The sequence below is a fragment of the Crassostrea angulata genome, chromosome 5 (genome assembly GCF_025612915.1).
Source record: "Crassostrea angulata isolate pt1a10 chromosome 5, ASM2561291v2, whole genome shotgun sequence".
Taxonomy (NCBI): domain Eukaryota; kingdom Metazoa; phylum Mollusca; class Bivalvia; order Ostreida; family Ostreidae; genus Magallana; species Magallana angulata.
This window is the reverse complement of record NC_069115.1, coordinates 33,713,936-33,786,024: the sequence shown is the minus strand read 5'-3', so window position 1 is coordinate 33,786,024 and position 72,089 is coordinate 33,713,936. Positions and strand designations below refer to the sequence as shown.

At 34.0% G+C, this 72,089-nt stretch overlaps 3 protein-coding genes, 1 long non-coding RNA gene and 1 pseudogene across 5 annotated transcripts; 2 read left to right on the top strand and 3 right to left on the bottom strand.

Annotated features, from left to right (window-relative positions):
• Nucleotides 1–32,322: 32,322 nt before the first annotated feature.
• On the bottom strand, nt 32,323–33,992 carry LOC128182985 (uncharacterized). Its single transcript, XR_008243510.1, has 3 exons — nt 33,902–33,992; nt 33,189–33,275; nt 32,323–32,449 (listed from the first exon to the last, which is right to left on the bottom strand). It is a non-coding gene; the product is annotated as an uncharacterized LOC128182985 (long non-coding RNA).
• A 1,513-nt stretch (nt 33,993–35,505) lies between these two features.
• On the top strand, nt 35,506–56,991 carry LOC128186076 (uncharacterized). 2 transcript variants are annotated; one of them, XM_052855802.1, is made up of 3 exons: nt 35,506–35,653; nt 35,767–36,316; nt 56,807–56,991. In XM_052855802.1, exons 1-3 carry the CDS (start codon nt 35,599–35,601, stop codon nt 56,976–56,978), a joined length of 777 nt encoding a protein of 258 aa, XP_052711762.1. In that variant the 5' UTR covers nt 35,506–35,598; the 3' UTR covers nt 56,979–56,991. The 2 variants fall into 2 exon arrangements, with proteins under 2 accessions (XP_052711762.1, XP_052711761.1); XM_052855801.1 differs by lacking the exon at nt 56,807–56,991 and adding an exon at nt 36,582–36,892.
• On the bottom strand, nt 43,899–45,077 carry LOC128186075 (uncharacterized; annotated as a pseudogene).
• A 2,598-nt stretch (nt 56,992–59,589) lies between the features above and the next one.
• LOC128185972 (uncharacterized) lies at nt 59,590–62,163 on the bottom strand. The gene has a single exon (XM_052855690.1). The coding sequence runs from the start codon at nt 62,155–62,157 to the stop codon at nt 59,590–59,592; it is 2,568 nt and encodes an 855-aa protein (XP_052711650.1). The 5' UTR covers nt 62,158–62,163.
• Nucleotides 62,164–68,295: 6,132 nt separating this feature from the next.
• Nucleotides 68,296–70,867, top strand: LOC128183011 (uncharacterized). The gene is made up of 3 exons (XM_052851798.1): nt 68,296–68,388; nt 69,255–70,281; nt 70,574–70,867. Exons 1-3 carry the CDS (start codon nt 68,334–68,336, stop codon nt 70,743–70,745), a joined length of 1,254 nt encoding a protein of 417 aa, XP_052707758.1. The 5' UTR covers nt 68,296–68,333; the 3' UTR covers nt 70,746–70,867.
• The last annotated feature ends 1,222 nt before the right edge of the window (nt 70,868–72,089 follow it).

Here is a 72,089-nt window from a genome sequence, read left to right as displayed (position 1 = left end):
AAACTTACGAACACGTTAGTAAAACAGAACATTCTTATCTTTGGTTATATCTTACGAAGTTCTTAAGTAATAATATTTTTGCGTAAGATAAGAAGCTTAGTAAAACTCATGCCAGACTGACAATTTACAAGGTTAAATTGCGACATTCAAACCTCTTGATCTGCTGAAAGTATGTATACTATACACAGATACTGCCTCGCTTATCTTTCTGTGAAGTAAAACCTCAAAGACATTATAAAGTCTTGACCGGATATCTCTATTTTGAAAAGAGAAATAATCATGTTAAGAATAATGGGGTTTTTCATTGTTGAAGAAAAAAAATGTCCACCACGTTTAGAAATTGAAATTTTTGTGGAGTCTGCCTTAAGTTTAAGTACCAATTTTTGACCGGCTTTCTAATATTGTCTAAAATGTGATCTGTGAGTTTCCGAAGTTCAAAAGAGGCTAAATATCAAATAAATAAAACTTAAGAATACATAATTAAATAAATTGTGTTAAATCTGAAATATGTGTTATTTAATAATTAAAAGACAATGTTTTGGGCCTTAAAATATTCTCAGTAATTATTAGCAATTCTCAGTACCAACAATAAATCTCAGTAAATATCAGTAATTATCAGAGCTCACAGCAAAAGTATCAGTAAATATCAGTAAATATCAGAACCAACAGCAATTATCAGTAACAGCAGTAAAATTATCAGTAAATATCAGCAATTCTCAGCACTAACAGTACAATATCAGTAAATATCAGAAATTATCAGTAAAAAATGGTACTTTCAGTACTTTTTAGAGCCAGTAGTGAGCTATAACAACCAACTAGTGGTCGGCCTTCAAACACGAATGTTCTCAAATTATTGATGTGGCACGCCTCTGTCTCAAGGCAACCCACCTACCAAAATAGTACATTAGTCTCGCAGTGCCTCTTTGCGCAAGCTCTCTAGGAAAATGAACGCTTAGACTGCGACGAACTCGTTTATATATCCTCTGTGCGTCACGTGACATCTTCGCTGGTTGCTAGGCAACAATACAATTACAGTCGTCTTGTGCCGTACGCACGATTTAAATTTACTATAGCATTGAATCATGATTTTTTTGAAGTATACAGTCTCATAACTGCAGTGGTGTGTGCATACAAATTGAGTAACGCGCGTTATGAAATCTCATAACTGCAGCAGTGTGTGCATACAAATTGCGTTAGCGCGTAACTCAAATTGTATGTACACATCGTAGCAGTTACAATGTATGAGACTGTATACTTAAAAAAATCATGATTTAATGCCTATATTAACATTTTTTTAACTCCTTGCCTTGTCTGCAAATGTGATTTATATATTAAAATTCCTAACTTATTCTTGGGGTAAGTTCATATCAATGGAAGAGCCACAGTATCAGCCACAAGCGTGAAATTTGATTTTCGCTTGTGACGTTGCAGTTTACAGCGTATAACTTTTATGACCTCATAATAAACCTCGGCATTTTAACCTTTGCGTACCCTGTGTGTATTACAGTGTTATAACTGTCGTAGCTTTCAACACACTTAACAAGCAAAAAATATGTTGAATGTAAATATTTAAGAAATAAACAACGTTATTTAGTGAACATGGCGTTATGAATAGCAATTGCTCTGCTGGCATATTCCATGATGCGCGCTAGAGCTGGAAAATATGCCAGCAGAGCAATTGCTATTCATAACGCCATGTTCACTAAACAGTCGTTGTTTATTACTTATATTTGCATTTTACCACTCGCAAATACCCTGTATTAGCCTAGACCTTGACTTTTATCGATTGCATCAAAAATAAACATTCAGACTGTAATGTATCTTTTTAATTCACATAGACTAGTTAACAGAATCAATGATATGTTATAACAGTAATTCCTTTAAAAAGTTATTATAAGAAATGTTTCAATATTAAATACATCAATTTTATGGAGTTGGAGAAAAACACATGATGTATCGTATAGTGGTTTAAATCTATAACGTCATGGAAAAGAATATGACGTCACACCTTTATGATGTCATAGTATATAGACAGAGCAATTGCGATTATAGAAAAATAATTGCAAATCCTCCGTATGGATTTACAGTGGGAAAGAACAATGCATATGCAAATATATAACATAAAATCATAAACCAGGTTACAACATTTTAAGGACTGGAGTTTCGTAGTGATTGTTTTTGTTCCCTTCCAGGTCTTCGAGCCATCCAACAGTACTGAATTAACATTTGTATTAAAGGTTCTTATTATGGCGTTGATGGAGAGTGCTTTTGAATTCCAAATTTGTCGGAGGGTGTTGAATGCATGTCATGCCTTGTTGGTACGGAAGTCATTGTCCCCATTTTTGCTGACAAAGTTCTCAAGATATGTAAACTTAACGGTTTCTCTGATATTCTCTCCATTTATTTGAATTGTTCAATTTCGTATTTATTCATTCTCATCACCTCTCTCTTTTTTTATGTCTATTTTAAGGGTGGTCTTTCCCGCTTTTGCTTCAAGGTGCGTATGTTTTTATTTGTTGGATATATTGATCGAACAAACAACTGGATTGGTTATGAATTGATTATGGATGGATTGATTGAATAATCTTATTGCTAATATCATTGGTTTGTATTGATCGATTAAACAATTTGATTGATTGACTATTGATTGATTGACTGCTTGAACAATCCTATTGCTGATGTAAATGATTCATTTTTATTGATTGAACAAATGCTTCTTGATGTGAAAATTGATTGATTGTACATGCAGACATATACCTGCTCACAAATTGGGTGGCAAGTCGGTTGACTAAATGCATGTTCAATTTCAATTAATAAGCCATGGCAAAAAACGACAGTTGGTGTATGGCTGTTGTCTTTTATAAAGCCCATCAGTCACTATCAGTAATGCAGGTAAAGCATTTCATCAATGTTATTTATAAAAATAATTTAATAAATAGATAATAACGTGTAAGAATTTCTAATTGTTCAAAAACATTTAATGTTCTTGTAGTTATCTTAAATTTTTAAGGGATCTATCGGACCAATATCATTATTTTTTTTCCCGAAATTAAAAATTGTATTGTAAACTGAAATTTATTATGCTTTTAAATATTAGTAGTTATTCATAGATACATAAAAAAGATGTTGAATTGTTTTAATATACAGTGTCCTGATTCTTTAACTTGTTATAAAACTCGGGATTTTATTTCCGGAAGGTGTTGCTTGGTGGCGGCGGTGGAGGAGGAGGGGGGTGGTTGAATCCAAGAAATCGTAGGAATCGCTGTGGCACTGAAATCCATAAATGTGGATCAGGTTCTACTCCAGAGCGAATATCTACAAAAAAATGTTTACATATATTTCAATATTTTGAATAGCAGAAAGCGTAATCTATTAACATCAAAACGTGTAAAGAGAAAGTATTTCTCTCATCTTGTACAATGTATACGTAATTCTCACCCTCTCTTAAATGGTTGTAATCTTCTCGTTGTCGTTCTTCCTCATTTATCTTCTTCTGTTCTTTGCTTGCATCGGTACATCTGGTTACATCCATTTTTTTTCTAATTATCTGTCTTATGCAAGCAAAAAAAAAATCATTAACCAAGCTTGTTTACTTGCTTATTGTTCGGGACCCTAAAATTCTTTACGGCCTGAGAATCGGTCCCTTTTTTTTATTTGTGTATCTAGCAAGATTTAATGCAAGGTTTGAACTGTTCAATACTTTATTAATAAAATGAAAAAAATAATGACTTTATTTTGAAGTCTTACGATGAAATAGAAGTTTTTCCTTTATAGGTATTTACGAATAAATAAGTTTATATAAGCCGTGAAGTAGCATATTATGGTAGCGACTCATGATCATTCAGGTATAATCATATATCATCCTGGAATTAAAATATTGGGAGAACATTTCCAAAAATAATGAAAACATGTCAAGGTTATAAAACGTAAAGTGTTTTTCCCATTCGCCCCGCTTCATTTTTGTAAACATTAGGGCATAGTTTATCTCTTAAACACCCTTTTTTTACTTACTAATGTCGGCACTTACATTCATATTGAGTCCAGTTTGGTTTACAAATCGGTTCTGACAGATCAGTAGCCACCATTGTTATTGTTGTGTTGTATCAAATACAATTATTGACTCTATTTCTCCGTACCTTTTCTATGAAAACTGAATATATCAATGCTTAAAGGGGAAGAAAACCATACATTTGCAATCAAAATTATTGATTATTTAACATCTTCTGTAATTGTAAATCGTATTTTTTTGTTCAATAAAAACCACCTGATAAGAAAAAAGGAGCGATTGCTTAATTTAAATTTCGCTCGCATTATAGCTGCCATTAACTTTAACTTTTGACGTCACACTTAATTTTATTGTTTGTTTAAACAAAATAGCATCAGTATTATATCCAACTACAATGTTTGCTTTTATCTGACAAGTTCTGGCAAATAATGAAAAATAACAATTTATTCAATGAAAATGTACAATTTATTACAAATACATATTGAGTCTGAAGCAGAAAATGATTACCAAAAAGTAAATTTGATCAGTTGATTACCTCAGTGACATTAAGGCATAAACTAGTGCTTAATCCAGAGCACTTTGTGAAATGTATGTTTAAAACGGAATAGATAGTATGACGTCAAAAATATTTTTTTTAAAATTTCAATATAAATATTTCTACATCATGCTATCCTCCAGTAAATGTGATGGAATTTGATTTTCCTAACCTCATGGATCATTACTTATGAAGTTCTTCGCCAAAACAGTATGTTTACATGTAATATTTTTTACATTTAAACCACTTTATTTGTTAAATATAGTAAAATATGTAGGATTTTCATTCCTCTTTAAGTATTGAAAAGGAACTTAAATTTGTTCTTTTCTCTTGGATTGAAATGTCAAACTTTCATTGATTTAAACATAGCACGTGATGGTCTCATATATCTCTATGTTAGTTCGGTGAGAATTAATATTAAGCAATATGGCCGTCATTGTCCGACGCTTCGCCTACTTATTTCGACATTTCTTGTTATTTAATAAAGAAACCGCATGCAATAACTTTTTAGAATATTTGGAGTAGTTGCCCCCTGACTTTTTTTTAAGTTAGAGTAGTTGCCCTTTGAATATCGACGTCACATTTTTATGTATTGAGCAGAACAAAATGGCAGCGTCGAAATTTGACCAATTTTCTCCGCAGAGGAAAGGGAGAAAAAGTTAAAAACTGAATGGCAACATAACATGTTTAGTAAACTTCTGTCCGTAAGGCATAATTGAATTTTAACTGATAAGTTATTATTGTGAAATTAATCAAAAACCTACTTTCATTTTCGATAAACAAGCCCGAAATAGCAAAAATGAGAGTAAGGTGGTGGACACGTTTTCGCGGATCCAAGTCAGGGATAGTTTGCATCAAAATATATAATTGCAATGAAATATTATTGAATGATAACGTAAAGAGTGAATATATTTACTGTGAGCCTATTTAGAGAATACATTAAAGTTAAGATTTGACAAACGTTGAATAAATAAAATGAGTCAATTTGTTTCTTTAGTGGGCGATTTTAGTTTTGATACCCATTCGCTTGAGAACTTTCCAGAACGGGGTAACCAAGAACGCGAATGGACTAATTGACGAAAAGTGTAGGACGGGTTCATCATGCATCGCGGGCAGATACCTTGGATCGGACTTCTATTAATACAAAAGTTAATAAATAAAATGGAACAATGAATGCGATTTTAGTATTAATGAAAAGAACTTTCCAGAACAGGTTGCCCAGAAACGGGTTGACTAATTGACATCATGGCCCTATATATAGGGCGAGTTAACATGTCGGCCAGGTACTTTAGACCTGACAAGTTTGGCTAAAAATATGTATGCAAATGGATAATAATGCATAACCTAACGTGTTTTAATTCAATTTTATACTTTTTTATATCACGACAGATGTAAACCTTGGTTAGGTAAACCTTAGACATAAATTTGTTGAAAAGATTATTGTATTCTACGTAAATGTTTAATTATTATTAGGGATGCCCCCCCCCCCCCCCATGATTGTTGTTTAAAAACAGTCTTTTATCTGAAGTTCTGATTTTTTATCCCCGTTCGTTCCTCTAAATCTGCAATGCAGTTTGGGTTTTTTATTTCAATTTTAAAGAAAAATGGGACAAAGATAATACTAAAAAGGAACAAAAATATGGTTCTACATATTAAGCATTATATGATAATAATGTGTAAAGTGTTAAATCCAGCGATTGCGCGGGGTATCATCTAGTAAAGTTAATATGTTTGAGACAAAACTTTTTGCCGAGCTTTTTTTCGGGCCTTCGTGCGTTTGAAGTCAATGACATTCGGAACCCGGGGAAAGTTATCGTTCTTAGCATACATGTCGCTGTACAACCTTAATTCCGTAGCGTTTACTCGGAACGTTTCAAACTATCGTGGTCGCGAGTGACAAATGTTTATTCATTGGATAGATTTCGGTTCAATGTGCTAATTTATATCAGTTTTTAGATAGAAGTTTATGTGTAGAAGTGAGAAAAGTAGATAACAGCAAAGGTATAGCGATTTTTTGATATAGTAATCGTTCGAAATCCTGTGCAGGTGGTACCTCAATGTAAACCAACGGGAGTTGCTAACCTTCTCTCTTTATATCTATAGAAGAAACGAGTGTGAAAATAAAATGTCACAGAGTCGTGATATTTGTTTCGGTTGAGATGTATATAAGGGGTTGTTAACGATAATAAATTTAACAAAATTAATATATATATATATATATATATATATATATATATATATATATATATATATATATATATATATATATATATATATATATAAAATTTGAAAAACGAAAGACAACACAGAGTAATACGTTAGCGCTTTCATTCAATCTTCAGACGTTTTTAAAAATTTATATATATTATATATGGGACAAAATTGGAAAGGGGGTGTAGTGCACTGTCCTGTTCACAAGCATCTGTGACTCAGAAGAGAAATATTTATTGTCACATAAAATAATAATTTTTCAAATCTTATTTATTATCAAAGTTCAAGGAGCATGCAGACTTATAATACTAGCAGATTTTTACAGAATTTAAATTTCAAAAAAGATACAGCTTATATTGCTTTAAACACCACATTCTCTTAACAGAATTAAGGACTTATGACATTACGATAACAAAATCGAATACAATCAGAAATTGTTATATCCGGATTTTATTTTATTAGATCATTATGAACTGGTATGAAATATAAGGTTTGTAAAGGGTGAATCCTGTTGATGTAAATATAAATGGAGTCAAATGCAAAACAAAAGTAATTTGAGAAGGTACAAGAGCAATAGATTACATATCATGGACCTACTATGTTTAGAATTTGGAAACTGGTATCATACATTCCACCATAACATGCAGTGTCCATATTCCAGGATTTTTTGCAGGACTTAAGTGATCCCATTCTGCTGCCCCAATTGTCATCAATTGGATTGTCTTATGCCATGAAGAGTATACTAAATTATAATCAAGAGGCCCATGGGGCCTCTTCGCTCACGTGAGCAACAATGACTTTATTTGGGTGTTCAAAGGATATTGTACCATATGGCCCTCGGTAAAATAAAAATATAAATATTGTTAAGTATTCAAATTTTACACCTATTTTTGCATACACTTAATCTTTGACATTGTACCTTTATGTAATACTATTTTTTTTTTACCAAAAACAAGAAAATCCTATGCAAAATATGAAACCAAACTTTTGTTAGAGTACACTGTTAACTTCCAATTTCCTATTTTTTCATTCTGCTCCCTAACCCCCACACACACTCTATTTAAAGCGATCAAAATATTTGAGAGCATATAGGTACAGTTTCTTCCTTAGTACTTACTAGTTATTTTCTTTTTAGGGTCTTCCGTTTCAAACGGAAGACCCTATTGTTTTTCTTCGGATTCTTTTTCATTAGGGTCTTCCGTTTCCAACGGAAGACCCTATTGTTTTTCTTCGGATTCTTTTTCATTATTATTATTCTTCCTCTGACTTTTTTTGTGGCCTATATCTCAAAAACTATTCAACCGAATTCCACGAAATTTTCAGAACTTATTTGGTATCGTAAATACTCGAGGTTATTAAAATTTAAACATTTGATGTCACTTCCGGTTTCAGAAATTGACGATTTTGTAACTTTTTAAGGGTCATTTTGTCCACGCATCTCCTCCAAAACTAATCAAGATCGAAGCTTGAAATTTTCAGGGATTGTAGATAAATGTATGTAGATGTACCCCATTGCCTTCACTTATGAAAATTGTGCGAGGCTTCGATGCTCGCCTGAACCTGAAAATAAGCACCAAATTTTTCCACGAAATTTTTAAACATTTTCTGAAATATCTTTTGATGTATACATATTTTGTAAAATAATGTAATGCAAAAGATGTTTATTTTTGCAATACCTTCGATTTGATATCAAGAAAAAGGGGCTGGACCCTCAAATTAGGGGCCTAGAGGGCTCTAAAGTCTTCTTACAATAACCTTTTACTGAACAATAATTTGTTATCAATCATAGACGCAAAAATGTTTTTTGTACAACTGTTTATCTATACAGTACCATAACTTAGTCATATATTACGTAATTAGGGGTTTTCAACGGGCCAGAAGTTCAAAACTTTGATCATTTATATCGGAAAAAGGAGAAACATTTTGAAAAGCAAGGTAGAACAAAAGTTGCTCAAAATAATGTTTTGTACAATATGCTACTTTAAATTTTTTGATGATGGCCCCACTAAGGATTTTAAGGGTCGGCCCCTTAAACACATTTAAACAGATATCTCGAGAACGGTTAACACTTTGTGAACACTTGGTGAACTAAATATGTTTATATTTGCAAGACCTTTAATTTGATATCAAGAAAAAGGGGCTGGCACTTTAAATTAGGGGCTGAGAGGGCTCTAAAATCTTCTTACAATAACTCTTTACTGAACAAAAATTTGTTATTAATTATAGAAGCACAAATGTTCACTGTACAGCTGTTTATCTTTACAGTACCATAGCTAAGTCATATATTACGTAATTAGGGGTTTCAAGGGGCCAGAAGTTCAAAAATTTGATCATTAATATCTGAAAAAGGAGAAATATTTTGAAAAGTAATGTAGAACACAAAATGCTAAGAATAATGTTCTTAACAATATGGCAATTAAAAATGTGTTGTTGGTGGCCCCGATAAATAGTTAAAGGGTCGGTACCTAAAACACAGCTGCTCAGATATCTCGAAAACGTTTAATAATTCGTGAATACATGTGAACAAAATATGTTTACATTTGCGAGACCTTTTATTTGATATAAAGAAATAAGGGCTGGCCCCTCAAATTAGGGGCTAAAAGGGCTAGTAAGTCTTTTTATGATAACTTTTTTATAAGCGATAATTTGATATTTTTCATTTAGCAAAAACTAAGAACTTTTTAAGCTTAATCTAACGCTGAAATTCGTTTTAAAATCGGACCATGCATTACAAAAAAATTGGGGTTTAAAATTTGATTTTTCCGAAAATTATGATTCCGCGTTCTTGGTTTAAAAATAATTCGTACCAAAAATAATCGTGTCAAGTCTTACATGAACACATTCGGGTTTATTTTGTTAAGACATTCTTGAAATCGGATTGGTTTTTGTTAAGTCGTACTTGAAATAATTCGGATTTTGTTAAATCGTACCAAGAATTATTCGATTTTTTTTCTTTTTATTTTAGTCATTCATGTTCTTGGCTTAAAAACTCTGCTTCTTACAGGTTCTTCTAGCTTTTCTCTCGACATTAACGGAAGACCCACTCGTTGCTTTGCAACGAGCTTTGCTCTAGTTATTATTATTCTTCCTCTGACTTTTCTTGAGGCTTATATCTCAAAAACTATTCAACCGATTACCACGAAATTTTCAGAACTTGTTTGGTATCGTAAATACTCGAGGTTCTTAAATTTTGAACGTATGACGTCACTTCCGGTTTCAGAAACTGACGATTTTGTAAATTTTTAAGGGTCATTTTGTCCACGCATCTTCTCCGAAACTAATCAAGATAGAAGCCTGAAATTTTCAGGGATTGTAGATAAATGTATGTAGATGTACCCCATTGCCTTCACAAATGAAAATAGTGCAAGGCTTCGAAGCTCGCCTGAACCTGAAAATAAGAACCAAATTTTTCCATGAAATTTTTGAACATTTTCTGAAATATCTTTTGATGTATACATATTTTGTTAAATCATGTAAAGCAAAAGATGTTTATTTTTGCAAGACCTTTAATTTAATTTCAAGGAAAAGGGGCTGGCCCCTCAAATTAGGGGCCAGGGGGGCTCTAAAGTCTTCTTACAATAACTTTTTACTGAACAATAATTTGTTATTAATCATAGAAGCAAAAATGTTCATTGTACAACCGTTTATCTATACAGTACCATAGCTAAGTCATATATTACGTAATTAGGGGTTTCAAGGGGCCAGAAGTTCAAAACTTTGATCATTTATATCGGAAAACGGAGAAACATTTTGAAAAGCAATGTAGAACAAAAGTTGCTCAAAATAATGTTCTGTACAATATGCCACCTTAAATTTTTTTGTTGATGGCCCCATTAAGGAGTTTAAGGGTCGGCCCCTTAAACACATTTGTACAGATATCTCGAAAACGGTTAACTCTTTGTGAACACTTGGTGAACAAAATATGTTTATATTTGCAAGACCTTTAATTTGATATCAAGAAAAAGGGGCTGGTCCCTCAAATTAGGGGCCAAGAGGGCTCTAAAATCTTCTTACAATTACTCTTTACTGAACAAAAATTTGTTATTAATTATAGAAGCAAAAATGTTCACTGTACAGCTGTTTATCTTTACAGTACCATAGCAAAGTCATATATTACGTAATTAGGGGTTTCAAGGGGCCAGAAGTTCAAAACTTTGACTATTAATATCTGAAAAAGGAGAAATATTTTGAAAAGCAATGTAGAACACAAAATGTTAAGAATAATGTTCTTAACAATATGGCAACTAAAAAATTTTTGTTGGTCGCCCCGATAAGGAGTTAAAAGGTCGGCCCCTTAAACACAGCTGTTCAGATATTTCGAAAACGTTTAACAATTCGTGAATACATGTGAACAAAATATGTTTACATTTGGGAGACCTTTATTTGATATAAAGAAAAAAGGACTGGCCCCTAAAATTAGGGGCTAAAAGGGCTAGTAAGTCTTTTTATGATAACTTTTTTCTAAGCGATAATTTGTATTTTTCATTAAGCAAAACAAAGAACTTTGTAAGCTTAATCTAACACTGAAATTCGTTTTCAAATCGGACCATGCACTACAGAGAAGTTCGGGTTTAAAATTTGATTTTTCCGGAAATTTTGATTCCGCGTTCTTGATTTAAAAAAAAGCGTGAAGTTAAATGAAAAATTAATTCGTACCAAAAATAATCGTGTCAAGTCGTACATAACCACATTCGGGTTTATTTTGTTAAGATATTCTTGAGATCGAAAAAGTTTTTGTTAAGACGTACCAAGAATTATTCGATTTTATACTAAATTGTTTTAGTTACTCTTGTTCTTGGCTTAAGAACTCTGCTTCTTACAGATACTTCTAGCTTTTCTCTTGACATTAACGGAAGACCCACTCGTTGCTTTGCAACGAGCTTTGCTCTAGTTTAAATAATTATTATAATATCTATTGTTCGATATTACACCAGTTGGTGTAATGAACTATATTTTATTAGTCCCCTAACGGTTTCACCGGAGGGGACTATAGCTTTCCTCTGCGTCCGTCAGTCCGTCTGTCTGTCTGTCCCACTTCAGTTTTCCACACTTCTTTTCTTTATGCGTTTGAGGAATAATATGAAATTTGCTGAACAGCTTCAAAATGTCAAACTACAGATCAAGTTGGCATATTTTCGGGAAAATTAATTTTTTATATTCCACGTTTTTAATGTTCGGGTTCGTGCATTACTTGTACCGTTCCTTTTATTGTTTCTAACAAACAAATTAGTACTGTAAAATAGTGTCAAGCATTGTGTTGTAAATTTAATCAACAGGGTTTTTGTATAATATTGTATGATTTGGGGTACGGAAGACGGTAAGAAATGATATTCTGCATAACAGTGCATTGTTTTCACAAAATTCTACCAGCAAATACTAAATGGACTTGGCGAAATCCGAGAAGATAAAATAAAGAGTATCATTTTACCCATTTTTTATTTAATTTCTAGATCAACAATGTAGTTTGAATTTCCTCTGTTCTTTTATCTTTGATTAAAGCATAACATCTCGTTTATAATAGTTTTGAAATAGATGTATACTTCGAAGCTTTCATAGAATAATACAAGCCGGTAGGGGACGTGTATTGCTTATGCAATACTCTCACAGAATGATTGTTAGATATTATTTTAAAAAATTCTATTGACGGAAGAATGAAACTGTGCCTCAATGCGCTCAATTCCTCAAGTTAAAAATCATTCAAAAATTTAATTGGTCTTCCCAGTCATAAACGACTGTTGTTTACCTGGCGTAAACTCCCGTGACTTTTAAACTTACTCAGTTAATTGATGAATACACCCGAATAAAAAATGTTTCATGTGACATGTACAAGAGTTATTACAGTCAATGTATTGACAGGTTTATCACTGTATTTTACTAAGACCCACCCATTGTTTTCATCTTTATTAAAAACAACAAATGGCTACAAAACAGGTTGATTTTACGCTGTAATATTTTTAAGGAATAGCGATAATGCCTTTAGTCCCGTAACATAATATGTCAGAACTATGGCAACTGTTTTAACGGTGTCGTTTGTATTTACTCGTGTCTGCAAAACTATCAAAATTAATGTGGAAATCGTTTTATTCTGAATCATCATATAAAAAGGGGCCCCAGAAAGTAGTTACAACATATCATTTTTTGTACAAGTATTTAACGTTCAGCGAGACATTTCTAATGTATGATCAACCAAAATTTCAGCGTCAATCATAGAATTATAAGGAAGATACAGAGCTCACACTTTTGCTATATTTTTAACTTAATATTTCCTATTCAGCATCTAAAATGTAAACAAAAAAATGGCCTAATATCTGTGTACAAAGCTCAATATCTTGCTTATAATTTGAAGCTTAACACTCAAATATAGTTATTAAAAAGAAAATGTAAACAATTAAACAGAAGAGAAATGCACTAAAACAAAGAGCACAATTCATTTTTCAAAATGAATCATATATACCTACTAGTACATTTTTCTGTCAGCGATATTAAACTGTGTTTAAACTAAATAAGCTCCAGAACATGCTGAGCATCTCAACAAACACATTGCATTTAATCAAACATTACGCAAAATATCATACCGAATAACCAAAAGAATAAATTGCATTTTATTACTTCATGAACACAACAAATTTTGTTTATTTGCGCAGGTACACAGTCAACTGTCTGATTTACCGAATTCTTTGTTTTGATTTGATACGTAAAAATTACAAAATACAGGCGATAGTTTCCCAGGTAACAAAGCATAAATAATGAAAATGAAACGAAAATCAAAACAAGCTAACATAACACCACCGTCAAATGTCAACGCATTGAAATATTTCAATATTTCACTTCAAATTTACTTCACAAAATCGGCACCAATTTACCAATGTCAATTATTTAGATGGTAACGCCAATTATATATGCTTTATGTATGTTTTATAGATGATTCTAAGTTAGTTGACGAGTCTAAGAGAGTCAGAGTTCGATAATAAGAGGTTAAGAAGTACAAATCGTCCGTTTAATCCGTTACGTTTTCCCTCACTGTCATATTTAGGTTAACATTAAGTTAGAATTATTAATAAGCGAGTTCCCTTTTAATGTGTACGGAGTGGAGAGTAACTGTTGATATGAATGTGTTATGAAATGGAATAAATATGGAAAATATAGCGAGTGTTGAGCTAATTCCCTAGTAATCGCCCGGTACGGAAAATACCCCAATAAGGTACAAATCTGGCGGTTATAGAAGTATGGAATACCAAACCCGAAATGTAAACAGATAGCCATGCTATGACCTTGAATTGCTAGTATTACATAATGGTCACTATGATATTTATGTGTACCTAGGTGCTGCGCACTGAATGGTGTTAATGATAATTAACAGAATGAACTCTGTGACTCTTGTAGCACTGCGTAGTATTCCTAAATGATGTTATTAAACCAGGTGAATAATACGGGCATAATAATATCCAAATTGAGAGTTTAAAACCAAGTGTCATATTTGGCGATTCTGTGTCTGCAACGATAGCTCTGGTACTCTATATTGTGTATTCTTTATATTAACCTTTGTAACCTTTTATTCTATGTATGAATGAACGTATTATGAGTAAGTGATGCCTCATACTAGGTGGGGGACTCCGAGACCCAGGACTCGGAGACTCAAATCCTGCATTCAGACTCTTTGATTGGCAGTTTTGTTACTTTATTTAGGAATAAAATATTAATCTTAATTTTGAACACTAAACGTTCACTCATGATCGTCGTAAATAGGCCGAACTAGTCAGAACCGTCCATCATAAGTAAAATGTTATATATACCCATGTAAAATGAGATTTAGATAGATTTCGCTTATGGAAATTCTGAGACTCTTGATTTGGGCTGCTTTTAATTGTTGTAACTATACGATCACGCTTTAATAAAACCGCTTGAGAAAGAATTACTGTACTTGCCATCACTAAGTTTGAGCTGACCCTCAATTGGATCTGTAAGACAGAAGGCCTACATGAACTTTCTTGGTGCACGTGACCAGGACTGAGCGAAGTGCAAAACAGAATTAGGTAAGAACCATTTCTATATGTCTCTTATAGCTATCTCGAAGTAAACAATTTTGTCTAAGCAACCAATATGGCGACAGGTGATGGGTTTTATAAAAATGAATTAAAAAATCAATTGGAGCAATTAGAAAAACAATTCGCGGGGTTGGGTCAGAACAAAGAAAATAAAGGGCAAGAAACAGGTCAAAAGTCCTCAGAAAAAGAACAGATTAAACAAAATACTTTTGAAACATATCATGATGCTAGGCCGTATGAAACTCGTGAACCTCGACACCGAGTCCCAGATCAGGATGATGATAAAGATTATTTCATTGGTCAAGTAAAAGCTATAACAGCCGCTCTCTCAGTGCCCCTATCATCTGTGATAACTCCTTTTGAGGGATATGCTCAAAAATTTAAAAGTGGGTAAAAGAAGTTGAAAAGTACAGTGTTATGTCTGGGAAACAAGGTCATGAGATCCCCATGCTTGCATACATAAGGATTAAGGGTTCAGTTGGGGATTATATTAAAAGGTATTTAGATGAAACAGATGCGTCTGAAGAAATCCCATCTTGGAACTGTCTTAAGGAATCCCTTAAAAATAGATTTGCAGAAATAACAGATCCCAAACACGCGTTAGCAGTAATGCGTAAGACTCGACAAAATTAAAATGAAAGTGTTTAGTTGTTCGCCGAGAGACTACTGCAAATCGCAGAAGACGCCTACAGTAATGACAGACTAAAAGAACCTTTGGTACAACAACAGTTAGTAGATATCTTTTGTGAGGGGTTGACATTCGACTACCTCAGAATGAAAATGTTGCGAGAAAACCCTAAAGATTTTGAATCCGCAATTCAAATAGCAATGCGAGAACAAAATCTGAGACAGAGGCTAGCGATAAGAGGGTCAAATATGACAAAAATTGTACAAAGTAATGACAACAGACGAACTCTTTCAAATGTTGATACTACTCTTCCCTTATTAAAGGATAAAGCAGATAATCTTACCTCAGTAGAAACAAGGCATGTAGAACCAATGGAAATTGACCATGCGCGTAATAGTAGGTGTTTTAAATGCAAACAGACGGGTCATAGGGCTCGATTTTGTACTCTAAACAAACCCCAAGTCAGGTCTCAGCCTCAAATAAATAAACGACGCAGTCAAAACAAACCCGTCCATAATATAGAGCAGAAACCCCGTTCGCCTGTGGAATGTTGGAATTGTGATAAAATTAGATCATGTGCGTGCAGATTGTTGGAGCTCGCATATGTATCAAAGAGCGCAGCAAAATCGGGGCAGACCATCAAATCGTCAAGGCCGAACATATGAATTTAGCGACCAGGTAAATAGGGGATCATCTCAAAATTTCAAATCTCGCTCTTATTTTGACAAACAAAAACAGGAAAACTAAGACGTTCTTCCTTCGTTGAAGCCCGAAGAAAGAACTTAAGACAAAGACCTACATATGAAATTAATTTTACTAACAACCCCAGTAGCTGTTTATTAAAAGTAGTAAAAATAAATTTAGAGCTTTGGTAGATACAGGTGCAGCCGTATCTCTAATTAGTAAGAAAATGTATGATAATCTATTTCCCCGCCCCAAGTTGTTTAGTAATGACATCCCCTCTCTACAAGCAGCAAATGGCAATTCTTTAATTGCGATAGGGTATGTAAATATTTCCTTTAAGATTTCAGGATAAACTTTAGACCACAAACTTAATGTGACAAGGGGACTCAACCGAAACATGATTCTCGGTCGTGATTGGCTCAAGAAAAACAATGTTCGTTTATACTTTGATCTTGGACTCATGCGTATTGATGGCAAAGTATACGCGGAACTTAAAGAAGATTTACACATCTCAAATATTGTAAGAACTCCTAAGAAACTTATTATGGGACCACACACGGTGACTGTATTCTATGGAAAAATGAATAACAATTTTCCTCTGGAGAAAACTGACTTGGTTGAAGTGAACAGCATAGACAATAACTGCATTATGGAAGACCCAGGACTATATTTAAAAGACGCCGTTTGTATAGTTCGAAAAGATAAGAAAGTTCCAATGATTTTCGTTAATAAAACTAAAAAAATTATAAAATTCCAAGAGGCTACATAGTAGTACGAATTACCGCATTAAAGCAGAAGGAAATCTCAGAAATACAGACTACTCAAGACACAAAAGAAGACATTGATGTACCTAAACGATTTGAACACTCAATAACAAGACTTGTGAGAAAAAATAATGATTTATTTGCAAAGAAGGACAGTGATCTTGGAGTGACTGATACTGTTAAAATGAAGATAGAAACTGGAGATCACCACCCAATAAAGAACAGATCCTACCGTGTACCCTTAAATAAAAGACAGATAATTGACAAGGCCATACTGGAAATGATGGACGCAAAGATTATTGAGAGATCACAATCGCCCTGGTCATTTCCCTTAGTAGTGGTGAAGAAAAAGGACGGATCGGACCGGATGTGCGTTGACTTTAGAAGCTTGAATAAGATAGTGAAACCAGTATCATTCCCGCTACCGTTGATTGATGACATCCTATGTTTACTAGGTAAGGCAAAATATTTCACTGCACTAGACTTAAAGAGTGGATATTGGCAAGTGAAATTAGAAGATTCAAGTAAAGAAAAAACGGCCTTTGCATGTCTCAAAGGACTATTCCAATTCAACCGGATGCCATTTGGGTTGAGTAATGCACCGGCAGTCTTTCAAGAGCTGATGAACATAGTTCTTCAAGGACAAGATGAGTTTGCCATCGCATACCTGGATGACATTCTTATATTCTCAGAGACACCGGAAGATCATCTCTGTCATATTCAAGACGTTTTCAATCGCCTAAGAAAGCAAGGACTAAAAATGAAGCTAAAGAAATGTAGTTTCTTCAAGGAACAGACTGAATATATTGGTTTCATCATTGATGAACATGGCGTTACACCTGATCCAAAGATAGTCGAAGGTATAAGAAACTTACCAGCGCCCACTACAGTCCGAAAAGTTCGTGGCTTTATAGGTATGTGTAGTTATTACAGGAGATTTATACCGAACTTCTCTAAGATTGCAGAATCATTGATTGACTTAACCAGAAAATATGCAAGGTTCAAATGGACACCATGTTGCCAAAAAGCGTTTGACTTTATTAGAGAAAGTTTAACGGTAGTGCCTTTACTAGCATATCCAGATACTAATTATCCGTACATCCTGTACACCGATGCCAGCGACAATTGTATTGGAGCGTGCCTTACTCAAAAGACAGAGGAGGGAGAGGATAAGCCAATATATTACTTATCCCACAAGCTGAGTAAAACTCAAGAAAAGTGGTCAACCATAGAAAAGGAGGCATTTGCAATCCATTACGCCCTTCAGAAGTTAGACCATTATTTACACGGTGCTCAGTTTACTATTAGAACAGACCATAAGCCGCTCAAGTATATCTTAGAAACTCCAATGCAAAATAAGAAAATTCAAATATGGGCGTTAAGTATTGCAGGATATAACTGTAAGGTAGAGTACATAGAAGGAAGATTTAACTGCTGTGCAGATCTCTTATCCAGATTACCGACAGTCAACCTGGAGCGTGAAGAGGAAGAACAATCAGAGCATGATGAACCAGATGTTAAGGACAATTTCTTTGAAGTGAACGTACTTAACTCCAATGCCTTTTCGCCTAAGAGATTGGCCAGATGTGAAGTTAAGCAACACGACGAATTGGTCAAACCATTTATTGATCTACCAGAAGAAATCAACATCAAAGAAAGTCAACAACACGACGAGCAGATCAAGAAAATGAAGAATCGGGTAAGTAAAGGAACAGCAACCGCAACCGAAGAAAAGAAGTTTTTGGAAGTTGATATTTTAATGAACTATCTTTCAGATGGAGACTCAGAAGGCCCAAGACTTCGCCTGTATGTACCACGTAACTTAGAACTTTTAGTAGTGCAGCAGTATCATGACGGACTTGGACATATGGGAGTGGACTAAACATATGACGTAATCAGACAAAAGTACTACATACCAAATTTGTACAAAAGGTTATACTCTTATATAGAAGGATGTGTAGTATGCCAAACGAGGAGAAATAAGAAAAATCAACCTCCACTTCAAGAGACAGATATACCACCTTTACCAATGGCTAAAGTAGGACTTGATCTATCAGGACCATATCCAACATCCTTGTCGGGAAACAAGTACACAGTTTCTTTTATTGACATTTACTCTGGTTGGCCAGAAGCTTTTCCCGTTCCTGATAAGTCAGCTGACAACATAGTACATCTTATCTTAGAAGAAATATATCCAAGATATGGCTGTCCTCTTCAAATCCTCACAGACAACGGAACAGAAAATGTGAACAAGAAAGTGAAAGAAACTTTAAAAGAATTGAATATCAACCATATCAAAACATCTTATTACAGCCCTCAAGGTAATGGTAAAGTAGAAAGGTTTCATAGAACTCTACATGACGTGATGGCTAAGAAAACAACAGACAACGCTCAAACATGGGATATTCATCTTAATCAGACGTTGGCAGCCATTCGTTTCCATCCTAACGATTCGTCAAAGTTTCCCCCATATTACCTTATGTACAACAGAGATGTCGTATTACCTCTTGGTGGTGCCACCAGAAGATGAATCGTCGTCAGAAAATGAAGACATGCAAACAGAACCATTAGAAAGAGCTATTCAGTGCAAACAATGGGAAAGAGAAGGATCTTCAGACGAAGAGGATATCATCCAAAGTCAGTTAAAGTGCCCCAATACCAGATTTCATTGTCACAAGCGTTTTTTGAAAACAAAACCATACGTCTTTAGTTGCTGAGGGTGTTAAATCTGATGTCAAGGTACGAATGATTTGTAAATATAGATATAACGATGTGTTGATCTCGTTTATTGTACAAAAACATATGATTTCTTAGCCTAATTTGATCAAAACCGGATGTCACAGAGAAGAGTGGTCGAAATCAGGCATGAAAATATAAACTATAATTACCAATAAGGGAGCCATATTAGTGTATGTTACAACAATCACGGGGTGGAAAATTCATTTTTATTCATAGTTTTCCCCCTATTAAACAGGGGAAAAAAATTGAAATCCAAATATGACTGTCCCATTTTATGCGGTAAATTACGTTACGATTTTCTTAGATCTATAGTGAAATTGTAATTTGCATTTAAGGTTAGGTTTAAAGGATAACAACAATCACAAAGTCATGAATTAATGAACAAATGATGATTCAGAGGCAAAAGATATCATTTCTGAAAAAAAATAACAAATTCCGAAAACTTTCCATTTTTTGCATTTAATTGTGAATTACGTTACGCGATCTTGCAGACAGTACCTGAATGCTACCAATTTTAAATATCTTGACTGATGTACATACTGATGCCCAATAAAAATGATGCATAGGCAATGCATTTAACTGCTGTAATTACTTCCGTATTTTCCTTTAAAGCAAAGTCTGTGAACTACGTTACAGTGAATTACGTTATGATAAATTACTTCATGTCGTAAAATATTTTGACCGGGGAGCCAAATATTCAGGTATCTTTTTTTAATTGACACCGCTTAACATACGGGGACTTGTAGAATAAAGTTAACACGCGGGAACCATTTTGACTTGGAGAGTGGTGGAAGTAATCATTTTAAGTGTGAGTATGCTTATTTTTGACTAAATGAAACTTTTTTATCTTTTATCATGTTAATAGAACTTGTTTCTGAGAATAACGAATATATGTTATACTTTGATATCATAAGTATAAAACATTGATTTGCTCTGTGTTTACATCAGGAATGTGCCTCTATTATAGTGTAACGTAATTCACAATAGTGTAACGTAATTCACACACATTTGCAAGTACTGTTTTAATTTTAGATAATGACTAGAATGAGCAATGCTGAGCGTCAAAAGAAATATCGGGAGCGGAAAAAGGCTGAAGAAGGCGAAAATTATTTGAGAAAAGAGGTTCAACGTGTAAAAAAGTATTATGTGCCCACTTCAGAACTATCGAAAAAATCGCTATCGAAAAGACGCAAAAGAATAAAAGAAAGCATGCGAAAACATCGACAGAGAGCAAAAGAGGGCGCATATGTGCAGCAGACTCAGATGGGTTCCAGTAATGACCACATTCAAACTGAAATGCAGACTAACGATGATGAACCTGGACCATGCGATTCAACAACTGGAAGTCAGCCAAGAACATCTTCCAATGGACAACATTTAGTTGTAAAAATGGATTTCAAAAATAATAGTCACGGGGTGAAACGAAAAAGAAGAATCAATAAATCTCTTTCAAGGGCAAATAAGAAAGTAAAGACACTAGAGTTAAAGGTTAAGGCACTAGGTTTGAGAAATGCAACACTGAGAAAAAGAGTACAGCGATTAAAAGATAAAGTTGATAAATCTCAAACTAAACAGAATGATTCGAAAACTGCAGCGGTATCAAGCACACCAAACAGCAGAACAAGAGTAGAGGTGAACAGTCTGAATATGACCCCAAACTCCAGAAAAAAGGTTAGAAAACAGCTTTTCTTTAAGAACTGCCTAGTTGGAGACACAGAAGCTTCTGCACTGAAAGCGAAGGGGAGAGCCAAACAGAGAACTGTTTTGGGAATTGTTTGTGGAAAGCTAATCCACAAATATAGAATGGGAAGACAGATTAGTACATGTCTTGGTGTACATAGGAAACAGATTCTGAAAGCGAGAATAGGAAAGAGTATAAAAAGACAGCGACTTATTTCTGAGCGCCAAACATTGACAAGAGAGGTTGAGTCGTTCATGGAAAGAGATGATAACAGTACCTGTTTGCCAGGCAAGAAAGATGCCCACAAAGATGGAAAGGAACACAAACAGAAAAGGATTCTCAATGATTACATTTATAATCTCCACAGAAAGTTTTTAGCGGAAAACAGCAACACAAAGATCAGTCTTACGGTTTTCAGAAGAATGAGGCCGAAACATATCAGTGTCGTCAAATTTAGTAACAGAAAAACGTGTTTATGCCAAAGACATCAAAACATGGTCCTAAAATTAAAAGCTTTGAAAACAATAGGTATGCCTACCACAGAAAACCCAGATACCTATGTTGAGCAAAAATCAGATGATGAAATTTTGAGTGATATAGAAAATTTGGCAGAAGAAAATATTAAGTTTGCAGAGTGGAAAAGAGTAGAGGTGGAGAGAAAAGGAAGAACTTTCAAAAGAATGCAAATAGTGACCTCAGAGAGACCTAGAGAAGAATTTGCCACGCTGATGCGCACAGAATTAAGAGAGTTCAGAAAACATGTACACAGAGTTAAGGTGCAGTATGGACAATCTAGAAGGTTAAAAGAAATACTGCCTTCTAATCACGCAATATGCCATATGGATTTCGCTGAGAACTACACATGTGGATTTGCTGAGGAAATTCAGTCGGCCTATTTTGACAAGAACGCAGTCACGCTACACCCTGTTGTTATCTATTATACAAAAGAGGAAACGGGAAATGACGTGAAACATAAATCACTGGTTGTGGTTTCTGATGAGCTATCACACACTTCATCGACAGTTTTTGCGATAATGAAACAGGTTATTGCAGAAGTGAGAGCGATCTTACCAAATGTTGAGATGGTTCACTATATGACGGACTCACCAACATCGCAATACAGAAATAAACAGATCTTTTCAATAGTAGCACAGCATGATACAATCTTCCCTGGTATCAAAGCAACTTGGCTTTATTTTGAGGCAGGTCATGGGAAAGGACCCTGTGACGGGGTCGGAGGAACAGCCAAGAGGCTTGCGGATATGGCCGTTAAAAGGCACTCAGTAATTATTCAGTCGGCAGATGATTTTTACCAGTGGGGAAAAACTCAGGAAAATAGCTCTTTGAAATACATGTTTGTTCCAAAATCTCATTGTGCAGATGCTCATGCAGAACTAACAAATCTTGTTGGAAAGCAAGTAAAGGGTACCATACAGGTACATGCTGTTATTTCCCTAGGAGGAGGTGAAATAGCTGTTCGGGACACATCCTGTTTCTGTGAAGCATGTTTTGAAAATGGAAATGTGGTACCAGCTTGTGAGGGATGGGTAGTCCATAGTATGAGCTCTGGTCCTGGTCAAAGTACTGAGAGAGGCACATCTACCAACAGCTTAACAGACGAGCCAGCAATGGACCATATTGCTAATGATATTGAGAACGCAGGTGAGCTGTATCAGGTAGATGCATATGTTGCAGCCATATACGAAAGTAAATGGTATATCGGGAAAATTCTCGAATATGACAACGAGGACCAGGAATATCATGTTACTTTTATGACAGGGGGGAAAAAGTCATTCAGATGGCCCGAAAATGCAGACAAGATCTGGATTCCTGATAGTGACATACTTTGCTCACTGAACGAGCCTGTAAAACAGGGCAAGACAAGAAACATGTTTAAATTCTCAGAAAAGGATCTTGAAAAGGCCCAAAATTTGTTTGAAGAACTGTAAAAGAAACTCTTTAAGAAAAAAACCCTGCGTACTTTAAATGTTCCTTTCCATATTGATTGTTTTGACACTTCCTGGTTTTTATGTGAATTACGTTACGTTGTTTGATTTATCTTCCACACTTATTTTGAAATAGAATACAATGTCTAATCCCACCACATTTAAGTGGGCGCTAATGATATTGGCGAAATAATTTGTAATAAGTGGTAGTTCTGCACTTTCAGAATATACAGCTTATGAATTAGACTGAAATTTAATAAGGTGTGTAAAATGTCACTTAATGTGATGTTTCGTTATAATTTTGAGACATTTTTATGTTATCATTTGCAAAGGTATTGCCATATTTGTTATCATTTCTTATACTCTAAATTGTAAAAATGCTCCGTTTGTTCATTAAAAAATGCCGGTTTGTAATTTATGGATGAATGTGAATTACGTTACAAAGAGGACCATTTGTTCATGTCTCAAAATAAATATCTGCGTTGAATTTTAACATACAAAAACTTGAGAGTATCCTCATAAAAGATATGTAAAGGGAAATATTGGAATAGTTCTTAGTTTACTTAAGTATGTGAGACTAAGTAAAGAATAACAAAATTTGCATTGTTTTAGAATCCATTTTTACTTCTTTTCTTGTAGATGAAGTGTGTGTAAAGATGGGCTTTTTTAGAATTTGTAGTAAATTTTCAATTGTACGACTGCTTTTAATTGGATAGTTATTTTACCTTCATCAAATATTACTACCTGAAAGACCATTGTGAATGCTACAAAAATAATTTATTCAAAGTTTTGAAAATCATCCTAGGAGATAACGTAATTCACTACCAAATTTACATTACATTTGTTTGACGGTTAGCAGAATATAAACTTTTCTTTCCAAGGGCTCTCGTGTGTAATTTCTGGTCATTCAAATATTGCTCTATCAAAATTTAAACATTCCCTGCATTTTCGTTACTGAAAATCCTCGGCCGTTTTTTGATTTCTTTTGGGGCACTTTAACTGACTTTGGATGATATACCCCTCGCAGAACTTCAGAGACGTATAAGAGCTAAGAAGATCATGGATGATCAGCAGTATAAAAACGAGAACGATCAGACCGTAGATTCAGAATCGGATGAGACCCCTGAGTCAAAACAATGTGATGAAAATAGTGGTCAAGACTATGAAATGCCCTTAGATAACCCAAATGTACCCTTAGATGAAAATATGGAAATAGATGAAATAGTCCCTAAAGTAGGTCTAGGCTTCAAACCAATCCCTAAACCGCGTAAATCAATCCCTAAGCCCTGTAGAGAAAATAACAAACAAGAGTATGCGTTGGCTATTATGAAAGAATTAGCCAAAATAATAAATTAAATAAGTTATATTATCGTAGAATGTAGATGTAAATAATCTTGAATAACTGAAAAAAAAACTGAACTTTATTTATTTTCAACGATTGTTAAACAAGTTCTACAACTTATATTAATATCTCTCGTTGGCACGGATGTTAGCGCGAGGGGGTCATTGGTGTGGGAAGAAGCCGGAGTACCCGGAGAGAACCCACGTGTCCAAGCGGGCGACCGCCATACCCTATCACAAACTACCTCTGTCGATCACGGGGATCGAACTCGGGTCGCAGCGGTGAAAAGCGAGTGCATTGTCCACTACGCTACCTGGAAACCTAAATTGATCAGTAACACGGGGACAATTTCGACTAAACTAGCACAACAATTACTTGAAGAGGAGAAAAATGAAAAATCTCCCTGGACCAAATACTATAGACCGGACCCAGAGCTGGCTCGTAAATACCTGGAAGAGAAGGCCGCGATGTCTACGCAACAGAGGAACGCAGGAGACGGTCCGCGAAAAGTCGCCTCGCCATCCGCGCCGACCCTCAATCCACGGGTGCCGATGATGGATGAATTATTAAGCTGCAGCCGCGAAGAAGTTGTTTATTCCTTATAAAAGAATTGTGAAATTTAGTGAAATTAAAAATGTGAATTATGTAAAATCTTGTGCTAATATAAATCTTGTATTTGGTGATTCACTCCGGAGAACTTCAGGAAGAAACCGATGGACTCCGAACCTATGACGCTAACCTCGCCCCTAAGAAGGAAGAAATATTTTGTGAACTTACAAGCATGCCTTGACTTTGTATATATATGTGACATTAAGCTTAACCATACTTAGTATTAATTTGATGATGAATTACGATTATATTCAACTATGTTTATTTCATCTTGGTCATTATCGTCATACTTTATTCATTATTGTTTTCATGATTGTAATGCGATATAATCAAACTATATGATTTTATGTACATGTATACATCCTGGTTATAGATTTGTTTTTGTAGATGAATGATGTTCCAAGCCGGATATGGAAACATGTCACTTGTTACTATCTCTTAACATAGATGTTCTGACTGGTATGTCACTAGGAAGTTCGTCTGATCAAGGGTAGATCAAGGACGCTTTCCTATTCCGGGCGCCAGGTATGAGAAATCTCCCTTCGGGATATTTCTTTTGTTTGGGGGACGTATGTAAACAGATAGCCATGCTATGACCTTGAATTGCTAGTATTACATAATGGTCACTATGATATTTATGTGTACCTAGGTGCTGCGCACTGAATGGTGTTAATGATAATTAACAGAATGAACTCTGTGACTCTTGTAGCACTGCGTAGTATTCCTAAATGATGTTATTAAACCAGGTGAATAATACGGGCATAATAATATCCAAATTGAGAGTTTAAAACCAAGTGTCATATTTGGCGATTCTGTGTCTGCAACGATAGCTCTGGTACTCTATATTGACTCATGTATTCTTTATATTAACCTTTGTAACCTTTTATTCTATGTATGAATGAACGTATTATGAGTAGGTGATGCCTCATACTAGTCGGGGGACTCCGAGACCCAGGACTCGGAGACTCAAATCCTGCATTCAGACTCTTTGATTGGCAGTTTTGACGGTTTTGTTACTTTATTTAGGAATAAAATATTAATCTTAATTTTGAACACTAAATGTTCACTCATGATCGTCGTAAATGGGCCGAACAAGTCAGAACTGTCCATCATAAGTAAAATGTTATATATACCCATGTAAAATGAGATTTAGAAAGATTCCGCTTATAGAGATTCTGAGACTCTTGATTTGGGCTGCTTTTAATTGTTGTAACTATACGATCACGCTTTAATAAAACCGCTTGAGAAAGAAATACTGTACTTGCCATCACTAAGTTTGAGTTGACCCTCAATTGGATCTGTAAGACAGAAGGCTTACAGAAGCTATAATCTGATGGAAATTATTATTATTTTCGATTTGGAACAGAATTAGCCCATACTTTTTGCAATTGATAGTTTCCTTTCCATAAGGAATATTTAAGCTAAATTACGTTGAATTTGACTTAGAAGTTCTTCAGAAGAAGATTTTTAAAAATGTACCCCCCCCCCTTTTTTCGACAGTTTCGAGGTATTCTCCGTTTTGAATAAAGATCGGTCTTTCATTTCTGTAATTTGTATTTGGTTTCCTATAAAGATGCTTTGTGCAAACATTGGTTAAAATTAACCAAACGGTTTTAGGAAAGAAGTTCAAAATGTAGAAAGTTTACAGACGAACAGACGGACGACGGACAAAATTTAATCAGAATAGCTCACTTGAGCTTTCAGCTCAAGTGAGCTAATTCCAAGAAAAAAAATGTTTTGTAGTTTTTATGACGCTCTTACCTTTATGAAAACAATTGTTCCCTTTCAAAGAAGTTATTTTTAGGACGATGTCATTAATATCATGTTGAATGAAAAATATGCATCATATGACCGATGGTCTTGACGATTTGGCAAAAACCTTTCAGAAACATGTTTATTCGTTTATCCACGATTCACGAGATGACATGCATTTTAACTGATTTATATCAAGGACAAATAAATACTTTGCAAATCATGGAAGCGGATACTCTACGTAATTCGGAGTTAGATACCCTGTATTGCTGTTATTTCAACGTTTGTAATATTTAATCGCAGACACAAATGCGTAAGACTCGCTCTTTTATTAATAAAGGATTTAAACCCATAGAGTATAAATTAACAAATTTGCATTTCATGACAATCAACCAAGCGCTAAAATTCATTTCAAATAAAAAATTAAAAAAACGCAGCACTGGCTGTTTAAAGCAGAGTTTTTAATAAAAGGGAAAATAAATTGTCACGATACTTCACATATCAACACAGACGATAAATAACATCTGCGTCATATTGTAGCCGTAATTTGCAAATTTCTGTCCTTTAACCGACAAATACCAGGCATAAACTTGTTTTATAAATACCGCACCAAGACACAAGAAATCTCTAGTCCCCGTTCACACTTTTATCAGCTTTTGTTGCACCATATACAAACTTTGTTTTTTAGTTTTTCATGTATGAGATGACTTTGTGGTGCATGTCGTATTATTGCTGTTTTGTTTTCAAATTAATTGTTTAGTTTTTGTTGTTTTTGTTTTATGTAGACAAAAGAGAAAACAAACAGACAAACACACAACATGATTAAAAACGAAAAAAAGAACGCTACTTAATCTTATAATCCTTATAGAAAAATTACAAAATCATAGCCGATATCAAAACCAAATTAAAATTATTACTGCTACGGTAATTGATAAATAGTTTCTATGGAGTTGCCGCCCCCTGCATACAGATTTCTCCCTAACTACGCCACTGTATTGCATTTCTTAAATTTAAAAATAAAATCAATATTCAATTTGAATACAACTATAAAGTAAAGTAATTTGGTTTGGGAAACATATTGGTACGGATCCATCAATTCATCATAATTATTTGTTCCTTGATAAATATTCACCAAACACATGTTTAAGAAAATATTTTTCATTAAAATTGTATATCACAACAATTTTTATGGTATGTTCGTTTAGGATATGGGACACTTTAAAACGTTTAACGCACTTTTTGAATCATACAATCTAGACAAAACATAAAAAAGATAAAAATGAAAAAAAAAAACAATATTAATAAAGCTAACATTTAGATATTACATACTTACTGCAGATATCACACTTCCTTTTCTAGTTTCGATTCTGCGTCCTAATGTCCTCTTAAAGCGCCACTACAGTGTAATGCTACTTATATTAAATTTTGCTTACTAGAAATTTAAACTAGATGCTGTCATTACACAGTAATACCCGCACCAAGTATTTGCCCCTAAATAACACTGTTTTGTACCAGTTTAATTAAAAGTGAAGGCCACATGCAAGTTCCGGTAATACATTTAAAAATTATAATTTTCATAACTGATAATAAACATGAGCAGCACTTTTAAAATGTGCAATATGGGGTTAAACTGTTTGCATGTGAATTTTAGGTTAATCAATAATTTTAACATTTCATGTCATAGAAAGTATACTGGTCTATATAATTATTACAAACAAAATTAAATTATGCCCTCTCTCCGCGGTGTTTGCCGGCTTTAGATTTGCTTCTGTGTGCCTACATATACATAATCGTGTGCATGGATTTAGAAAAGGGGTGGGAGTGATGGGTCCAGACCCTCTCCTCCCCGCCCATCCCTCCCCTCCCCGCAATGAAAATTCATTTATATCAATAGTAAAATTACCAATAATACACATTGGACTCCAATGCCCTTACACACATGTAATTGCTCTAACCCACTGCGCTCCAATGTAAGGTAACATTATTTTGGGGGATAATATCATATTTATACTTTATTGTTTTATTTCAATAGGAAGTAAACATCACAATATTCAGGTGATCTGCACCACCTCAAAGCCGTTATTTACCTTATAAAATAGTGCAAGGGGTTTTGAAGAATAGGTCATAAAAATACATGCATGTAACAAATAACTGATCTTTGTCTGAAGTAACATACACAACACAGGTCTACAGGTCTCAATAGCGGGACTAGTTTTACCCAGCTCTTCGATTAGATGGGTGTCGGGTGTCACGTGGTGTATACATACAAGTATTTGTTTTTCATATGCAGAAAAGGATCAGTTCACATGCATAAACATTTTTTTTGTGATGATCAGCTAAAGGGGTTCATATTGTGCTCTAATTGGATAATCATTATGATGTTGACCAATATAGGTAAGCATAATACATGTATAGTGAGTATTATAGTAGCACAATATTATGAGACACCGTACATAATTACTTTCACTTTCTAAATAAGTGATCTCCCTTTGCTATCATACTGTATCATCATCTTTTAATATTCAAATAAGCTTATCGTCGTTACTTATCCTATCGCATGTGTCAATTTTCTGTCATTTTAATTGCAAAAGTTAATTTTTCATTTGACAGACTTACACTATTGTGTTGACCCCATATTGACCCTGTAACAATTTTGTATTAAATTTGTGTATTACTTGTATAAGTAAGTGTATACATGTAGGAAGGGCCGGTCTTTCTTTCTTAATGTATTATAATGCATCAAATACAATGTAGACCATGACTTTATGGGATTGTTCTGACCCCATGAAACAGGAAAATACAAAATACTTTCTTATGTCATTATGATGAATCAAATGGTGTAAAGTACATGACCCCCCAGGTGTTGTCTTTCACCCCCCCCTCCTCTTATGAAATAGGAAATGATGATACACTGTATATTTTGATAACTTTTGAGATCCTCATCCCTAAACCATATAATTTATTCTTGCTTTTTGTGTCATTGCACATCAAAATGTATATAGGTTATGCCCCCTTGGAAACACCCTGACATTCTAGAACTAGAAATAATAAAGTATTTTATCTTATTCATATGAAGTGTTTGATCCATGTGGGTAATTCCTAGCCAAATGATGACACTGTGTTGTTTAGGAGACTTTACAATTGCCCCAAATAGGCGAATACACATGCATAACATTTTGTTTATTAATCTCAAAAATTAAATTAAGCAATTTCAAAAATGTTAATGTGCATTAGGAGAAAAAAAGGTCATCCTGACCCCTTTAGAATAAGAAATAGTCAATTATCTTTAAATTATTGATGTTTAATGATCCTATCTCTATCTAATCTTTATTATTAAGTCTCCCAAATGATATTTGGAGACTTATTGTTTTTGTTCGGTTCTTATTACATGACTATTGTATTCTTTTTCTTCTTTTACTTCTTTCCCTCTCTGAACTTGTTTCTCAGAGATGGTGGAACATAATTGTACAAAACTCTAGGATACAATAGGCCTGCATATCTAGTTATTCACCCTAGTTTGATTTTTCTCATCTGGGGTTAGACAACCACTTTTCTGGGGGGGGGGGGGGGGGGGGTCAAAAGTGTGTGGGGTCTAACATTGAACCTTATGGGAATAATCGTAGACTCTATTGTAAATGGTAACTTGAAAACGGACAAAGATAATAATATAGGGTTTTCATAATCATATATTGACTGTTACTGGCAATATATAGGGTTTATTAGATCTGACCCCGGGGTCATCCCCACACCTAGGAATTTGAAATTACCAAATATCTCAAAAACTGTTACAATCATGACCCCTAAACCATGTATATTCTTGTTCCTTATATCAAGGGGCATCAAATGTTATGTAAGTCATGGGCCCTGTGGGTGGTCCTGACCCCCCTCGAACAGCAAGTCCCTTAATATCTTCAAAATGGTTGCGATCCCCACCCTTAAACCATATATATTCTTGTTCCTTGTTTCAAGGGCATCAAACGGTATGTAGGTCATGAACCCCGGGGGTGGTCCTGACCCCCCTCGAACAGGAAGTGCACAAATATCTCGAAAACGGTTGAGATTCCAACCTCTTAACAATTTAATTCAGACGATGCAGAACCGTTGCATTTACAGATGTCTTTCTACTTGGAGGAAGTCATGACATTAAAAATTATAGACTTTTAATATTCAATAATATGCACATGATGTATTGGATCGCATATAGCTTTGAAGAAGAGCAGAGAAATTTATAAAGACTTCATCATCATGATTATTTTGGCCTACATTAGTTCTCTACTGAGATTACATAATCATTAAAATTTAAGTAAACCTACAGCTACTAGCTATCCAAAAGACAGTCCAGCAGTTCTTGTGTATTAAGTTTTAAGATTATTCAACACATTTATAGCGACGCAAGTCACTTTTTGACTCAAATAATAAATAGAATTTATAACCAACAATTTGATTTGTTGAAGAGTTCTAATTTTATTAACTTAATTAAAAATGTTTCAAGAACTGGTAAAATCTGTTTTAAAATTATGGAATACTTTACCCCTCGTTTCTTTTAAGAAATTCAAAAAATATGAGGCAATCACATTGGGATCATTAGTTGATCTGCCTACTTTTAGCCACAACACACGTCGAGAAAAAAGCACAATCGGGTATTCATGCCAGGGAAGATTTTAGATTAAAATTATATGTTATAATCAGTTTATGTGTAAATTAATCTTTTTATGAAACATGAAATATATCAAATAATCAAACCATGATGAATTTATCAGATTTTGTCAGAGGAAAGATTTTCCCTTCAAGTATAAAAAAATATGTATTTGAGAGGTACTCTCCAATTTAACAGTGTGACCGGTTTGATATGTAGCCAAATCATATTTGGGCAAAAGCGATCTTTGACCTTGACAATGAACCCAAAATACACGTGATCCTAGTCTAACTGAAAAAAAAATTATACATAGGCCGCAAGACTTGTTTCAATTGTGAAGAAACGCATAATTTCTGGGCCGGGGGGGGGGGGGGGCTTAAAACTATTTCTTTTACATACTATCTTTTGACTACATAATACATAACTGACACAGTAACACATATATACCCGCAAACACATCCGTGAATTGCGAAACCAAATCTTTTAAGCTTATCATATCCATCGACATGTAATAGATAATGAGCGCCTTTTTTATGATATACTTTGCTTTTTAGACGCCTCTGTTTTCTTTCTAAAACACCAATAGGGTCCAGTTCCTTTTGAATAGCGAAAACCTGTTCTTTTAATGATTTTATATAATACCATTAAATAAAACATATTTCACAATTTACAAGTATGTTACTATGACAGCTTTTCAATTAATTGCAATACTCGGTTACATGCATAATTGTTTTCATACAGCACATTTTGTTCCTTATTGCCCACTTCCCTTTTCTTACATAATGTACAGATACCCAACCTTGAAACCACAAGTCCATGTGACAAACGACGACGCTGTAGTCCACGACATCCAAGAGAAGAACCACTTCTCCTAATTAAAAAAATAATTGTACTCTGAAATATATACTTTATTATCAATATATATATGAAAAAAATATATAATTATGAACAAAAGAGACAGAGAACAAATGTTAAAAAATGTAAATATAAGCATTGAATCATTATTTTTTGAAAGATGTGGTCTCATAACTGCAACGGTGTGTGCATACAAATTGAATAACGAACCCTAACCCTTACGAAAATTTGTTTGCACACACCATTGCAGTTATGAGACCACATCTTTCAAAAAATAATGATTCAATGCTTATATTTACTTTTTTTTAACATTTGTTCTCTTTCCGCAAATATGATTTATTTTAAAAAATCTCGGAATTATTCAACGAGTAATGCGCAATTAACGGAAGAGCCATTGCAACAGCCAAATTATGCTGACAAAAATAGTGCACAGCGTTTTAAATTCTAATAACACAATTTTATTTTCATTCTGTAATTTGATGAATTTATTTTTGGTATATACTAAAAAATTAATCAATTCATTTAAATCTTTAAAAAATATTTACATCCATGAAATATTAATCAGCCCAAGTATAATATCAGGTCGTGATACGGTTTGAAGTCGGGAGGAGAGTCAGTCATGTTATGAAGGAAGACTGAATGTACTCATCCGCACCAGATTGGGTGATTGGGTCTTCTGTGTTATGCGTAAATATCACTTAAATCTATCAATTCAATTTAAAAAGAAAGAAAGTGAATGTAAATATTTAATTTACCATGATAACGTACGACGCCCTAGTAGTATTTTGCAGCATTCGTCTTCTTGGTCCCATCATCGCTAATATTCTTTCAGATGTCTTATACTGGGTGCAAAAAACTCAATAAATTCCGGGGTATATTTTGTTTCTACTATGATCTCAATTGTGCTTAAAGTATACACATTATAAAAATCATTAAGCAAGATACTGAAAACAATACCAGTACATGTACCTAGCGGTTATTTGCTGTGCAGCAAAAAAATATATCTTAGTTATTACAGATGGGGTAAATTTAATGCCGGTAGTTTCAGACTGTTTTTTAAAGCCAAACAGGAAGGAATTACTTATCTTAAATTACTGAATTAATCTTCTAGTACAATTATGCATGCTTACATACAATAAGGTACAATCGGTCTCCAAGACTATAAACTGAGAACAGATTTTCGTTTATATTTAGATTTTTAACTAATAACTTTATTTGTATGGAATTTTAGTGTTTTGTATAGATTACAAAATAATGCAAATAAAAGTAAAGTATTTATCTCAGTTTATGGTCATGGAGCAACATCATTTGATAGAATTTTTACATGTGCATATGACCTGCAGCAATATTTGTTACTTGGCTCTAAAAATAATAATTTGGCTGGGATTTTCATAATCAATTTAGTAAATAAGGGAAATGAAACAAGGTTCAACCTATACTGATATATCTGTAAAGATATTGTTAGTACCTGATTTCTATTTCATGTCGTAAGAGCAGGATACCACAGATCTTTAGATTTGTGTACCCACCGTAGAAATACTCTCGAATGAGGTCTTCTCCTTTATCAATAAAAAAATAATAGTTGGTGAAAATTACCTAACGTGTGAAGAATGGGTATACCCCGATAAATGATATATACACAATAATTAAAAAAGATGCCTTTTTTCTAAATTAAACATGTATTCCCCAACAAGATAGATGTATATAAGTACGAATAGATTATTGACTTTTTTAATCAATACTCAGTAAGCATGAACTAGAACTTAATGTTTCTAATCAAATTTGAAACTGTGAAACGAAACTGATTTCAAAATTATGAAAAGGAGCAAAACGTTTATATTTGTAATTTGTCCTTGTGTGTGGTTGTTTGTTCTTTACCTATAAAGTAAAAACCGGTTATAGCGAACACGCTTATAATGAATTGACGCTTACAGCGAAGTGATTTTCATTCCCTGTGACTTTATTACATGTTTTAAACTTGACGGATATAACGAATTACGCTTATAACGAAGTAAAATCGCCCATCCTTGTCCCTGGCACTTCGTTATAAGCGTGTTTTACTGTATTACTTAAAACTTTACAACACGTGTGCATTCTCATTTTCATTTTTTTATTCATAGTATCTTTACAAAACTGTATGAAAGCTACATGTATTTTGGAATGTTTATGAACTCGCATTTAGATACAATCAATTTTTGTTTGTTAAAATTTTACTTAAAAATATGTTTTAGAAGCGTGCAAAGTGTGCATCAATTTTAGATCTGTTGACAAGCATCTGTCAAGGTTATCGAATATTATAAAATTTCACATGCACACCTTAAATTTTTGGAAATCAAATTCATTAATCTTATTAATTCTAGGATGAAGTAATCAATTGCGTTCATATTTAACATCGATCGTAATTCTTTTAAAATAGATATGGGGCACATGTACTATCAATGATCTTCGTGCATATTTATATGCATTGTTTATTTGTACTCATTTAACTGAGTTGATCTTTAATTACTTGAATTCATGATAGTTTTGTTTCATCATATTTAAGATGTACGTATATCAACGGATTTTTGTTTGTTTCGAAGTTGTCGACTTGCAATACAAAAGCGTTGTTTTAGCAGTTTTACAACAGTGTGCATTATTTACAAATTTAACTAGCTTGCATTTGTCATACTTATCATATTAACAATTGTATACACCCCACCCCAATAATTCAAAGCAGATAGAGAAAAAGCACTTGTTAAAACCGCAAAGCTACGCTCCCTCGTGTCATTATGACCACGCCCATCGGGTATCTGCACATAATCAACAATATTATATGGGGTATCTACTACGTGTCTAGCGTACCGAAAAGCAAATATTTTTCAGTCTCATAAAGTAGAAGAAGGAAGTTTTAAAATTTTGAATGTGAAAGTGTTAAACTTTAAATACATACTGATCCGAAGTCGAAATAGGTCACTTAGACATGCACCTATGCACCTTAATTCGGTTTTTAAATGTGTCTAGCGTACCGAAAAGCAAATATTATTCAGTCCCATGAAAGTACAAGAAGGAAGTTTTATGATCTTGCCGTGTCAATGCATACAACCTAGTCTGTGTTAATGCTTTGGGAGAAAATTTGGGGGAAAGATTGGAATTGTATGACCAGTAACACATCACTTAAGAAACGTAATGGAGATTAGTGTCACATTCGCAATTTTCTATATTGGGATATTCTACGTTCATGGTATGACAATATTTGATAACTTCTGCAAGACATTTTAAAATAAGGGCATGGTAGCGAATAAAACAAAATTGTTTTGGTTGTCTTCTTCTTCTAGTGTTTATTTTTTATATTAGAAATTAAGGCAATGACTACAACATTATGGACAACACAACCAACTAGCACTTTGTCAGAGACAACAGAAGAGTTAATGACAACACAAACAGAACTGCAGACAACAACAACACAGAGTACGTCGTTTTCATTAACATCGTCATCAACTGAGATAACAACCACATTACCAAAAACAACACATTTATCAACTGAGGAAATATCAACGATAACGACAAGTAAAATGACAACTCCACCTGAACCAACGACATCAACAACTGAAAAATTAACATCAACAACTGTAACGCCAACAGCATCTACTGAGAAAATTACCACATCGACTAAGGTTTTACCTGAAACAATGACATCATCAACTGAAAAACTAACGTCGACGACTCAAACTCCAACAACATCTACTGAGAAATTAACCTCGACAGATATTACGTCAACAGACAAACCATTTGTCACACAACTGTCAAAATCAGACAAAAATGACGGAGTAATCGCTGCGCTAGGCACCATTGCTGGCATCTCCTTAGTGGCTAACGTGCTATTGTCTATCCTGTTGTTCAGAAGGTAAGTTCTATGATAAAAGGTCAACCAAGTATAAAAGTTTTCAAGTTACTTGTGCACGTATTAAGAGTTAGAAATAGATTTTTGTTAAATTAATTCAATTTATATGACATTGTAATTGGTATAATGTTTGCCCCTTTTTAAATTGAAAATGACCGAAAAAATGCACGTATCTTGATTCGGGATTGTTTTACTATGAAAAACTAAATCAAGTATACGAATGACAAAAAAATATATTATAAAGTAACATGCTTATTGTTTTTTTTAGCTGTAGACGAGTATCTAATGATAATAATACAACGCCAATGTATGCAAATGAAAATATTTCGAAAATTGACCAAACAGAAATGTATACTGTGCTGGGAAACAAGGAAGAAGGTGGAACATACCAGACATTAACCCACAAAAACGAAGTCATTTATAACAATACAAATACATGCATGTGAGATCATCACTTGTTGTTTAACCCTGCTTAATTTCAATTAGAATATAACTTTAAAGACATTTTGGTTATATTCCAGTAAATCAGTGCTTGTTGAATACAAAAAATGCAATAACGATAAAAGTTTTATAAGTGCTCAGTATTTTTTTTTGCATATTCTTATGAAATCCTATCGTGCTCATATAGCCAGACAAAGCTGAATCAAGAACTTACAAGTTTAGATTGATGTGTCCGCATGGTAATATACACATTTAGTTCTTTGAACTTTTTAAATCTGCCTTCAAACTCTTTGTTTAGCAGTGTTTGGTTTATGAAAATACAACGCTTATGCAAATAAATGCAAATAATTGATAGATACCTTTAAAGTTTTAAATAACAGGATAATTCAGGCTTCAGTGGTGGGGGGGGGGGGGGGGGGGGGGGGGTGGGGGGTGGCACGGACTAAAGACAGCTAGGACAAATGCATAACTTGATTTTGTAATAAACTCTATGGTAAAATGCAATATTTATGTACAGTAACATATTTTAGAGATATAATTTTCTCTTTATTAATTGTTAAAAGAAAGTAGCAGTTTGTAATTAGAGTTATTCCTAATCAACGCTGACCCATAAAAAACGAGTTATTACTGAATGTGACATCATACATGTTGTATTTAATGTTAGACCTCAAACAACTACACGTATGGCATCATTTCACTTTATTTGAAAAACAGCTTACAAAACAACATTAATCTAAAGCTAGCAGAGGTTTTCTATGTTTAGTGAAATGAACGTACGGGCGTGCATCTTTTCCAAAGACAGCTACTTGTTTACAAATTAGTATAGAGCCGCAATCCGTTTTTTTGACTTGAATAGGACGGGACAGGATAATTCACTCGGACCCATGCTGCACAGAGACTGAAGTGTTTGAATGTATGGATGAATGAGCAATACCCCTGGAAAATACAGAGAGAAGAAAAAGCTTTACTCGGCCATCGTCAGGCCAAGAAATATAAAATAAATCCGCACAAAAATAGTTGGTGATGTCTTGTACGCAGATGGAAAGCTGTACATTTAAACTTCACCGGTCGAGTCTGTCCGTCAATCGCCTTTACACGACCGACTGTACTTAGGTATGCGAATAAAGAGATTCCAAGAGGAAGTGACCGTCAACAAACAAAAGGCAGCTTAAAGGATCAGCAGTTACTCTTGATCATATGTTAAGTTGATAAAACGGTGGAGAACTGTACATTTAAACTTCACCGGTCGAGTCTGTCCGTCAATCGCCTTTACACGACCGACTGTACTTAGGTATGCAAATAAAGAGATTCCAAGAAGAAGTGACCGTCAACAAACAAAAGGCAGCTTAAAGGATCAGCAGTTACTCTTGATCATATGTTAAGTTGATAAAACGGTGGAGAACAGTCAGTGACGGGTGATGAATTTTTAAATGAATGTGGTGTTAAAAGAAAGGTGAACTATCAAAAATGAAAAGAATTTTTTACAAAATATGATCTGATATGTCTTACTGAAACCAGAACGGACGTTTTTGGTGATACCAACTATCTCTCTTTGTGACATTTATAAAAAAAACCAGACAAAAACCTACAAATGCCCGCTCTGGTAGAATCATCACAGCGGTCAGGGATAACATTGTAAAATATGAAAAAATAAATAGAACATATAATGAATATGTGTTTTGGTCTAAACTAGACAAAGTTTTACTAAATTTTTAAGAAGATCTATTGTGCGGCATTGTTTACACACAAGATGAAGGCAGTAAATATAAATCTTTTTGACTGCTTCTTTGAAATACAAAAAGAGTAATTCAGTATAATTATAAATAAATCTAAATGTTATTGTCCCATAAGTGACTTTAATGCCAAGTTGGACATTAAAATGATTTCCATTATATCTGGTGGATTTTTAAGCACAATTGAAGATATATTTCAATCGGACATTGTTGAATTGCTGTTTGAAAGCTGTCATGTTCCACTTCAGAGAATTGTTCAAGATACCGTTTATATATTTATTGATATAAACGGACTGAATTTCGTAAAAATAAGAAATCTACATTGGTATTAGCCGCTTTGGCAGTGACAAAAATATATGTGGGACAAACCGTAAAAACAATAGTTCCGTAGAGTATGTCCTCTCTATAGTACTACTAATACATTCAGAATTTTAAAGGACTCTAGTTTTTATCGATTTTTTTTTCATAGCTTATAGCTTATTCGAATGTCTACAGTTCTATATATTTGTAGCCGTGTTTTTCAAAGGAAAAATCCGGTTATTGAATTGGTGAAAATGGCGGACGGGCGGCTGCCAAAAGCTTGCCCCTACTGTACGGATAAGTAAAAATATACACCATGCTTCCTATAATGTAATTGCACGTAGACGGTTCACCAAGTCTGGGCCCAAAACATGTTCTGTCTTAGTAATCTGTCTCTAAACTTTGCTACACGTCTGATAAATATTAATGTGATCCCCCATTTTTTTTACAATGTAGAATCAGGATTTTCATGTCTTTAATAAGAACATTCTTGTATCAGATATGATGATACTCAAAGCATTATTTTTGCAGATAAAAATTTACATAACACGATATAAATAATTAATTACATGAAATAAACTTAAGGCGAAGCACGATGTTAGGGTCATCGACACGGTAAACGAAGTATATAACCATAACCAACTTCATACCCCCCCCCCCCCACCCCGGGATGCATGTACTGAATGTGTTTATGTATTATGTAATTATTTATTTAAAAATTTCCTTATACGAAAATAAATAAAGACATGGAACACAACACTGACTGACAAAACCCCTAAACTTTTATGATGAAAACTTAAGTTTAATTTGGCTTTTATTCGTATTACATAATTGTACATGGCCTCTTTCATTATGAAATCTGTCAAACTTACGGTCTGCCCCTCTTTCTTGTCGCCATGCATTATTAGTTATAATAATCAAACAGAAACCAATGCTATTTTTATCAGCTTGGGACGCCATTTTCTCATTATCATAAAGTCACTTAAAACAGTCTGTAATAGGACAAACAATTACAGTCGCGTGTGGCGTTAAGGCGGATTGTTGCTTAATGCAGGGTGTTCAAATAAAAATAAATAAATAAAAATAAATTTATGTAATATTGTTGATCTGGCTAGGATTGATTGAAAAACATAAAACATGGTTGTGTGTATATACTGCCATTTATTTTTGCTAATAAGAAAAATTAGGCAATAAGGGGAGGTCATAATATCAATTACCAGACATTGAATGTAAGTTATAAAAGGTGAGCAAATGACCTCCCCCATATTAAACAAAGATGTATACAATATCAACATGTACCAAATATACATACAACAAACATATTGTTGAACAAAAACAGCATTGTACATATCAACAACAACATACATGTGTAATACAGTGCAAAATAAATCCCCAACTATAAAGGTGATGAAGGGGAAGGAGGGTGGGTTGATTGCGGTATTTACAAACTTGTTGACAGCTGACAGTTAAAATGACGTAGTCAAAACATCGCGCGACTAAACGCCGCACTCTGATTGGTTAATGTAGACAATTAAAGAAGATCAGCTAAATACTCAAAAATACTCAAATATTAGAATTACAATTATATCATGACTAGACTATTATTTTTGGTACTGGCATAAAGATAACATATCACAATTTACATAAATGCTATTATTTACAATAATGCTGTATTATGTAATATTGTTGATCTGGCTAGGATTGATTGAAAAACATAAAACATGGTTGTGTGTATATACTGCCATTTATTTTTGCTAATAAGAAAAATTAGGCAATAAGGGGAGGTCTTCAAACAGTCATAATATCAATTACCAGACATTGAATGTAAGTTATAAAAGGTGAGCAAATGACCTCCCCCATATTTAATTAAACAAAGATGTATACAATATCGACATGTACCAAATATACATACAACAAACATATTGTTGAACAAAAACAGCCACCAAAAGCAAACAGCAGGTTTGCACAAAAAGACCCCACACAAGGTGGACTAGCCAGATCATGGTAGTCAACAATATGAAAGATGGCAGTACATACAACACATATGGCAATGACTAACCTCTGCCTTATATGGAGATTTAAATATTAACATATCATGAAGGCACAGATTATCTATACATGTATAACCAAACCAGTTAAAAATTTGCATACCACTATGGACATCTTATTTTTAACCTTGCAAGCATTAACACATCAGCTGACTTCTGCCCTGTGTTAATATGACAGTATAATATACATGTTAAAAGTTTTTATACTATCAAACATGTTTTAAAATACAGATAGACATGTAATCAAACATTTTCAGATGAACCAGTAGGCACATGTTACTAAAATGACAAAATCAAACAGCAGAAACAATGGTTAAAAACTATACAGCAGGCATAAACACATCAGTTTACTTCTGACCTGTGTTATGTTATGTGTAACCACATCATGCACATAGTATAGATAAATGTTATACATGAATCACACTTTGACTAATGTCCAATGTAAGACAAATGATAGGGAATTGTGATGAGAATTGAATTTTGACATACAACTAATCTATACATTGAATTAACAACACAAACAATGCATATCAGATACAATTATTTAACACAGCAGTTAACTTCTGAACTGTGAAAACCTTCCAGAAAAATATACATACATAGCATTTGCTATATGTATTTAAAATGTAAAGCTTGACAAACGTATGTATCTACGAATAGCATCAGATTTCCATCTTCCCATTTTTTGAATGCAGTTTTCAGAATAACCCAAATGTGCTGCATGAGTGGCTGCCCCTATCCTAAAACTGTGACCTTTGTATAAAGCAGGGTTCAAACCAACAAAATCAATAATATTAGTAAGATTTTTCACTACAAATGCATAAGTTACTGGTTCACCTCCCATAAATTGAAACAATGGACCTGACTTGTGGCCAAATGTATGCAAGTAATTATATAATGCTTGAACGGGGCACATTTCCTTATTATTTGATGCTTTAAGATGGATTTGAAAAATGTCATGTGTTTTATTTGTTTTGAAATTTTTTAACACAATTTCAACAGCCACAGGTGTTGTTTGAAGCATTTCAAAAGTAGCATCATTTCTTTGACTTTTACTTTACACTGATCAGTTTTGGATTTTACCACAATCTCACCTAAACGCAAGAAAGCATTGAAAGCTAACAAAAAAATGGATTTCAGAAGAATCCTAGTGTATAAATTTTTAACAGAAAGATCCATTGATTTTAACATGTTTGACAAAATGGGACCTGTAATCGGCAACCTGGAATCTTTACTAGGTGCAGAATGATGGCATCCCTGTATGATTTTCCTAACTAAGAATGTTTCAGATGGATCTTGAAGGCTAAGAATTTTGTGTACATAGCTTATGGCTGAAACATGAGAAGATATACTATTTGGGGAATAGCAAAGAGAAAACAGACAGGCAATAAAATTGCATAATATTGCAGGTGAAAGAGGAATGGAAGTTATATTTGGAAAGTGTTAAATAAAGAGATTCCATGTTCTTTTGTAGGCATTTTTTGTGTTGTCACATAATGCCGCACCTAAAAGCTGCTGAGCTTGCAAAGTTAAAGTTCCAACAGGGGTTCTGGAATGAGTGTTCGGTTGGGTTCCAATTGAGGCATGTATTGAAAGGCTGCCTGAAACTGGAAACGAGACAATTTGTCAGCTGCAATATTGTATTTGCCAGGTATATGTTTTGCTCGAAAATGAATATTCCATTTTAGGGTTGCTAACACTAGGCGGCGTACTAATTTCATAAGAGTTACTTCTTTGGAAGTCTGTTTATTGATAACCTGTACAACAGCTAAATTGTCAGACATGAAGAGAACCTTTTTGTTTTTCATCTCCTCACCCCAAATCTCAATGGCCAAGACAATTGGAAAGAGCTCTTTAATAGCAATTTGATAATTTTCCATATTTTCTCGCCAATGTGAAACAAACCAGTTTGAACCAAAAATAGCTGCAAAGCCTAAAGAACCTGAGGCATCTGTATAGAGTGTGATATGATCTGATGAAAACCATTTTTGAGACAAAAACACAGATTTACCATTAAACGAGGCCAAAAATGAAACCCATGTTTCAATATCTGATTTTGTTTCATCTGTAAGGTCTATCAAATCATCATGGTTTTGCACCCCACAGGTCAAATCTATTAAACGACGAAGGAAAGCACGACCCGGAACAACAACCGAACAAGCAAAATTAAAAAGACCAATTAAAGACTGAAGATCACGTAGATTGGTTTGTTCCCTACTCTGCATGTTCAAAAGATGTGTTCTAATCTTTTCAACTTTTCCAAGAGGAAGACGTGCTTCCATTTTTGTGGAGTCAATTTCAATGCCATAGATAATAATGGATTTTGTAGGCGTTTGAGTTTTAGACATTTTGATAGGTACCCCAATAGTTTTGCAAAGATACAGAAAATGTGTTAAATCATTTTTGCAGTTTGGTAAATCAGCTGGCCCAATAAAGAAAAAGGCATCTAATATGTGTGACATATCACCAGCTTTGTATTTTGTCTGCATTACCCACTGTAATGCAACACTCAAACGTTCAAAGACCTGACATGAACTACTCGCGCCCATTGGTAAGCATTTATCAAAATAGAATTCATTGTCCCATGAAAATCCTAACAAATGATAGTCAGCAGGGTTCACTGGAATGATTCTAAATGCATCCTCTATGTCTGTTTTGGCCATAAGGCAGTTTTTTCCATACTTTTGAACTAGTTGTATGATCAAGTCAATTGTAGCATATTGAACTGTAGAGTATTCTTTTGGTATATAACTGTTGACTGAATTTTCTTTTGGGTAAGAAAGATCATAAATAACTCTAAATTTTCCTGGTTCCGACTTAGGAACTACCCCTAGAGGAGATGAGACAAATTGAGAATAAGGTGGAGTTGCATAGGGTCCAGCAATTCTTTTCAAAGATAAACCTTTGCGTATGTGATCCTGAATAACATTACTATGTTTCAAAGCAGAACTATGATTTTTTGGAAAGGGGGCATTGGGCGTAGAAACACAGCCTATGGAGAAACCATTCTTAAACCCATTCACTAAGTAAGATCTTAGATCTTGATCATACCCATCTAATTCTTTATTTAGTTTGTCCCAATTTACTGGAGTTGTAATTTCTAGCCTCCCGTGTTCGCTGGGTAGAGGATGAGCATTTGTGCTTTGGGTGGTTACCATTGCACAATTGACGGGAATGGGAGTATGGGCATGGGAAGAGTTTACATTTCCCACCCTGATTGTAGGCAAAGCAGAAGCGGACTTTGCCCGGTTGTTTACCACGAAAGGGCTGTCCAAAATTTTGTTTGTTGGACATGGCAATACATTTACCTCTTAATTCTTCAATAGGTTTTTGCCAATCTACAGCCAAAGACTCCCTAAGCTTTCTGAAAGATTCGTCATACGTTCTCCAAGCAACATCACCATGCAGTCTTTGCATTTCTCTAATAAAGCTCATGTATTTTAATAAATGGGGAGCTTCTGATGGGTGTTTCTGAATTCTTATGTTAATAAAGATAAGAAAGTCATCAGTCCACTGACTGATGAACATGGGTTTTTTTTATTTTAAACTATGCTGCACATTAATGACCCCCGGAGTAATGCACAGCGTAAGAGGTTCTTCATCTTGGTGCGACAATAGTACTCTTAAATCAAAAAATTCATTTGACCAAATTTTTGCCTTTATCTTTTGTGGTATTGTTGCACCAAGAGGAATACCCTCTGTTACAGAGATAAGGTTATCAGCATTGAATAAACCTTTGTTTGTGCCTACTGGCTCACCTGTGTTTTCTAAAAGTTGAGACACTACTGACAATATAGGGTTATCTTGCATAGAGGAAGAAGTAGTCGTTGGTGCAGGTAACTCATTGACGGTGTTTGCATATGTAGCACATGCAGCATTTTCTAGGGGTACCACTGTACTACTTGAAGCATCAGAGTTGGGATTTTGCAATTTAACAATTTCTTGCGCAAGTCTTTGGTAATCGATTGGTTCAGCCTGAGGTTTACGTTTTGCTCTAGTACTTTCGCTTGTCTCCACAGGATGTTTGCGTTTTGGCATGGTAACGCCTACAAAATATTTAATAACTGATAAAATCAAATTTCTAAATTGTACCCAATATACAATTAATGCAACTATTCATTGAGTGTACAAATTTACACTCAAATTATGCAGATAGGTGCACATGAGCTAATTATTATTTGAATAATTACAATTTTGACACCCCAACAAGTTATCAAACAAACAAACAAATTATCAAGACTTGTGCCAAAAACAGTGTATATCTTTAGATTCACATGTAAACTTACATACATGTAACAATACACATTATTAAGCATGTGTGCATGAATCTGCATAAGTGTGCATGAATCTGCATAAGCACATATAAAAGAATCTCTGCATGTGCATTAGTAAGAGTCAACATGACCATGAGTAAGAAACAGAAAAATAGTCTACATTCCTCTGCATGTGAACCAGAAACAATATTGCACACAACTGTGCACGTGAGTCAAAATTAGTATACACACGACTCTGCATGTGAATTAAAATTAGTACACACGACTCTGCACGTGAACCAGTAAACCAGAAATATACTGTAGCACACATGACTCTGCAAGTGAACCAGACAAATAGTACACACGACTCTGCATGTGAACAAGAAAAATAGTACACACGACTCTGCATGTGAACCAGACAAATAGTACACACGACTCTGCATGTGAACAAGAAAAATAGTACACACGACTCTGCATGTGAACCAGACAAATAGTACACACGACTCTGCATGTGAACAAGAAAAATAGTACACATGACTCTGCATGTGAACAAGAAAAATAGTACACACGACTCTGCATGTGAACCAGAAAAATAGTACACGCAACTCTTAATGTGCATAAACTTTGTTTTTGACTTTTCACTATGAACATTCTTTATACACCTACAGGCTAATTGTAAATTTAATGCATATGCCTGTGAATATATTGAACACTATGAATGCAATTTAGCTCATAGAAAAATAAAAATATGCCAGCCTGCTTATCTTGAATGTTGAAGGACAGCTATTCTAATGTTGTGAAGGTATTTCTTCATGTGACGAGAACCAGATTCAATGTGGACCCCATCTCTCCCCAGGTAGGTCAGGTCCGCCCAGAAACCCCGATGAGACCAAAAATGAATTCCTTTGATACAATGCAAGGGAAAATTAGTTAAACAGAAGACCATGTACGTTTTTAATTGGTTTATTATCAACTGACTTAACGCAGTGTCATTTTAGTGACAAAAGGGGTAGATATCTTTCTCCAAGGAAGGAGATTTGGGACTTCATAAATGTTGATAGATAAAGTATTTTTCAAGTGCAGATGCATTACACTGGGTTAGATATTTTATTTCTTCATGTTTACTAGGTAAGTATACCATGTGTCAAATCTGAATGTATTTTCATTTTAAATATAAATAAAAAGATTGACTTCCGTGTTATCACTAGAAAACAGGCGACGTTTCTATTTTTTTTTTAAATCTTTGGTTTGATCAAGTTTAGTACATATTCTAGTCACGTAACATGTTTTGTTACCAGAACAAATTATAATTATCAATCTCTACTTACGTTTATGAATGAAGATATTTTAATGTATTCAATGTCTGTAAACTATAAAAGAATTTTACCTGATCAGTAATTAGTATGCAGATTAAAAACCTTCTTTTGTTTTGAAATGAGGGTGAAGTTGTGGAGATGCTTTAGCGTATCAAAGTCATTTGTCAAAATATACACTTGCATTGAATAATAAAAGTAAAGAGTATTAAATAATTCACTGTTTATTCATTTATAGTAAACATGGGAATCAATATTTTCACAAATAATGAATAAATGAAATGCGCCAATTCGTCCATTGAATGCGCCAGTTTCGTTTTGATGCAAAGAACTTTACAGATATTGCTCGGAATTAAGTAACCATGAATGCGGGCTGACTGGCTAACATCATGGCGTAATGATGCAGAACAGAATAATTTTTTAATATGCAAAATATGGGACAAATAGTCAAAAGCCGAAATTTGTTTTTAGAAATTTTTTACTCAGTTGCAACAAGAAAATTTTGGCAGCATACAACTAATTTCAGATATGATTTTCTTCCTTGTTGTTTGCTCCTCTAAATATCTAGTCTGTTGATTTTTTTTTTTATTATTTCAGTAAACAAATAATAAAGGAAACTAAATACTCAGACAGTACAAAAACCACAAAAAATATTATTAAAAAAATATAGTTCAACATACAGGGCCTATTGATGTGTAAAGTGTGCGCGAGCTATCATCTATTAGAAATATATATATATACAGCTGTAGCATACAAATTAAAATGTTTTACAGCTTACGGCGTTCTCATTCTAAGATAAATCTACATAGATAGTTTATATACATGTCCTAATCATGGTTGATTTCATTCTTCCACATGACTGTTTCTTGAAGATTTCGCTATCACTATCAATGCACTTAGAAGTCCTTGTTAAATAATCTGCAGCTGCAAAGGGAAGATAATGGATAAATCGGTATGACAATATGTACAAAACGTAAATTGATCACCTTTCTTGCTTCTTTGAACGAAGTCAAATACTTTCAACCGGTCAGTGTTATATTTTGAGTAATATATTTTCCTTTTTCTTGGTAATGATGTCGATGACATTTTTGTAACAAATGTAATCACTGAGAAGTGTAGAATTTATTATTCATTGTCAAATGCATGCTTGAAACCTACATTGTTATTTTTATGTAAAAAAAAAAAAAAAAAAAAAAAAAAAAAAAAAAAAAAAAAAAAACTCTGAATGTTTCCGACTCAAATCATGCGATATTTAGAGAACCAGTGAGATTTATTGCTACAAACTTCTCTGGAATGGCCATCCAAGCGAGTTGAATTTGTTAAAAATAGGTAGATTTTCAATGAAAAGCGCTAGGCGGAAAATTGGGTTAAAAAGCGGAAGACTTCCGCCTAAATCGGTGGAGTTAACATGTACATGTATGAACGTAGATAATATTTAACTACTGTCAAATTATATACTTATCTACTTTACTGGTGTATAATTTTTTCTATTATTATGATATGGATCTGCTAAATTTCACCAAGTCATTAAACCATTATGAAATAGTTTCATATAAACTGCTTCATTTTTTGATATTGATATTTTATACTAGTCTATGGTTTAAAGCTATGGTATTTAACTTAATAAGTTTGACTGTATCTTTTTAAAATACTAGTATACAAAATTTTTTACAGTTACAAGTAACTAAAATGAAAATAAATTATCGCCGTCAAATAGTAATTTTCAATCAGAATCAACAGTATTTTCATTAGCAAAAAGGTTTTTTTTTTACAAGCAATACTTAATCTTTTTCCCTTTGCCTGTGTAGTACTCGGCCATTAAAAGGTTGTCTTTGGTGTCCACATATACGCCCCATGGGCAGTGAAAATAAGGAAGGCCGATGCAACGGAGACATTTTCCGTCCTGATCTGAGATGTAGATACATGTACCATATTCGGCATCGTTGTGCCAGTCCGTCGAAATGACTTTCTGTGGTGATTCCAATTGGCTCAAATCAACTTTTGGTACACAGTAGTAGAGAAAAAATCAGGATAATTTAATCGGAATTGCCCAGCGTGGTCAACAATTACTACTGCATTGGCTGTAGAGTCAGCAACACAAATATTCATGTTTCTATTCTCTGTAATGTATTTGATATTACTAGACGAGTAAAGAGTGTCATTGTTATTGAATTGGGTGCTTTGTATTTCGGTGAAACCAGAGTAACGTACAACCTTTGTTTGTTATAAATAATCATTTTTTAAGAAAACTAGGAGGTCATCAGAGGAGGTACTACAGACACTGCAAGGTCTCCAGCAATTTGATCACTTCTTGTTTCTGTGTATTTTTCACTATGTCCACAGTTCTACCAATGCAATCTTTATAAAACTAGATCGCCTCTGTCACTGTTAAAATACCCCTCGCATGTTTCCTGACCAGGTTTGGATGTCTTCAGTAGTTCCCTCTTAAGATAATCATTGTAAAGACTCATGATACTGCTATTATCCCGGCATGTCCATATTTCTTCACCAATGTTACAAACAACAACTCTGCGGAACCCTTTAATGTAGTCTCCATATTCTGTCTGTATTGTGGTAATGATCTGTGGCCTATCTAGCAGTGGTTTGACTGAAAAGGATCCAGTCTCAGAGGTTTCTATTGTGTTGTCATGATCCTCTGTCGTAGTTAATAATGCTGACAGTGAACCAAATTGCTTGTTAAGCTCTTCAATGTCAATGTTTTGAGGTGTGAAGTTTGGTAAACAGATTTTAAGTTTAGGAGGAGCTTAATACAGTGCATTTATACGTTAGGTCAAGTGCTTAACTTGGAACATTCGCTGCACGTTGGGCAGGGGTGAAGGTTGTTTATTTTAAAAACGGGGTGGGGGTTACAAATATTGACGTATATGAACATGTATTACATACTTAGTAATAAATATAGGTTTTTTGCACATGTGATACAGATGACATCACAAAATCCGTATCGGCCTCCGGGGCTGATACAGGTTATCAGCCCTCCAGGGCTGATACGGTTCCGTATCACACCCCTTGCGGAACTCCTCTGCCATTTTTCGCTTCGGCATTTTTGCATGTTTACAGACGAAAAATAAAACATTTTCAGTTACAGTCAACATTTTTAAGTGCAGTTGAAAACTTCAAATGCTAGCAAATGTTTTAAAGCAATCAACTTTTAAACCTGATGAAATTCGGTTCTGTAGCTTCATGGTTGTTAAAACAAGAAGAACTCATATATTTATTTAATACATGTACAGACTACTTTCAAATATTATAAAAATTCAATTTGTTCAAGTTGATGCCTTTTTACATAATTTATTACTAAATATGTAATAAATATAATAATAAATACCTTTTTATCCATATCACAACCTGTATCAGCCCTCGACCAATATCATCCATCGGGCCTTCGGCCCTCGGGCTGATATTGGAGTCTTGGGCTGATACAGGCTGTGATATGGAAAAGGGTATGTATTATTCTCTATGTATTTCTTACGGTCACTTCAGTCACTCGGGTAAGTAATTGCGGTTTGTCTGCCGTTAACAACGCTACATTGTTAATTGATCTTGCAAACAACAGGGTAAATTGATTTAGCCAATAATAGTTAATGCATGATTTCTTTTTAAGGGAAATCTACTTTTATTCCCTGTGCGTTGTATGCTTGTGTTTGCCTTATGTGCTCGTAGAAATAAACCGTCTCGTCTCGTTCCACCTGTTATAATTAAGAGTAAGAGTTGTTTGTCTAAAAATAATAGGCGAGGCTACAGCAAGAGGAGTACCGGATGAGCGTTAAGACATCATCGGAAGCTAAATATGCAAAAGTGAGACTCTCTGACATGTCCATCTATAAGTTGTGGTACTCAAGTGATCGTCAAGGTCTGTACTAGGGTTCTTTTAAGATTTTATTTGTCTCTTTTAAAACCAGAGCTCTATGTAAAGGGATAGGACAATTTTCAAATTTTAAAGCTATAAATAATTCTATAGCTTGTGGATCTTATTGATAATTTATAGGTAAACAGATCAAATTTTATAATAAATGGACGATCTGATGCATAATAATTTACCACACAGCCTTCGTAACGCATTTAAACATAATACTAGCAAGCTTAAATTGCATTGCAGAATCATGTTTTTTCCAATCATTTAAAATATGCATATAAATTAAATTTATACAAAACTGCAAATTTTACATAGCAAACACAGTTTTTTTTGCATTTGTATTAAGAATATAATTCATAAAAAGAAAATATAAAATAAATTTATTAAATAGACATGATAAATACACTTGCATACAGTTTGCCTGGCCTAGGTCTTAGTGCCAAGAAGAGGGCTCAAGAAGCCCTTGTTTGAGTTACAACTGAGTTTTTGTTCTTAATTAAATACTGAAATTTGTGACTGCATGGGATGAGATGATTTATTAAACATTCATAAACTTTCCTGATATTGAACAGTAAAATGTGTGACTTTGATTATTTATCGATTACTAGGTACATGTGTCGGATTATTAAGTAATATACTTTTTTGTTCAAATTGTCTATTACATATATGTAAGTCCTATTAGACCTCCCGTTTGCTGTGTTATGAGTCTCTAAATGAGATTAATAAACAGATATCTTCATTTGGTATTTTTTCCATTATTTGATCACAGATCTATGATTTGAGAAAAATTTATTTTATTTATTAATAAGAAGAATTTAAGATAGCAACATATGCCTTCATTGCGGGTAAAATGCTGGTTAAAAAGTAAAAACAGCTGCAAAACAAATGCATAGTTGATTATCAATGTATAGAATGTTGATTATCAGTGTATAGAATGATATGATAAGATTTGCGGGTAGTCTGATACCCCGCGCAAGGTTGCGACACATTTATGCAACTTTCAGATAGATGTTGAGACTTAAGGAATATGACAGGATGACACATATTTCTCAACAATTAACAAACATAAAATTTGCATGTAATGTTTTAAAAGAACTTCTTAAAGCGTTTGAGTGGGTGTGTGTGTGGGGGGGGGGGGGGAACGGCTTGAGTGACAAGCTATTCTAATGGTGTATCTAAGGCTGCGGCCATTTTTAGGGTCGTTTTAAAACATGCATGACGAGGAAATACGCCTGCCGAGATCTTAAAGATTTTTTTAAAAATCTTTTTCCCGTATTATATACATTGCATTGTATTTCAATTTACTTCATATATATTCATAGAAAAAAATAGAATAATCATTATTAAGCACAAAATTATGCCTAGCAAAAGTTCAAGTACTGTAAAGTTAGATAACTCTTATTTATTCTTATAGCGCCTGTCGTTTACATGGGTTACGTGGTTTACCCGTTGAGTATAGTTTTCATTTCTCCCAACTTTATTAATGATAACATAGACATAAATCTGATTATATATTTATTTCTAAATATATTAAAACTTTCTTTTGAAAAGGTTATATATATGTTTTAATTTTACGTATATGCATCATTCTGACGCCTTTGACGCAATTTGTACGCCTTTTGTATTTTATGCCATATCGTTTTTAGTAACTTTATACATGTACACGTAAATAACTTCAGTGTGCTAAATAATTATAATCTTATCGTTTGATTATTTTCAATCCTTTTTGTTTTGATTGATATAATATTCAAACAGTAAAATGCTTTTGTTGGTTATTCATACATGATATAATGGTAGGGATATTGCCAAAAAAAAAAACCAAAACAAAACAAAAAAACGAAAAACAAAAAACACCAAAAAACAAGCAAACAAACCGCATAATCCCCGATAACTAAATTAATTTTAATCAGTACGTTTGATAAAAGATAAAGCCAAATCGTCATGATAATTTAAGTTTGACTTTATACATGTACAATGTAATGATTACTTTGTGCAGTCCGTGATTTTTCTTAGTTTGTTGAAGGTGTTAACCAATCAAAAAACTGGTTAGAGATTTAATCAATTTCTATAAGAAAAATAGGAAATCATACATGGAAGAAATAAATGTAATGTAATACATACACAGAAATTTACAGAGGAGGAGGTATTATATATATTTTAATTCGAGGAATCCTTTTACCCAGTATGCATTTTATTTAGTTTTTCACCGGTAGTGAACAAAATGTCATATTAAAATTTTATATTTACAAAGGAATATGACTCAAATAAGAATTTGGGTGGTCTTACCTTTAGTCTTAATTTTGAGTGTATTGGTTAGGTGTAAATACACAATTTTAAACAGATAATGTAAATAATAAACGCAATTTTTTTCATCTTATAAGACTGAACACTATTTTTTTTCTAGACGCATTTAAGTGGATCTTTAACAAATGGTGTGTAATTTGTTTTTCAAATTGTCAACAGTCAGGAAATATATGTAGTCCCCAGTAAATTCTCAGTCTCCCAGTATCCTCTTAAATGAAAACGTCAGTACATAAAGTTTATTCACAGTTATGTAATTACTTCAAAACAACATGATAAAAATGAATCAAAAATGAGTTAACATTAACTATCATCTTTCAGACACAAAATCACCTGCAGTTGCTTTAAATTTCAGCCTTCCCGGGCCTGAAATTTTTCATCATCAGATTTTAACAATATTTTTCTCTATATATTCCTATGACCCCCACCCTATTCCAGGGGATCACGATTTTAACAAATTTGAATCATCATGACTCATAAGAATGCTCCAAGAAAGTTACAGCTGTTGTAGCAAAATTGTTTTGGTGGAGTCTTCTATATTCTACTATGTAAATATTTGCCCCTCCCCCCCCCCCCCCCCTTTGTGTTCCCTAGCTACCCTTTGGGAATCATGATTTGAAATAAAAAAACAAACCATAAATCTACTCTACCTTATGACGCATCAATACAAATTACAACTTTTCTGGCTGAATAATTATTGAGAGGAAGATTTTTAAAAATGTACTTCTCATATTGCTATGTAAGATATCTACCCCTCCCCATCGCGGTATCACCTACTCCTGAAATCGTGGTCTGAACAAACATGAATCATCACGGGTTTTTGCACCGAAAAGAATTCTGACAGTTTATAGTAGAAAAGGTTATTTTAGTAATAACAGATGTAAAGAATTGATGGAAACGAAGATGAAAACTTCTCATAAATTGCAAATTTATCTGACTTATAATTATATTCAGTATGCATTGTTTACCATAACACACTATGGATAAGATGCTAATAATTTTATTTAATTGCGCCTGCGATACCGAATGAATATTTGCTTGATTAAAAATACTTTTGTTTTTAAACAAATCATATATCTCATATGACTGAATTGAATACAAAAATACGCTCTCTGGTTTTTTTCTCCATAAAACAGAAACTTAGGTAAATGTAGTCAACGTAAAATTCAATACGTTTTAATGTCTCGTTCTTCCTTCATTTGCTTCATAAATACTCGATATCTTCAAAGATAAAAACCTCGTAGTAAACCGAAATATAATAGGGCAGAATTTATAATTTTTTTGAAACACTCTATGCTTCGCATCAGTGGTTTTAAAAAATGCGCATCCCAGCTCAAATTATTTTTAATGGCAAAACATGGGAAAAGAAAACAAGAGTCAAATTCAGACGATGAAACGTCAAGTTTTCAATGCGATAATGATAAAATTTGATTACATGGCCTAGTTGTGTCTGAACTTAAGTCATAAGGACATGCGCTATTTAACATTTACTCGTTACTTTTGAATGCATCTAGCCAACCGAAAAGCAATTGCAAAAATTAAGTCTTATAAAAGAAGAAGGAAATATGACGTTGCTCTGTGTCTGTTAAAAAAAAAGCACATCAGTGTCGATGCTATTCAAAAATAGGAACAGATTTGGAAAATTATAGGACCAAAATCATAACGCTTATAAAACGTAATGGAGATTTGTGTCACAATCGCAATTTTCTATATAGGGATGTTCTACGTTCATGGTATGACATTATATTACCTTTGCAAAAAATATGATAATGGCGTGGAAGTAAATATAAAACCATTTTATTTTGTATGACTTTGTATGAATAGTTTGCTCATTTTATTACTATGTATTAAATGTTACAAAGAAGTCATATTAGCCGAGTGAGAAAATATATACTAGTATTACATGCATACAACACGAAGCATGACTTATTAAAAGTTGAACTTATTAACGCAAAGAAAGATTAATAAACTATAAATTTAATTGATAGTGTAAATTTTGTTTTAATGATTTAGAAATATGAAAAGCACAACAAAAAGGACAATATGAAACAAATCAAGTATTATATGTATCGACATTTTTATAGAAATAATATGTCAATAATTTTTACATAGATATCCTTCAAAGATGAATACCAATCATACTTAACGAAATGATACTCTTTATTTAGTTTTATCGCTCTGTGTAGTACATCCTGTTGATTTTTTTTCTCATTCTTGTTGACAACATATGAACAGAGCTGCAGGCAGCAACAATACAGAGCACGTTGTATTCATCAGGATCAACAACAACTGAGAGAATAATCACATTATCAGAAACAACAACTTCATCAACTGAGGAAATATCAACCACAGACAAAACTTCTCTGACTCCAACATCATTGCTATCAACGACATTCACAAAAGAAAAACTAATATCAACGACTGAAACGCCAACATCTACTGAGAAAATTACCACATCGACGACGGTATTACCAGAAACAACTGAAACAACGACATCAACAACTCAAAAATTGACATCAACAACTCAAAAACTCACATCAACGACTGAAACGCCAACATCAACTAAAAAAATTACCACATCGACTACGTTGTTACCAGAAACAACGACATCAACAACTGAAAAACTAACAACAACGACTGAAACGCCAACAACATCTACTGAAAAAATTACCACATCGACTACGGTGATACCAGAAACAACTGAAACAACGACATCAACAACTGAAAAACTAACAACAACGACTGAAAAGCCAACAATATCTACTGAAAAAATTACCACATCGACTACGTTGTTACCAGAAACAACTGAAACAACGACATCAACAACTGAAAAACTAACAACAACAACTGAAACGCCAACAACATCTACTAAAAAAATTACCACATCGACTACGGTGTTACCAGAAACAACTGAAATAACGACATCAACAACTGAAAAACTAACAACGACTGAAACGCCAACAACATCTACTGAAAAAATTACCACATCGACTACGTTGTTACCAGAAACAACGACATCAACAACTGAAAAACTAACAACGACTGAAACGCCAACAACATCTACTAAAAAAATTACCACATCGACTACGGTGTTACCAGAAACAACTGAAACAACGACATCAACAACTGAAAAACTAACAACGACTGAAACGCCAACAACATCTACTGAAAAAATTACCACATCGACTACGGTGATACCAGAAACAACTGAAACAACGACATCAACAACTGAAAAACTAACAACAACGACTGAAACGCCAACAACATCTACTGCGAAAATTACATCTTCTTCGATGGGGCCACTAACAACTCAAACATTAACATCAACAACAGATAAAACAACATTTACGACAAAAGAAATTACACCATTAACTCAGAAAATAACCACACCAACAAAGATATTTACAACACTTGTAGAAACGACAACACCTTCTCGGGAAATAACTACATTGACCGAAAAGATAACCTCGACTGAAAATGTGTCAACAGTCATACCATTTGTCACACAAATGACAAAAACAGATAACAATGAAGAAGTAATCGCTGCACTAGGTACCATTGCTGGTGTCTCTTTATTAGCCAACGTGATTTTGTCTATCCTTTTGTTTAGAAAGTAAGTTCTATGATAAAAATCAAATGAGTGTAAAACGTGTCAATTCCTGTTATCCAAGTAGATGTTCTAAGAGTTTAATTCCAATTTGAAAAGAAAAAAAATTGTTCATAAACAATCATTTAAATTATACCGCATCATGGTATCATTTTTGCCCATTTCCTTTTTAAGATGAACTTATTTTTTTACTATGAACAACAGAACCCAGTTTAAGACATGAAAAAAATAGGTATTGTTTTTAAAGCGCTATGCATAGCTCAGCGCTTTATTGTCGTTAGACTTCTACTTCCGGTGCATCGAATAACCGCCCCCTATGAGCAGAAGTTTACATCATTTAAACTGGTTAGGGAACAAGTTTCAGGAGTTTGTGCACATTATTGCACGGGCTATTGTGAATCCAATGTACGGGCTATTGTGAATGTAATATACGGGTCTTACATACATCATTACAGGGGCTGACACGCAGTGATTGGGAAATATAGTGCGTATACATACATGTAAGCTGAAATGTTATATACATATATCTGTTATATACATACAGAAGCTGGGTTAGCGCTTTTCAGTAATATCAGTACTTTGATTTGAAATATGCAGTAAAATGTATTTCATTGTTGTTGTAGCTGTAGACGAATATCTGGTGATAACGACACAACGCCAATTTATTCGAATGAAAATATTCAGCATACTGACCAAACAGAAATGTACACAGGGCTGGACGTAAAGGAAGATGGTTCTGTATACCAGACATTGGCCGGTGAAAGCGACGTCATTTACAGTAATACAAATATTTGAGATTAAGACTAGCTCAAACATTGCTTATACAGTTTTTTTAAAAGCAAATCTTTGTTATGCATGTATGTCTGTATTTCGGCGCGTTGTTTAACACCAGTTATAAACTTTATGTGCAAACAATAAATGCTGCGTAATTTCTTTGTTATTCTTACGAAATAAAATATTAATTATTTAGCTACTAAGTGACAAATCCTAATCACCATTTTACCACTTTTGATTAATTTCCGCGTAGGAATATACATGTACAGATTTTTTGAACATTAAAAAACCTGTCTTCAAACCCAACATTTAGCAGTTTTAGTTCCTAGTAAGGACAAAGTCTTAATGGAAATATCTTAAATTTCTAATGCCTAAATTGATGAACACGTATATTAATTTAACTACTGTATGTTTCTATTGTTTGGCAACTGATAGAATTTTAAGTTGAAATAAAAACAGGAACTGCTAAAGTATAACGGCATATTTTAGAGCTGACATGAATTCATAACAGGATTTTGTCGCCATATTAGTTTCGATCGCTCCTCTACCGCCACTTGGTATATTATTAGTTACACAGTCAGTTTGAGATACTATACGGATTCATCCAGGGTGGGAAATAGAAATCCGTATTGGGCGAGGCGAAGCCGGGTCCCAATACGGATTTCCATTGCACACCCTGGATGACTCCGTATTATGCCCAAAACTGACTGTGGAACGGATTTATCACGATGACCATCTTCACAAGACTTTTAAGAGTTCAATAACACGTTTAATAATGATATCACATAATAAATTATATATTTGAAGTATCACAGACAAAATACTAGATATTAACAACAAAATTCAACAATAATATAATTTGAAATGAAAAAATGACATGTATCATCAATACAATATCAACAATAAAATAGCAACAAATATATAATGGAATGTAAATTATATGTGTACACATGTCAAATGCACCGTACTTCAATTACATGATATCATTCAATATTTACTGTTTACTGACATTTAAGTTGATATTAAATTGACAGTTGCTAAAAACAGTAGGGTTTATTAGTCCCCTACCGGTTTCACCGGAGGGGACTATAGCTTTCCTCTGCGTCCGTCTATCCGCCTGTCCGTCCGTCCGTCTGTCTGTCCCACTTCAGTTTTCCACACTTTTTTTCTTTATGCGTTTGAGGAATAATATGAAATTTGCTGAACAGCTTCAAAATGTCAAACTACAGATCAAGTTTACACTTTTGTAGCGTCTGGTTGACATATATTTTCGAGAAAATTAATTTTTTATATTCCAATTTTTTTAATGATCGGGTTCGTTATCGGGTTCGGTGTGTATTGAATAAACGGGGAAAGTATGTAGTCAGTAATGATATCGTGCATTACTTGTACCATTCCTTTTATTGTTTCTAACAAAGAAATAAGTTCTGTAAAATAGTGTCAAACATTGTGTTGTAAATTTAATCGACAGTGGTTTTTTTGTATTATTACAATCGGGTTCGTTATCGGGTTGGTCTGTTTATTCGGGTTACAGAAGACGGTAAGAAATGAGGGTGTTGCTAAAACGCGGAACGGAAAACGGAAAGAAAATACAAACACATTACTATCATGATTACATCAAATATACATATATTATATCTAATGAATATATATTAAAGATCATTTGTGTGCATTTTTGGCTTTTAAATCAAGAAATTTATTAGGAATTGAATTGACTATTCATATATTTATTTGTTTTATATACACTATAGTAAGCGAGCATTTAAGTTAGTGTAACAGTATATATAGGAGTTTCATTGTTGGCTAGGTACAAAATAGCGGTTATTTCGACAGTAGTGCGTTGGGGCACCATCAAATATCATGATTATTTTTTGAAAAATTAAATACGTCCCATCTAATGAAAACACAATCAGTACGATAACCTCTAGGTTTAATATCTGTTATTTCAGTGTATTTTTGATAAATGTCTATCCTCACCAGCTGTGGCAACTCATTATCGTCATTTCACGGTTTTTCTACGACCCATTTGTTTATGAATGAAAAACGGCCCATTAATATTTACTATTGAAAAAAGGCTACAAACAGCTTGGCTATAACTCGACCCTTTAGTATAATAAAATGTGACTTACATAATGAAAACAATTAAATGAACCGTTTATAAATTTAAAAAGCAAAAGGTAGGACACGACGCTTTTCTAAATTGATCGTCAATAAACGGGGGCACTTTCAAGTTTGTCTGGTGAGGGCAACCAATCGTTGCACTTTGTAATTTTCCGATCTGTTTTTAGTCTGTTATATTTGCCCCGCGAGTTCGCGCAGAATTCAGTCAGGCGCTGATCATGATTATAATTTTTAACGTCATTTCTATGGAAAACCAATTACATAAACATAACTCATTAATTACATTTTGAGATTTATTCAATTGTAAAACACATGAATCCCAATAGTTTAACGTTTACACTCCACTCCCGTTTTTACTATAAATATACCAGATGTTAATTACTGATATCTAAGCCAGAGATAACTGAAAATTAATAACTGTAATTTTAGTTACATTTTCGAAAATGGGTATGTTTGTACATCGAGTGAGGAAAGGAAACATTAACTTTGAAGAGAAACATCTTAAGAGATTTTAGTACTTCACATTAAAACATTTCAAATAATTCTTGTGAACGTCTGTTAGCTGCTGACCGACATCAGGAGTGCAAATGATGAGAGTATCCTCGTCAAATTCGGGGTTTTTCATTGTGAGGCATGCCTTCCGTAAATGATAATGGACATTTTGAGGCGTGAGCGTGAGTTTTGATATCCCGTCCAAGGAATAGGCGCGATATTCCTTTCTGCATATAACCACATCGTAAGGTGGCGCAGGAACGTGTGGCGGGATTCTGATTGCCTTTGAACACCCATAAGATACCCGTATCTTTGTTCCATTTAATGATTTCAGAAAGTAATTGGACTCAATATCATCGGCTGCAGTTACATTACTTTCTGTCGGGTTGTAGCGCGATCTACGTTTCGTGGGAAGTGCATCATCGTATTCAAAACGAGTAGTAGATTTTCTTTTTGATGATCTATCTTTATGGCCTGGTTTCTTTTGAGGTTTTTGTGGCATTTTTTCTCTGCATATCGCTGAAATGCTGAGACCCCTGCATTTTTCATACCAACAAAGATAATTTTCAAGAACTCCCCTTTTCTCTGCTACTGCCAAAGCATGAGAACACATTTGTTTGGCCTTATATCCATCACATGGGCATTCGATTTTGCCGCTTTTGAAAATTTCAACATAATGAGGCATTTTTTTTGATTTACTGACAACAAGCATGGCTGTGTTTTCTCCAGGGGCATGTACAATATTACTGTCCTTATCCAAAATCTCAACAGCTTTCTCCCAAACATGTTTATAAACGTTTTCTGACAATTCAGTTTCTTCAAAGTTAATACTTAGGCTTTGGCATTTGTTTGTACTGGAAGTGGAAGCACCCTCGTTGTCAAAACGTTGACGAGACGGCTTCAAAGGGGCCTTAAGAAAGTTTTTTAGATGGCTTTGTCTTGTACTGTTTGAGAGCTTAAACCAATCCGTTTGACATATTTCAAATTGCTTATATTCAGGTCGCAGTTCGTAAGGTCCGACTCCAATGAGGGATTTTTCAACATCTTTATTCTGGCTGTCAACTAAAGAGAACAGTTTGGAACAAAATTCTCCTAACTGAGATTCTTTGTAGTCAACTTTTTCTTTCAGCTTCTTGTTAATAGACTCATTAGCATTTGTGGTGTACTCAGCAAATCCAAGACCTGCAGATATTCTCAACGGTAACAGAAGATGCTTTTTAAAAGTATCTGCTTTTTCCTTAAGGAACCATTTGTGGAAAAGTGGATCGTTTGTTTTGCGGTCTTCGATTTCCCTTTCATTCCAGATTATTTCATAATTTTTCAACTCTGTATCGAACTCAGAATCTGATGTTGCATCCACCAATCCATATTCTACCTTGGAATTGCGTTTAACACCAAATATGTCCCTCGGGTATTCGCCTGCAGCGGTTTCAGAAACACCTAGCCCTTGGAGTTTTCTTGAAATGTTGTTTCGCATATGCCTAAAACATTGAGTGTTTAAGCTAAGGGGGAAGGTTTTAACACCGTTAAAAATGGCCTTTTCATCGTCAGTTCCTATGAAAAGAATTTCTTTTAGAGATGGTCTGAGAGAAGTGCATGTGCTTGCCAAATAGGAATATGACATTGGGAGCTTCTGTTGGTGAATGAGCACCGGACCAATCATCGTAGGGGAGTTTCCGGTTCGCCGATGTCGAAGTTGCAAGTGTTTGTACGTTCCAACCGTTACCAGAAACTGGTTTAAATTAAAAATAGGGTCAATACCTAATATGGATGCTTCTGAGGGGTTAGTTAGGAATTTTTGCATTTCCGATAGCTGTCTGTCAGTTACACAGACGCACATGGGTTCGGGCGCAGCTTGAATTGATCTGATAAAGGGGTTGGTCAGAGATTGTTCAGATTTGCATTGTTGTATTATCGAAAACAAATCGTCTTTTTCTTTGGACCCTATTTCTTGCTTGGACTTCGATTGTTTCATGTTGTAAATCTGCTTTACGTTTCTGGGGATGGAACACATGCTCTCTGCTTCCATGCCGCCAACAGATTCGAACGCATCCTCAAAAGCATCTTTTGGTTTCAACTTCTCCTTCACCTTTTCAAGCGTTGACTTTGTTGTCCTAACATACATGCCCCCTGATTTGCTATTTCCATGCGGTCTTGGCTTTGGTGGAGGAGCATTACCGTGGAAAACAAACTGCAAAATGACTACTTTGTGTTGATCGCCTTTCCAATCAGATAGTTCATATATTCTTCTCTTAAAACTTGTGTCGCCTTTCAAAGAGTAGTAAGACCTTTTAAGCATGTAAATTCCTTTTCTCATGACATTGGGATTTTTTTTCAAAACTTTGATTACTTTTTCATCTTCAGCAACTGAAACGTAATCTCTCTGAACTCTCTCATTTTTCATTGCACCAAGTTCATGAGACCGTATATCATCAATATGTTCTAACTTGCTTGTGTCTACAACAAATATTTTGGTTTCTTTGCAACTGAACGGTACTTTGGATGCCAATTTATCCTTTGTATTTATTATTATCGAAACGGCATCTTTTACTGAAAATCCCTTATCAGACGACGAATAAATCGGCATGTGTTTGTTATCCTCAAAGTACTCCAGCAGTTGATCAGATGACTTGGTCTGATGCCCGAACGACCTAAAGAAAATAAAACCATGTTAAATCAAGCATTAAATGAAAAATGTCGAATAAACAATGCATATTCGATATCTACTTCCGTTTTTCATTTAGAAATATTTTGGTAGATCATGCAGAAATTAAATCTTGTTTTCCGGAACTATAGACTCGTCCAAATTTATTAATTCATTTGTGGATTTCATTAATGAGAGTTCCATAGGATATAAAGTTATTCAGTAAAGTTTTTCAGAAATAGACTTTGAACTCGCAGGAATTGACAGAGACATTTCCCCTTGTGCAAAATGGAAATGCACCACCCCCCCCCCCCCCGGATTTCGCTTTCTGGAAAATATTACGCTTTTCATTACCCGTTTAAACTTTTTTCAGCTGTCATTTTTATACTGGCTCCATGCGCGCGGATCTACAATTTAGATGGGACAGAAATAGAATATAGGCATAGGACCCCCCCCCCGCCCCCCCCCCCCCCGACAAACACTCCCTTCCCGGGAAAAAAATTCTACATCCACGCATGGGTTAGGTGGTAACGGTGTACCCCCTCGAGAAAGTCACGGATTCCTACCATGTCTTCTTTTTTAAAATTATGTATTATCACTGAAACTATATATGCAACGGGAAATAATAATGGACTGTCGAAAATGCAGAAAATTGCGAAATCTTAATATTTTGTAACGTGTTTATAACTTAAACAAGTGATGGGTGTCTTGAGAGAGAAATCTTTAAACAGTCATTAGTCCCATTTAGATCAAATGTGACATACATGTATGTTACGATTTAAATTCAAGGACGATTCGGCACGGGTTGAAGGGGGGGGGGGGAGGGGGGCGAGTATTAATTTCATTGCACTTCCTATTTGATCTCTCATTGCAACAAGCTGCTAAAACGTATGACGTGTGGGTTGTTGACTTGACCTTTGCTGGCATTAAGGACGCTTTTAAACACTAAACTAATTCTTGATGAGAAATTCATCAATTATCTGATCAACATCAGATTGGAGCTGGCGAAGCAAGGTTTAGCTCAACGAATTTAGAGGAACATCTAGTATGTGTATATGTAAGAACAAATTAATACATTTCATCTGATAGGATCGATAAGGAATAAACATGAGAGTGAAAAATCATAAATATGATCTTAAAATGTTTTAATATTGACCGACATCTCTTAACAACAAGAAAATTAGTATATGCAGTGTTAAGGCGTTTACAAGGATTAAATAATAATGCATCATTACCCACTAAAGAATGACACTGAGTGTTATCAGGTTTTGAACATAAACTCAGGTCTAGATCAATCAACACAGCAGTCACCACCCATTCACATGCAACACTAAAACAACACACATGCCCATCCCGTATTCTGCCATTAAAACAAAACGAACAAAGGTAAACGCGTATTTCACCACATTTTTAGTTTTTCTAAAATATACCGCAGACACGCAGTATCAGTGCATGAGGGGGGAGGGGGAGATGTTCCCTCTCTTTTTCTCCAAAAGGATATTTTTTCTTCATATGTACAACATAAATGTATAGAAAATTGTATGAATGTTGAAGGAACAACCTCCCCCCCCCCCCCCCCACGCACACACACATTTTTAGGAGCATGTCAATGAATATACAGGTAATATGTAGGTGAAATTCACCAAAACATTATAAGGATGATTTAAGCACGTTACCCCCCCCCCCCCTTTTGAGGATTGGCCATATGTTGATATTTTTGGTTTGTCACTCCCCACGGAGTAAGAATTTGTAGACGGGTGAATTTTTTATGCATGTGAAGATTTTGAGTTACTCTCCACCCCCTTTCAAAACCGATGCTACGTCACTGAACTTCTATTATCACAGGCATACCTTTGATCAAAATCATGTCCAGAACTACTGCTCGAATCGGACAAATCTTGGTAGGCTTTCGATGTTGGTGAATTTGAGACAGATTCTGGGCTCGACAAAATAACAATGGAATCTTCTTGTGATGACAGATGAAGACTTTCGGTTTCTTTAAAGGAATCTGTACTGGAAATTGAAATCGGAGCGTCTTCATCGTTTGCACAAGTTGAGAATTCTTCAAGAGATGGCAAGCTGATATTCGACGAAGAGTCTGATAATTCGGAGTCAGATCTAAAAAGATATATATCATAATTTATATACAATGCCTGATTAATACATGTACCTTTAGTTCATAATCAATATTAATGATTTTCATTAATATTAAATTGAGCTGATAGCTGCGGGTTTGCAAAGAAAGATAAGTTGATTCACGGAAATTCGACCTTAATTTTAACAATTATTGTTCAATGAAAATATTCGTATCGTATTTTTCGGGTTTAAATCCAGAATAATTGCCGGGGTTCGGTTTGTAGCTATTAATAAAAATTCGACATTGATATTGATTTCAATTGTTAAAACCTATTTTGATGTTAGGTGTTCAATGTATATTTTCTTTTACTTCAATTCTCTGATGCGCGGATCCAGAAATTTTCCCCTATAAGGATGGGGTCTCAGATGGATGTTTAATTGCCAGGGAAGACGGTCCAATGCCTGTTTTCGGTATCTTTGCTATGTGAATCAATTTCTAGCCTGTAAGGGTCCGGATCCCCACATACACCCCTTTTTAGAACATCAAATGTTTTGAATGCCCCTTCGTACCTAATAGGAATATAATGGGGTTTGGAAAAGCATAAAAATAACTGAAAAAATAATACATTACCTATTCTCCAAAAACTGTCTGAAATTTTCCTATAGTCCCAATTTATAATCGGAAAATCAAACCAGACAACGTCTAGAGCTCTCTATTCGGATCTATGTATATAGCTGCAGGATTGAAAAACTGCCAAGTAATGTAAACGTAAACAAAATTGCATAACTAAAAATTCTAGTTTCACCAAGTACCGGATATTTTAATGTTTGATGTATTTTAAATGTCGTCAGCGTACTATTTTTTTTCCTTCATCTCAATGATACTGTATCGTCAGTATGATTAAAAATCGTATAACACACCGACAATTTTATGTTGATGTAAATATATATACATCATATTTATAATATAAAAATACCCTTCAAACTCATAAAACGCTTTTACTAACTGCGTACGTTACCCTGTAAACCAGCAATACCATATAAGAAAATGTGTAAAAAGTTAAAGCTAATTTTTCCGTTTAATCATGTTAATGTTTTACAATTTGTGTCCATTTGATTTTTTCCGTTTCGTATTCAAGTAAAGCCAAATGAATACAATGATATTCATAAGAATATCAATAAGACAGCCATATGTTGATAAGCATTCATTAGATATGAAAAAAAAAATGATACAAAGTAAATCGTTTCTGGCCAGTCTATACCCTTTTAAAGCGATAAATGTGATATGATATTTTTGGTTCCGTTCCGCTTTCCGTTCCGTTTTCCGTTCCACGTTTTAGCAACACCCCGCTTCGGCAATTACGGGATGGTGTGTAATGGTACCTAAACCATCATAGTCTTAAAGTTCAGGTTTGCATCTTGAAATCGGCGTCTTTGACAATAACAACGCATTTATTATGTGGCGGCGACCCCAGGAGTCTGTTGAGCGAAAGTTGAAGGGGTTTTGTACTTTTCTCCATCAGGTTTCCGGGTTTCAATGTAAAAGTGTCCCAAATTCTCACTAAATTGTACTACATGAAACGATCGATTCAAAATTTGAATCATGGCTCTTTCCTTTTAATATTCGCGTAATACGTTAGCAGCTTTGTTGTTACATTTGAATGTGTTTAAAGAATTCATCTTAAATCTCTTCTAATGCACTTCTTTAACGGTCGTCCGCGCTTACCGTTTACTCGCCGCCATTTCATATGAAACGACAGAGCAGAATCTCACGCCCGACGATTACTACACCCCCTCCAAGAATTTTAATAAACGGTGTATTATGAAATTTCAGGGCGTCATGTGATTTGATTTTATCCAATCAATTGCCAATAATTTTGTTCGAAGCGGGATAAATATACCGTTTAAGAAAGTTTCGGTAGGTTGCTTTCCGATCGAGGCATTCAGGTTCCACGGACTTCTAAATGCATGAACTACACATTGTAGTAAAATGTTTAAATAAAGAATAAAGAAAACAACAATCAATAAAATAAAAAATATATTTATTCTTTGAAAGAATTTCCGAAGTATCCGTATTATATTACACAGATAGTGCTGCCTTACTTAGCGTGCACACCGAAGACGTGTGTCGTTCATACAGAGTGTATCACGTATAACATCTTTTTGAAAACCCCGGCATCCAACACAGTGCTTAATGATAGTAAATCAAAGACAGTAACTACGAAACATTGATTCCGTTGGTTTCTACAAAAAACAGTCCGTTTCTAAAATGCATGCGATCTTTGACATTGCTCTTTTTGCCACAGTGTGCGGTTTGCGCATGTGCGATGTTATCACATACACAGGGAAACGGTCTACAAGTATTGAAGAGTTTTAAAGGATCTGCGTCTAGATTTGAGTCTGTATTGTTTCGTTGTTCATTACATATTCCTTGCCCTGGTTGTCATATTATATTTTTCCAAAACACGTCTTTTCGTCCATGGTAACGTATTCGGGTGAACGAATTACCTGAATGCAGTGAAGCCTAAGTAGTGCTTTCAGCCTTATATAGGAGGTATGTATCGATGAACAGAACAATAGAAATCGACAACTAATATGAGGGTAGTCGAAGATAAAAGAGAAACAATGCGTAGTTATGAATTCATGTCAGCTTTAATCCTGTTATAACCTCTTTATGATCAACTGAAACATTTTTTCTTGAATTTCAAATACCTAACTTTGTTTTCAATAATTTGAAAACTGATTTAAAAAAAGGTATTATTAATGCAACTCGAGTTACACAAAAAAATAGATCAGAAAGTTGCATATACATATAAATTATTTACCTATTTTACTTAGAATCCATATATGGCTATTTAAGACACTATCGTACTTTTCATGAATACATTGTAAATAGTTTTAGAAAGGACACCAATAGAACCTTATTTTCTTTTCTTTTTTTAACTCTTCTAAATTAGTCTGCAGCTGGGCAGTTCTACAGCTGTTCTAAGTGATAAAAGATGTAAACGTATTTGCATATAAAACAACAGGTAATATTTTGATAATAGATTTGATTAGTTTTGAGCATAAATAAGCAAGTTAAAGAAGTGTTTACAACTTTATCCCCAAATGGCCGAACGTCCTGCCTTAATAAACACCAGCTTCCCACTAGTTATTCTTAGTCCTTAAAAAAATTAACTTGTACAAATAGTGTATTGAAATGATATTAGTAGAACACATGGAAATTAAAATACATAACAATGAGTACATGTATGATACAAATCTTGATTAGATATTTCATTAACACGGAAACTAATAAATGTATTTTGTATTATGTTCTATCATTATGAATAACATCTAATGACATGAGTGTACCTGGTGTTTTCTGAATAAATGACATCATGGCAACTTTGTATTGGGGGGGGGGGGGGGGTTGAATGAAAAGATGAAAGGAATAATGTATCTTAATTATCATAAATGGCGTCTGCAATACCTTGCAATTGGTTCAAGTCAATTAAACATACCTTTTTATAATTGAGGAAATCTTAATTCAACACACATTTCAAATTATCTAACATTGAACTGAATTTAAAAACACACGTGTTATCTTATTTTTACTGCCTCATACTCCTTTTATTAGAAAATGCTCCATATTTAATTTATTTTTTGTTATTTAACTTGCGGAAATTTCATTTTATTTCATTTTATTCAGGTTAATATTACACAGAATGCAATGATTACACATAAATATAGAAAATACATAGAAATTAGATGTCTTCATGACTTCGTTACGCAACATAAATTTGAATTTGAATGGATTTTTATAGTTCATTTGTTTTTTGGGATTTTTTGGGTTTTTGTTTGTTTGTTTGTTGTTTTTTTTTTTTTTAAAGAATTTATCTTATCACGGAAGAAGCAAATGAAATCGTTTAAATACTCATGAAAGGAAAGGAGGAAGCATTGGAATTTCGCTGTATCAGTGTTTAAAAGCCCATCGGTGGTTTTGCCCTTGATAAACTTTTAAGGTTGTCAAAATTCATAGGTCCAGTAGCAATTAATTTACAATGGGAATTTGCGTCACCTTCGCAATTTTGTATCTTGGAGCGTTCCACATTCATGGTATGAGTGATTTACCTAGATTAGATATGCATTTTCTATTTAAAAGGGTGTGATAGCAAAATATACGCATCTGTTCTTTTCAGTTCTGTACACGGATAATAAGCTTATACTGTATTCATGAGTAATTTCAACATGCAATCTATATTATAAGTTTTCGCTTTCAAATCTGAACTATAATGTCAAACATATAATGTTTACTAAGCATCTCTGGTGTATATTTTGACAATTAGTCATGTAAGTATTCAACATTGATTTACTTTTATGTGTAGAGTTATTTGGTCGATCAGAGGTATTTTTCTGGTTGTATCTCATATATAATCGAATATCTCACGGAGGAGCCATAAAACATAAGACATATGATCTAAGTGATAAAGAGTCGTTTCTGGTTATTCAAACGATACTTAAGCTCAATGTTTCTTAAGCTAGAGAGTATAATAACTGGAAACTTGCAATGTGCGTCTTTTTGACAAAATCAGTAAAATACCGGTATATTTTATTCAAATGTGTAAATAAATTAAATACACATAAGGAAGGTAAGATTTATTAAATACTACACTTTAAACGTAAATTTATAGCTATACTAATTTACGTGTATATAATATATAATAATTTTTCCCTTATTGTTTTATCAAATATGATTACATAATAAAACAAAAGCTCTTATATATCCATTGTGTTAATTTGTAATCAATTGACATTTCTGGTCGTCTGGCAATACATTGTACGTACCCTTTAAAAATCGTGGAACATTCGATTTTCATCATCATCGTCGCCCCCTTTATTTTTATCTCCTTTTTCTTCTTCTTTTCTTGTCCTGTCTATGTTATTTTTAATCAGAAATCCAGACAGTTCTACATATTATTCAGAAATGGTTACTTCGACAACAACGAACAGGGTTTATTCATTATGGACAACGGACACGACAAACACTGTTCCAGAGACAACTGTACAATTTACGACAACACTGCTGTCAACAACAATGCAACCAGAGACAACTTTAGAATTCATGACAACACTGCTGGCAACACCAATGTCAAAAAGTACATTTTCGACATCATCATCATCATCATCATCATCAACAACAGAGACAGAAACTGACAGAATAATAGCATTAGCAGAGACAACTTCTTCCACTGAGGAAATATCTACGACAGAAATGACGAGTGAAGTTCCAATAACATCTGCTGAGAGTACAACCAAATCAACTACGGTCTTACCAATAACGATTGAAACATTAACAACGGATGAAATGGCAACATTTATTGAGGAAATAGATTCATCGACTACAAAATTACAAAAATCGACTGAACAATCATTGTCAACAGATGAAATAATATCTACTGATCATGATGAACCGACTGGGCAATTAATATTTACAAATGAAATAACATCTTCTGAAAAAATAACTACAAAGCCCCCATTATCGACGGAACACTCAACATCAACGGATGAAGAGCCAACAACATATGTTACTGAGACAATAACGATGTCAACTACAAAACTACCAATAACAAATGAACAGTTAACATCATCGAAACCAGCAACATCTACAAGAAAAACAACCATATCAACTACAATGTTACCATTGACGACTGAATATCTAACAACTTACGAAACAACTCTAACAACTAAAAGAATGACAACTTCAACTGGAAAAATAACTACACCGACTAAGACATTATTATCAACAATTGTAAAAACGACAACACCGAATCGAGAAATAACCACGTTGACTCAGAAAATAAACTCGACTGAAAAGGGCTCGACAAATATACCATTTGTCACACAAATAACGAAATCAGATAAAAATGAAGGAACAATCGCTGCGCTAGGCACCATTGCCGGTATCTCTTTGATAGCAAACGTGATATTGTCTATCCTGTTGTTCAGAACGTGAGTTGTATTATAAAAATCAACTGTTTCTTCAGGGTTTCTTTTTTTGTTATTCAAATACAAAACGTCATATAAACAAAAAAAACCAAATTTTTGCTCGCAAAACATTTATTTCAATACATTTAAGAATATGTTTGATTTGTATCGATTAAGGCGATTTCCCATCATTTAAGATGATTGAAACATTGATTAGTTTTTCTACACTCTGAAAAACAGAAACCATTTAAAGAATGACCAATCCTTCGAAAAAGTTGAGTTTTGTAAACAAGAAATGCAGTTTTTCTTATTGTAGCTGTAGACGAGTATCAGCTGATTATGACACAACGCCAATTTATGGGAATGAAAATGTCTCCAATACTGATCAAACAGAAATGTACACAGGACTCGACTTCAAGGAAGATCGCTGTGCGTACCAGGCACTGACCCGTGGAAAAGAAGTCATTTACAGCAATACAAATATATAATATTAAGATTGCTCTTAACATTAATTGCTTGTATAACGCACTTTCAGATAGGGATATCAATTTAAAATATATATTTTGTTGTATTTCTGCATTTCATTGCATTTTATGGCACAAATACTGTAGTTTTTGCACAATATCAATAACGATTTTATAGTTACTAAGCATTTTTTTATTATTCAAATGAAAACCGATCGTGTTCATATAGCTGCTGAGAAGACCTTCAAATATATGTATTTAGAAGTTTTTTTAAGAGAAAGACAAACTTTATGTATATGCATTTTGTGACAATTCGAATCTTTGAATGAAATAAAACCACTGACTACTAGGTTTACAGCGCAAATTGACGAAAGAAGCGTTAAATTTTTATAATGATAAGAGTTAAATTTGGCCCCCATAATTCGCCATTTTTTAAGTGTTTCGGGTACGATAAAATGTTAACTAATTTTTTAGAAGAGTTGATATCAAATATATTTTTCATCTATTTATTTGATTTATTTGCACTCACCGGCAGTATATGACGTCAGAAGTGACGCCATTTCTATAATTCAATCAAAACCAGCCAAAAATTGACATTTTTCTTATCTATTTACAAATGGGAAATATAGAGCGCATGCTTGAACAAGGAAATTTTTTTTGTCACTTATTAGTCTTGGCTAGATACATCTCTGATTAAAATATTTTATTTGTTCAAGAATGCGCTCTATGTTTTCAGAAGGAAAAACTGCTTGAAAACAAGCTGTTTTACGCTAAAAATGCAAAAATGGCGGGAAAAGGTTGTCTTTACAATGTCATATTTCTGAATTGTGGGCACTTGAACCAAAATGAATATTATGTAAACACATCACATACATATCTGTACAAAGAAAACAGAGAATGATAGTAAAAAGATGATGTTCATTTTAGGGGGCCATTTTAGGCCCTTATCATATATAGCCCTTTTTCATTTCATCAAGATCGGCACATTAAAGTGACTTATGCATGTAAGCAATTTATTGGCAGTAAAAACAGTATATCTGTCATTAGACTGCAAGAGACACCAAATGTATTTCATTTCATTATAAATCTAAACTACTATATTTATATATAATCAAGATGTGGATTCTTTTGGATTTTACAATCTTGCGCATGCGCATTACATTCACGCTAAATCACGGGAGGCTCTTTAGTTTATGTTACCACAATATCACATTTGCATAGATAAACTCAGAACTGATATTACAAATACGTGTAAATTTTCATTGAAAATTTTTAATACAGTACCGATCAGACCCAACCTAACACCAGAGTAAACCCCAACTAAACCCGGGGTTTACTTTCTGGGTTTACTTAATGAAAATTTGGGTC

Coding starts and splice junctions, on each gene's coding strand:
- LOC128186076 (XM_052855801.1), top strand. CDS start 35,599: ATGGAGATTAGTGTCACATTCGCAATTTTCTATATTGGGATATTCTAC. Junction 35,654..35,766: donor TGGGATATTCTACGTTCATG/GTATGACAATAT, acceptor TTTTTATATTAG/AAATTAAGGCAATGACTACA. Junction 36,317..36,581: donor TCTATCCTGTTGTTCAGAAG/GTAAGTTCTATG, acceptor TGTTTTTTTTAG/CTGTAGACGAGTATCTAATG.
- LOC128183011 (XM_052851798.1), top strand. CDS start 68,334: ATGGGAATTTGCGTCACCTTCGCAATTTTGTATCTTGGAGCGTTCCAC. Junction 68,389..69,254: donor TGGAGCGTTCCACATTCATG/GTATGAGTGATT, acceptor CATATTATTCAG/AAATGGTTACTTCGACAACA. Junction 70,282..70,573: donor TCTATCCTGTTGTTCAGAAC/GTGAGTTGTATT, acceptor TTCTTATTGTAG/CTGTAGACGAGTATCAGCTG.
- LOC128185972 (XM_052855690.1), bottom strand. CDS start 62,157: ATGCCGATTTATTCGTCGTCTGATAAGGGATTTTCAGTAAAAGATGCC.